The 71,347-nt window shown below is 40.2% G+C and overlaps 1 protein-coding gene across 2 annotated transcripts; it reads left to right on the top strand.

Annotated features, from left to right (window-relative positions):
• The first annotated feature begins 32,783 nt into the window (after positions 1 to 32,783).
• LOC311290768 (uncharacterized protein) lies at positions 32,784 to 59,041 on the top strand. 2 transcript variants are annotated; one of them, XM_084409468.1, is made up of 5 exons: positions 32,784 to 33,037; positions 44,481 to 45,551; positions 49,959 to 51,053; positions 52,308 to 52,405; positions 52,797 to 59,041. In XM_084409468.1, the coding sequence occupies exons 2-4, from the start codon at positions 45,127 to 45,129 to the stop codon at positions 52,357 to 52,359; spliced, it is 1,572 nt and encodes a 523-aa protein (XP_084265594.1). In that variant the 5' UTR covers positions 32,784 to 33,037; positions 44,481 to 45,126; the 3' UTR covers positions 52,360 to 52,405; positions 52,797 to 59,041. The 2 variants fall into 2 exon arrangements, with proteins under 2 accessions (XP_084265594.1, XP_084265595.1); XM_084409469.1 differs by having other exon boundaries at positions 52,311 to 52,405.
• Positions 59,042 to 71,347: the final 12,306 nt, after the last annotated feature.

Raw genomic sequence — 71,347 nt, forward strand, 5'->3', positions numbered from 1 at the left:
TGCTGATTACTTTCGCCATGTTTTTATAAATTCAAGCTTTAAGAGTAGTACATACAGTAATCTCAAAGCAACGGAGGATTTTCCCTGAGACAAAGCATGCGCTGTTTGTCCACATGAGATGACTATTCAACACTGTTGTCCTTTGTCATGAATGCAGATGTGGAATAAACCTGCTGTTACCATAAACCTGACGGGATCCGAGAGATTATATCAAGCAGAAGACATTACACAGAGGTTACATTGGTGCCGTGACCCGCCCATGACTACGCCGGACCGGGACTGATGTCTTCTTGCCGCTGCATCGTTGTGGAGCTGCACTTCTTCCATCAGTGTATTTGACTGGCAGGTTTATTTAGTTATTTATTTTAGTTGTTTATTTAGTTACTTTCTGATATTATTGATTTTCTCAGAGAAGAAAGAAGCAAACTCACTGCACTTGTTGTCTGAGAGCATTTCACTGGGAATCTGGCTTGGGGGGTTTGTCAGTCTCTCTACAGTAGCAAAAAGAGTGCGTGTGTTGTTTAAATTGCTGTTTATAATATTTGAGAAGAAAGTCTGTCTAGCTTTGCCTAGTTCCATATTGAAAGCATGAAGGCTGTCTTTGTAGATGTTATAATGGACTACAAGTTTAGTTTTCCGCCACATGCGCTGTGCTTTTCTGCATTGCCTTCATAAATATTACACTAGTGTTCTCATTTAAGCATCTCTTCTTGACAGACACAGATCTAGCTTCAATGGCAGGAGAGATCAAAATACCAAAGAAAATAAAGAAATAATCAGACAGTGCTACATCCTTAATAACAATCGATTAAATATTTAGACCCTTACTGATAAGTAAATCTAGAGTGTGTCCACGATTGTGTGTGGGTCCATGTACATACTGAGTAGGGTGACCACCTGCTAATAAGCCCAAGGGGGGACAAGGGGTATGTTTCTGAGGGACAATGTGGGACAATGCCTGGCGCGGCGGTGCCCCACTGGCAGACTCACTGATAGTGGTTTACCCGTTTCTAGCACATACCACCTTACATGGTATATTAATAATGCCCTATTCTCCTAAATGTGTAATTGCTGATGTATGCTCATGAATAGGCCAACCAATGTGTATTTTTTTTCTAAATAAAGACTCATAATATTTTGAACATTCAATAAATTGACAGATGTACTTCCACTTAAGATTTACTATTTTATTTTATTTATTTTTCATTACAATTTATTTACTTGAAATAAATTCTAATATAAAATTATAGGATTAACAGGAATTATAGTTGCTCAACACCACAGGAACAGTAAAAAAAAAGAAAGTATTTTAAAAAAAAAATACAATTGACATCGTATTCCCTCCCCTCCATGTCCGATTGAGAAGGACGTTTTGCAAAGGTCACAAAAAGCCCTCTCGGTATCCCCCTCAACACCTTTCAGCCACAAATATTCATTTCCCCATTCTTTCTTGTACCCACACCACACCTTCTCTTTTTAATTGATGATGGCGTTGCCTCTCAGACTCAGTCTCTTTCTCGAAGTTTTCGAATTGGAAAGCGCGCATCTAAAAGTTCCTTACTTCCCAGTGTGTCTGGTATGCGCGTGCGTGCGCTGTCATGACAACAACGAAAAAGTTGACAACAACCTAGTCAGCAGTTCAACTGAGGGGTGGGTATGGCAACAATAGCGTGCTGAAATGTCAAGTAATGTTCGTTTGTCTGCTTGGGGCTCGGGGATATAGAGCGACCAACTTTTTTTTGAGCAAGCATAGATTATGCGTGACACGGTCTCAATTTTCGGGACGCGTGAATTGGGCTTCAAACGCTGTGCGCGCACGCGCTATGCGGGACGGGTGGTCACCCTAATACTGAGTCAGATCAAATGTTTTTAAAACAGTTTTGATTTCTTTTGCCATATTGGTTTCTGCATTATCTATGTGAATGTTAAAATCTCCAGCAATGGCAAAACAGTCAAACTCTGAGGAAATTGTTGATAACAGTTCTGTAAAGTCCTCAGCAAAGGCTGGAGAGTATTTTGGAGGCCTGTAAATAATAAGTAAAATGTGTGGAGCACCTTTTAACACAATACCCAGATATTCGAAAGACGGGTAATTCCAAAATGATATTTGCTTACATTGATAGATATCTTTAAAAAGACCAGCTAGACCCCCACCTTTCTTAACAGCTCTGCAGACACTCATAAAAGTAAAGTTAGGAGGGGCTGCTTTATTGAGGATTGTTGCACTGCAGCTGTCTTCTAGCCAGGTTTCATTTAGAAGCATAAAATCCAGGTTGTTTGTGGTTATTAAGTCGTTGACTAGAAGTGATTTATTTTTAATTTGGCTCTCTTTGGCTCTCAACGAAGGCGGTCGCATCTTCTCTCCCTCTCCTAGCCCTTATCTCCCCTACTTTTCTCCTCTCGTCTCGTCTAGTCTACTGTCTTGCACTTTGAGAGACTCTCTCCGCACTGCTCTCCAAACTAAGAAATCATGGATTTGGTCAACTGGTCTCTCAACGCAATTGACACCATCTTCTCGATGAGAAGCTTGGGTTCGGGGGAACCTGACTGCCCTGCCGGAACGTTCGCAGCTGGCTACATGATGGACGCGTGGGAGAGGTGGCAGGTCGTCTTTCTGGCGGCTCTTTCCGTGGAGGACATTGAAGATATCTACCTATTCAGAACCATGGTAACAGGTCTTCTGCTGATTGCATTAGGCATTGCCCTGGTTTATCGAGGAATGAAGAAGACGGTGACAGCGGTCCAAAGCCCAAGGCTGCCCGTCATGATTGAAGCAAGGGCAGAGCTGTCAGCACTCAGACTGTGACTATGACCCACAATATGGATAACATCATGGAGAAGCTCACAGCTTTGCAAAGGCAAATGGATCGATTCGGAGACCAGAATGTACAAGGAGAATAGTCGTTTAAATTGGAATGCGGCTACTCGCCCCAAGACCAAACAATCCCAATCTTATCTGTTTTCGGCCCCCCTCAACCAGCACTGGCCTTGGCCAAGGCCGCTGTTGGAACAACAATTCCCTCGGAAGAGAGCACTGCAGTGAGACGCTCTTGCGTTCCTTCACCCACTCCCCACAGACACCTGCTGATTGTTGACTCTGTCTGGGACCTGATCAAGGTTTTTTTCATGGCAACTGCTGTGTATCGCTATGACAATCCTGCGGACTGTGACACCTAGGTTATGATGCCAGGCGTAGCGACTCTCTAGGCCTACACATTCACGAACTCTTACATAATATACAGATATGCAATCACCTCCCCAACACCCCATCCCTCGCCTTCGCCGCTTTGTACCCCCAGCCTGACAGACGGGTCTATGACCAGCGCCAAAAATGGCAGCAAGAACCGGATGGCTGCTTGCCTGTGCTGGGTTACCTCCACCCCCAACTGCCCTCCCCTGTTGCAAGTCTTGTGTGTTCATGTTGTAGAGTGTACTGATTATGTGCTTATGTTGCTGAGGTGTTTTTTTTTTTTTTTTTCTGTTCCCACACTGTACTCCTCACAGGAGGATAGTCTGGGGGTTGCCTTTTTTTCTCCTCTCCTCTCATGTTTATGATATATTCTTTTTCCTCAATCCTCTGTCTTCCTGTCTTGTCTACTCGGTTGTCATATTTTTATGTATGTTTGTATGGACAGGTTGATGGCTAATTTCACTGGTACTTGTACTTGTGACTAAGTGACAATAAATGCTACTACTACTACTACTACTACTAAAGTGATTTATTTTTAAGTGAGCGGATGTTTAAAAGTGCTAACTTAGCAGTCTTACTTTTTGTTCCCACAGCAATCTTAGTTTGATGTGTAATAGGCACCAGATTAGTTGGGTTTGCTGTACGGCTATTGAAGGCCTTAGACTTTCTATCTTGTAATAGAACAGCAATAGAGAAAGATACAGTCACACTGGGTTCCCGCTTGTTCTGTAAACATTTGAGAAAGTTACTGTTGTTTTTGGTCCACCTCGAGCAGATGGAGGAGGGTGTGGGCCCTGGCGTTGTGGCAGAGGCCGAAGAGCTCTCACAGGAGGTGGGAGGGCGAGCTCGGCGCGCAGGCTTTGGTGGTTGTGGTGCCTGCCGTTTTTGGTTGATATCTGGGGGCTTGCAGCAAAAGAGTGGGATAGTTTGGTTCCAGCATGCACCAGTTCTTCCATTTTCTGTGAGAAGCACAGAAGTGGAGATGCTGGAGAGAGGGATAAAGTGTCTGGTGAGAGGGGCTGTTGCTCTGGTGTTATCGGAGGCTGTAATATGCTGTCCTGGCTTCCCTGGCTGTTTTCCAGGAAGTAGTCCTTGGGTGCTGAATCTTGGAGCAGTTCTGATATGTCTGTCTGTGGTGAGCTCTGTGGGCAGGGCTCAGCTGAGATTGTGTTCGTGAGCAGAGGTTGTGAGGATATGTCAACCGCATGTCCATTTTGCTGCTGAAGTGAAGTCCTGTGGTCATTCATACTGTGTCCAGGTGTGTGTGTGCCGTTCAGATTGAGTGGATTGGCACACACTGCAGAAGGATGATTGAGGGAGAAGTAGATATTGTCCTTTAGCACTCTTGAACCAAGTTTGTTTGGGTGATGGCCATCCTGATGAAACAGTTGTCTCTGACTCCAGAAAAGATTGAAGTTGTCAATGAAGTTCACTCCTTTTATATTGCAGGTTTTTTTGCAGCCATGTATTAAGCCCAAGCAACTGTGAAAACCTGTTTGTTCCTCTTTATGGGAGTGGTCCACTGATGAATGTTTGAACTTTCAGTCTTTTAAGTGTTTCAAAAAGTTCATTGAAATCCTTCTTAAAGGGATACTTCACTTTAAAATGAAAATTCTGTCATCATTTACTCACCCTCAAGTTGTTTCAAACCTGTATGAATTTCTTTCTTCTGCTGCTCAGAAAGATAGATGTTTTGAAGAATGTCAGTAACCAAACAGTTAACTGGAGCCATTGACTTCCATAGTAGGAAAAAAAATGTACTATGGAAGTCAATGGCTCCAGTTAACTGTTTGGTTACTGACATTCTTCAAAATATCTATCTTTCTGTGCAGCAGAAGAAAGAAATTCATACAGGTTTGAAACAACTTGAGGGTGAGTAAATGATGACAGAATTTTCATTTTAAAGTGAAGTATCCCTTTAAGGAGTTTTGACTGCTCTTTATGAATATCATTCTTCCCCACATGAATGATGAGTCAATTTGCAGTCTTATGTTTCATCAGAATGTTCTGAAGTTCCCAGTTTATATCAGAAGTTGTTGCTTGTGGAAGGCAACACGTAGTTGTATCCCTGCTGTTAATGTTTCTGATTATGGAGTCCCCCACTATCAGAGTCATGGGCTAGGCTGCGCTCTGAGCTGAGTGCCACTGTCTGCTCGACCTTGAACGCCAGTTAGCATCAGTGTTGGCTACTGGCTGATTCAGTCTGTGTTCGATCACATTCATCACGTTTGGGGATTCCTCATTTACATTCATTAGTACTTCAAATCTGTTCTCAAGATGTATAGGCGGTGATAGGAGACCAGTCTTTGCAATTTTTTTTTTTCTTTTTTTTTTCAGACACTGGTTACAAAAAAAAAAAAAAAAAAAAAAAGAGAAAAAGACATATAAAAAAACAATACATTTATCTCCTGTATAGGCTCATAAGCCAGTGAGTCCAATCACAATCCTTGTCAGAGCTGTATCTGGGGTAGACACTACTGCGGCAATATGTGATGCTCGTGACAATCTGATGTCTCGAGTGCCTTTGGGTCTCGCTCCCTGTTTGTGCCATCGATTTGTAAGTCGGTCGGCTTGTTTCTCCACCTGTCGAGGAGCATTAGTTTCATGGGACTCACCGTCTATATGCTGAGGGTGTCCATTACGAAGCTCTGTTGTGTGTTCTGTCTGGTTTGGTGGTCCCGTAAGTAACTTTGTTTCAAGAACTGCAATCCTTTGTAAAAGTCTGTGGCAGTTTGTGCAGCAAGAAGATTATTGAACCAGAAGAAACATTTTCTCTCTTATCCTTATGAATGTAGGCAGTTGTGTTTTCCTTTCCCCGGAATGTAAGCTGGTCGGGTAAAAGAATTCAGCGTTTTTGTAGTAATCCAAACTTTGTCATTTGAGCACTGTGCTGATTTGCTGAAGTTAAAATTAGGTGATAAAAGAAGATAAAATATAAAAATATAAAAACATAGAAGATAAAATATAGTAAATATAGCAGGAAGTAACTCCTATTTGGAGAGAGATGTTTATAATGTGACAATATGTCAGTCATCGTGTGATAACGAAATTATGACTAGGCCTAGACTACTTGTTCTGAGCAGGTGTTGTCAGTGAACAGGCTGTAAAACTGTTGGCTAAGTTACAGACTCTCATGAAAAACTGATGCTAATTATCTGGGAAACATTCTCTAACAGCAGTCAAGTTGTCATTGTTTTTGTCAAACAAGTTGTGAATTTGTTGTAACATTAAAACAGGAGATCATGACTTACTCTGTGCTCAAAGTGATGCTTGTGGTTTCCTCTGTGGGTGAACGAAACTTTCGGAACATGTTGACCTCGAGCCAAAAACCCCCCAGAAAGCCTTTTTTCCCTTGGTCAAACATTATTAAACTTAGAGCTTATTTATATATATCAGCCGAATGGCTAAGTGCAGGCGCTAACGGATCCTAGGATGTATCTCGTAAATTACCCCACTAAAAATGCCCAGAATGGTACCAAACTTATACAGTAGTACAAATAGGTTCTGTACTCATTAAACAAGGCATTGGAAAGTTTGTAAGTACATCAGGAGTTTATTTAAATAACACTTGCCTGATGTTCTCAGCAGGATCCTCCGATCAGCTGCGGGATGGCTCCACCCCTAATTGCCGTGGGTTTAAAACTACAGCTTCCGCTCTCTGAAGTGAGCCGTTGTGATTCCGGGCCGGTCGCACTTCTCCTGTTTCTCTCCAGCCGTCAGACCATTATTGTATTTGATTTATATTGTTTTATGTCTGTTTTATTTTTAGTGGTGTTTTGTAGGGTTGACCTGCCCTTTTCTTTTGAAATCATGTTTGTTCTGTTTTGTTAAGAGTATTGAGGGTAATTTTTTTGTATTTTGATTTGGATACTTTGAGGGAAGTTAGTTTGAGATTTTGTTTATTATTCGTTTAGTTTGTTATTTTTGGCCTTGAGTCTTCCTGAAGTTTATACCTACTGGTTTCTGTTACTCTGACAATATTCAATCTTTTATACGTTTATTTTCCTTATCTTAATAAAACGTTTACTTGAATTTTGTACTCTTTTGTATCTTTTGGTCTGACAACTGGGCGTGGGAGTCATGTCTCAGTATTTTTGTTACGATTTAACCTAGACGGATCGTAATAGCTGCGTTCCAGTCCACTTTTAGACACGCACTTGTGAACTACCCTAAGCACTTCCCCTCGGGGGAATCCCTGCCACCATTTTGAAGTGCGTTCCACTTCGTGAAGAGGATGAGGGAAGTTTATATGATCAGACCCTCGTTCCCTCAATTTTGACAGAGGGAGCGTGTCTACTTCATATGTACACCTATATGTCCCACAATGCAGTACGGCTGTGACGTCACCACATATCTCTTCTAATCACCACCACAACAAACAACTCTATGATATATGAATTATATATTTTTTTATGTAAAACAGCCCAAACATACTTATATACATTTGGATGCTGCATTAAACAAATTCTTAAAGGAAAAAAAAATCAAAAAAATAAATAAAATCAACTCTATAGCTGATTCCAAGCAATGACGTATAACAGAGTGAACGAGACGGAGGGAAGTTAGCGAGTGAAGAGTAGTTATGACTAAATATTTATGAATAATTAAAATCAGAAAACAGTTTAGATCAAATTAAATTTATTAGTGGTAGTTATTAGTCTATTTTCCACGTTTAATTAGAGTATAGGTCTTTTAAATTAATGTCAAAATAATCTTGCACCGTTCTAATTATTTGTCATGAATAGGTGCTCTCGCCGTGTTAGTTGTGTTGTTTTATGGTAATGCTGGTATTTTAATCTAATATATGTTGACTGCTTTGGTAAACCGAGTTGATAATTATTGTCATGTTTACATGAGTTTTAAATTGGGAATTTTCCAGGAAGTTATGTAAAGTAATTAACTGTATTATTTTGTTTTTTTAATTGTATATGCTTCAATTAACTTGTTTACGTGCCGTATTTGATTGTAAACGTGCCTCGTGTGTCACGGATGGAACAGGAGTCAGACAGGTGGTAAGTGAAATGTAACTTTATTTACAGAAACACGGAACCAGATGGAGATATGGTGAGTATGCAAGCAGATGATAATCAGGCAGAAACTTAACTGAAGAATAATCAAAGTCTCTATTTTCAGATGGAGGCTGGAAGACCTCAGGAGGATGGCAGATGACTAAAGAAGGCAGACGGAACTTCGGATGAAGATGGATGGTGGATGAATCACAGGTGAGTAGCAGGTAAGTAGCATTAGGGAGTCTGTGTGTCATGTAGAGACGAGACCAGACAACGAGTGTGAGTAGAGGAGCTGAATATTAAAGGGTGGTGGAATGATGAGATGCAGGTGATGATATTAGTACTCTTGAGAGGACGAGCAAGTGGGAAGAGTGAGAGAACGAATGGGAGGAGTGAGTGAATCTGGTGGAAACCTGACAGTATGACAGAACCCTGAATGCTTGCCAAACCCTTGAAATGAACTGTGGTCCACTATCCGAAACTATGTCTTGGGGGATGCCAAAGTTTCGGAACACATGGTTGAAGAGGGCCTCTGCAGCCTCGAAAACGGTTGGAAGTCCAGGCAGGGGGATCAGCTTGCAAGCCTTAGAAAACCGGTCCACAACGACGAGGATACAGGTGTGGTTATTGGATCTGGGAAGGTCAGTCATGAAATCAATACCAATGTGGGACCACGGTCGTTGTGGGATGGGAAGTGGCACGAGCTTGCCCTCCGGGAGTCTTCTGGGGTGTTAGTTATGGCACAGACTGAGCATCCTCTGACGTACCGGGAAACATCTTGCGAGATGGATGGCCACCAGTACCGATTACTGAGGAGCGAGAGGGTACGCCTGCTACCTGGATGTCCAGAGACCGGAGCGGTATGAGCGGAGTCCAGAAGGGCAGCACGAAGATGACGAGGTACGAAAATAAGCCCCTCTGGACCTCCCAGCGGAGCGGGATGGCGAAGGTTCTCCTGGGAAATCTGCTCGTCGATGTCAAAAATTGGGCTGACGATCATGGCTGGAGGGAGAATGGGTTCAGGTAGAGGATCCTCGGATGAAGAATGATGAAGACGGGAGAGAGCATCCGCTTTACAATTCTTGCTGCCAGGTCGGTATGATACAATGAAATCAAAGCGGGTAAAGAAGAGGGCCCATCGTGCTTGACGCGGATTTAGCCTTTTCGCCTCTCTGAGGTATTCCAGGTTGCGATGATCGGTTATGACCTCAAACTGGTGATTGGCTCCCACCAGCCTATGCCTCCATTCCTCTAAAGCGAGCTTGATGGCGAACAGTTCCCGATTCACAATATCATAGTTCCGTTCCGCCGGGGAAAGCTTCTTAGAGAAGAAGGGGCATGGATGGAGTTTGGGAGGATCACCCTGCCACTGGGAGAGGACCGCTCCAACCCCTGTTGAGGACGCGTCAACCTCGACAACAAAAGGCAGGTCAGGGTTAGGATGGACTAAGATTGGAGCAGTCAGGAAGGCTTTCTTGAGATGTTGAAAGGCTAAGATGGCTTCTGGAGATAAGGTCAGAGACTTGGGCCGGCCCCTTAGAGATGAGGTTAGAGGAGTACTGATGAGACTGTAGTTATTAATGAATCTTCTATAAAAGTTGGCGAATCCAAGGAATCGCTGAAGATCCTTCACAGCAGAGGGCAGGGACCAATTCCGGATAGTTTCCACCTTCCTCTGGTCCATCTGGACTCCATGTTGATCTATAATGTAGCCCAGGAATTGCACAGTGGTGGTGTGAAATTCACATTTCTCCAGTTTCAGGTAAAACTTATGAGCTCTCAATTTCTCCAGAACTAGAGTGACGTGGCGCTTATGCTCTGAGAGCGAAGAGGAGTAGAAATCTGTTGAGATACTCCCGGAAGACTTCATTCATGTAACCCTGGAAGACGGCCGGAGCGTTAGATAATCCGAAGGGCATGACCCTATACTCATAGTGTCCTGAGAGCGTGACGAATGGCGTCTTCTATTCATCACCCCGTCGAATACGAATCAAGTTGTACGCGCTGTGTAAATCCAACTTGGAAAAGATGCAGGCCCCACGCAGCTGGGGACCAGAGGAAAAGGCATAACTAAACTTCACAGTTTGAGAGTTGAGATGTCGATAGTCAATGCACGGCCTCAAGCCTCCGTCCTTCTTAGCCACGAAAAAGAAGCTGGAAGCGGCAGGGGACGTAGATGGACGAATGAACTGCTGCTGAAGAGCTTCCTCCACATACTCCTCCATGGTCTTCTGCTCCGGGATGGACAGAGGATAAACGCGGCTCTTAGGTAGAGTGGCTCCAGGTAGCAGGTCGATGGCGCAGTACCATGGCCGGTGAGGTGGTAGCTTGGTCGCCAACTGCTTGCTGAACTGGGCAATTGCTGATGAGATGTTTATCACCCCCACAATAAAGACAGAGGTTGAGTTGAATTCGATGCTGACGCTCCCTGGGAGAAAGATGAGTGGAGTCGATCTGCATAGGCTCGGGTGCTGGAGGAGCGACAGATGGAATCGAGAGCAGAGGACTTACAGCGGTTACAGGAACATCACAGGCAGACAAGCGTTGAGATACTCGAATGGGTTTCTGAATGAGGCACTCGAGTCCCATGGAGTCGTCATATACCACCACCAGCTGACGGATATCAGGGTTGAGACCATGTCGAAAAGCAGTAATCAGGGCGGTCTCATTCCAGCCACAAGATGCCGGCAGGGTGCGGAACTGAAAAGCGTATGTACTCACTGAAGACTTTCCTTGATGAAGGTTATAGAGTTGATCATGAATGGTGAGATCAGAAAGTGTCTGGCCGAAAACTTCTTTAAAATGTTAAATAAAGATTGACAGTTTTAACCACTTGAGAATTCGAGTTCCAAAGGGATTGAGCCCACTGGAGAGCTCGGCCGGACAGCAGAGAGATAACAAAAACCACTCGGGCTGAATCATTGGAGAATTGATGTGCCTGCATTTAAAAATATAGTGATACCTGAAGCAAAAAAACGCTGCAGTCCTACGCCTCTCCGGAGAATGTCAGAGGTCGGGGCATGGGACAGGTCGGAAGGCAGTTGACGAAGCAGCGGGTGTTTGCGGAAGTAGATGCTGGCGTGCAGAGTGAAGGATGTCTTCGGGGACGGTGGAAATAGAAGTAAAGACTGACGAACAGCTAGAACAAGCTCTGCGAAAGGATCGCGTGGTGGATTCTCCACAGGCTCCATAGGATTCTGCATCTTTTTTTTTGGTCTGGTCTTCTGTCACGGATGGAACAGGAGTCAGACAGGTGGTAAGTGAAATGTAGCTTTATTTACAGAAACACGGAACCATGGAGGTTCATCAGGAGGATGGCAGATGACTACAGAAGGCAGACGGAACTTCGGATGAAGACGGATGGCGGATGAATCACAGATGAATCACAGGTGAGTAGCAGTAGTAAGTAGCATTAGGGAGTCTGTCCTGTCATGTAGAGACGAGACCAGACAATGAGTGTGAGTAGAGGAGCTGAATATAAAGGGTGGTGGAATGATGAGATGCAGGTGATGATGATTAGTACTCTGGAGAGGATGAACGAGTGGGAGGAGTGAGAGAACGAGTGGGAGGAGTGGGTGAATCTGGTGGAATCCTGACATCGTGTGTGTCTTTACAGGTATGTATGGGCTTTATTTTGAGTCTATATGTTTAATGATGTAAATAAATAATAAAAGAACATATGCATACATTTGTATACAAAATACAAATAACCTTACCAAATAACCACTGGTCGTGTAAAGGAATACAAATATTCTCCTAGTGCATGTTTAATCATATTTTATTAAATTATTTGTTAATGCATTATTTTGTCATGACTTTAGTTGCCCAGTCAACACTTTAATCTCACAGTGTTCTCACCATGTAGGCACACGGTCATCAATGTGAGTCACAGTGAGCTAAAAGTGTAACTCACAGCGCACTCTCTGTGGCCACAATATGAGCTCATCCCAGATATAAATGTTGTTGTTCTATCAATGTTATGTTCTTGTAATGGTTTCTGTAGATAATTTAATTTTTGTTACCAGAATGTTCTCCTAAAGGAAGGATAACACTCTCTAAAACATTTTAAACATGTTTAGTCCTAACACTGATAGAACATTATCCCCTACCATTCTTGTAAAGGTTTAGCGGGAAGTTTCCCAGCAGACACAGGACTGAACCTCTTAAAAGAGGTTTAAATGTTGAAGTTTGTTTGAATGTAATAGTTTGGTTTGGTCACCGTTATGGTGATCAGTGTTTGCTTTAGTTAGGCTCTTTGGCCTTAACTATTTGATGTAAGTTTTTCTCTGGCTGCTATAAGTGTTTATTATAGCAAGAGAAAATGTGATCAAGTATGCTGGCTACTTGATGATCATAATGTGACGGTCTGATTTCACCCATGGACTAAATCTTAAAGGCTGTCTTAAAGCCTCCTGTCCACTATCTAGCCGGGATCATTTAGATGCAGCTTTGGCACTTCACCAGGCGAGGTCGCTGTTACTGTGGTTCATACCACCAGTGTTTTAATCAGAAAATAGTAGTAATAGAGTATTTATTATAAAAACAAAAACTGTTCACAGTAAGATTTAAACGCCTTCAACGAGACAAACACAAACCTCAAGAATCAGCGCGTGAATCTCAATAACGGTGACATGCTTCATGCAGCAATGCGTTCTGGGTGCATCATACAAAACTAATCAGTGGCTCCCAGAATGCATTACGGCATGAAGCACATCAAGTCAAGTCAAGTCAAGTCAAGTCAACTTTATTTATATAGCCCTTTTCACAATACAGATTGTATCAAAGCAGCTTCACAGTATTAAATAAAATAGTACATCAGTGTTTGTTTCGAGTGTAAAACGTCCACGTTTGGTAATGCTGATCAATAGTATTGTTGATTGATTAATTAAATTAAGTATCCCCAACTTAGCAAGCCAAAGGCAACAGTGGCAAGGAACCGAAAAACTCCATCAGGTGACCTAATGGAGAAAAAAAAACCTTGGGAGAACCCAGGCTCAGTCGGGGGCCAGTTCTATGGAGCGAAATATGTGCCATAATTTAACAAACAAATCCAGCATTTTGCAAACAAACTCAATCTACTTTGCAAAGGAAAACTCGACTCGCAAACAAACTCAATCCACTTCGCAAAGGAAAACTCGACTCGCAAACAAACTCGATCCGCTTTGCAAAGGAAATCTCGACTCGCAAACAAACAGAAAGCAATGTGCAAGCACAAAGGTCACAAATGCGTGCAGGCAGATTTTCTCACAAATGCGTCCAGGCAGATTTTCTCACAAATGCGTCCAGGCAGATTTTCTCACAAATGCGTGCAGGCAGATTTTCTCACAAATGCGTGCAGGCAGATTTTCTCACAAATGCGTCCAGGCAGATTTTCTCACAAATGTGTCCAGGCAGATTTTCTCACAAATGCGTCCAGGCAGATTTTCTCACAAATGCAGTTGAGCAACTTCCTCCTCTAAAACAGTAGATGGCGCTAAACTATAGGCTAATTTAGCGCTAGTCTCCCAGGAGAAGCACTGATTTGAAACTTGCCTTTGCCTACAGCTGAGGAAAATGACCGGTGAACGGGTGTGTTTCTGTCTTATTTGATCTATAATTAACCTTTTTGAGGTTTTCTCTTGCCAAACGTTTATTGCATATCTAGACTAGTGATGGGAAGTTCGGATCATTTTACTGACTCTCTCGTTCTATCTCGTTCATCAAAATGAACGAATCTTTATTTGAGTCATTTCGTTCATTTAAGTGGCTTTAAATGTTATACTTTTAACAGCCAAATTCCCCGAAAACATCCACCTACGCAATCTCAATCATATTTTGAATGAAGAAATCATTATAATGCAGCCAAAGATAATTTACAGGGAACATAAATATTTAATTTACCTTCCGAGTCTTTGGTTCATTTGTCATGTGACGCACACAATGAACGGATCGTTCGCGAACGACACATCACTAATCTAGACAGAAATCCACATTAGCACCATAAATTAGTGAATATGTCTACACTTGAACGAATCTATTTCTTCCGTTCTCCATAAATGAATGAGAACATTTCATTTAATTGAGCGGCGGGTTTCATTTGTGTGTCCAAAATAATAATTTGGGCACTGCATAGGCTACGTCACAGGCAAGATAAGAAACAATTGTATTTTTTTTTTTTTTTTTTTTTTTTTTTGCATAAATTATTTTATTACATTAATTGTTAAGCTGACTGAATTCCAACTAGGCTAAATAAATAAATAAGTGGGAGCCTCCTTTCAATTAAATTAAATGTTCTCATTAATTTATGGAGAACGAAAGAAATAGATTCATTCAAGTGTAGACATAGGGTAGAGTGGGGGAAAACGCCCCCCTTAAGGAAAATGTGACATTACAGTGAAACAAAACATAAATGTGACTAGAATTGCCATCCCGGTTTTGAGTGACTATGGCAGGAGTTATTCACCAAATATTAAAATTGCTCAGCCTTCATAATTAATTAGCATTTTCACTGAAAATATTTTTGTACAAAGGGGGCGTTTTGCCCCAGCGGTGGGGTAAAACGCCCCCCAAGGTGGGGTAAAATGCCCCCTTTCTTACCAACCAGTTTGCTTCATAGATCAACAGCAAAATTAACAGACAATAGTTTTTAATCTCTAAAGGTAAAAGGCAAGTAATGGATCAACATGTATATATATTAATATTTATTTCAGCAATGTCCAAAATAGGGGTTTTTACCCCTCAGCGTAGGGGGCGTTTTACCCCACAAGCTATGAGTTTTTAAAAAAATGTTTAATTTTTAAAATATAATTATATTCCTTATAAATAATATATGATCTCAAACTACAGACTTCACTATTCATCTATCATACATCACTGCGATATCCTGCAGAACAATGTTCTCTTAAACACTTATTTACTAATATCTGAAAATTATAGCATTTACCATGTAATCCTCTTCTCTTCAAATGTGTCGCTGGTGTCAGCTTCTCCGTAGAGATTTGTATATCCCCGTTATCAACGTAGTGCATAGCAACAGTAAAAATGTATCTTGACTACTTTTAGTGGTTATTTTGGGAAAAACAGGTGGGGGGCGTTTTACCCCAGGGGGGCGTTTTCCCCCACTCTACCCTAATCACTAATTTAGTAATTTCGCATGAGTCCGATGCAGAAAAAAATGACAAAAAGCAACAAGATGGCAGAGCTTTCAGCTTATAGATTCCCCGATCCTAGAGAGTGAAGTGCTACTAAGTGCTAATGTGGATTTCTGTCTAGATATGCAATAAACGTTTGGCAAGAGAAAACCTCAAACAGGTTAATTATAGATCAAATAAGACAGAAACACACCCGTTCACCGGTCATTTTCCTCAGCTGTAGGCAAAGGCAAGTTTCAAATCAGTGCTTCTCCTGGGAGACTAGCACTAAATTAGCCTATAGTTTAGCGCCATCTACTGTTTTAGAAGAGGAAGTTGCTCAACTGCATTTGTGAGAAAATCTGCCTGGACGCATTTGTGAGAAAATCTGCCTGCACGCATTTGTGAGAAAATCTGCCTGCACGCATTTGTGAGAAAATCTGCCTGGACGTATTTGTGAGAAAATCTGCCTGGACGCATTTGTGACCTTTGTGCTTGCACATTGGTTTCTTTTTGTTTGCGAGTCGAGATTTCCTTTGCAAAGCGGATCGAGTTTGTTTGCGAGTCGAGTTTTCCTTTGCGAAGTAGATTGAGTTTGTTTGCGAGTCGAGTTTTCCTTTGCGAAGTAGATTGAGTTTGTTTGCAAAATGCTGGATTTGTTTGTTAAATTATGGCACATAATTCGCTCCATACAGTTCTCCTCTGGCGTTTATGAACTAGAGACCGGATTTAACTGTAAGATTAAAAATATTATATGAATGCCTGGCTGAAGAGATGGCTCTTTAATCTAGTTTTAAACTGGGAGAGCGAGTCTGAGCAACGAACAGTATCAGGAAGGCTATTCCAGAGTTTTGGAGCTAAATGTGAAAATGATCTCCCTCCTTTGGTTGATCTGGATATCCTAGGTATGACCAAAAGCCTCGAATTTAGTGATCTTAAAGAGCGCGATGGATTATAGGGCGATAGAAGATCCGTTAAATAAACTGGAGCTAAGCCGTTTAGGGCTTTATAAGTCAGTAGCAATACCTTGTAATTAATACGGAACTTTATAGGTAACCAATGCAGTGATGATAAAATTGGTGTTATATGGTCAAATTTCCTTGATCTAGTAAGAACTCTAGCGGCGGCATTTTGGACTAACTGTAGCTTGTTTATTGAGGATGCAGGACAACCAGCTAATAAAGCATTACAGTAATCTAGTCTCGAGGTCATGAATGCATGAACTAACTTTTCTGCATCAGAAACAGATAGCATATTACGTAGCTTAGCAATGTTTCTAAGGTGGAAAAAGGCAGTTTTTGTAACATATGAAATATGATTTTCAAAAGACAGGTTGCAGTCAAGTATAACACCCAGGTCTTTTACTGTAGAGGATAAAGTAACAGGACATCCTACTATGTTAAAGTTGTATTGTGAGAGGTTTTGTGGGCGGTTTTTTGAACCGATAAGTATTACCTCTGTCTTGTCTGGATTTAATAAAAGAAAATTGCGCGTCATCCAATCTTTTATATCTTTAACACACTCTGTCAATTTGGATAATTTAGCGTTTTCATCCGGCCGTGATGAAATATATATTTGAGTGTCATCAGCATAACAATGGAAACTAATTCCATGTTTCCTTATAATATTTCCAAGTGGCAGCATATATATTGAGAATGATAGAGGGCCTAACACAGATCCTTGCGGCACTCCATAGTTTACTGGAGTTATGATCGATTTTTCTCCATTTAAATAGACAAAATGGTATCGGTCAGATAAGTATGATCTGAACCAGCTTAATGCTTGTCCTTGAACACCAGTATAATTTTGTAGTCGATCTAAGAGTATTGTGTGATCTATAGTATCGAACGCAGCACTAAGATCAAGTAAAACTAGTATTGAGATACAGCCTTGGTCAGAAGCTAAGAGTAAATCATTTGTGATTTTAACGAGCGCAGTTTCAGTGCTATGGTGCGGCCTAAAACCAGACTGAAACTTTTCATAGATGTCATTTTCTTGTAAGAAAGAGCCTAGTTGGGCGGACACAACTTTTTCTAGTATTTTAGACATAAAAGGAAGATTTGAAATGGGTCTATAATTTGCTAGGTTATTTGGGTCTAATTGTGGTTTCTTAATGAGTGGTTTTATAACTGCCAGTTTAAATGTTCTTGGAACATGACCTAAAGATAAAGATGAGTTAATAATATTGAGGAGAGGCTCTTCCACTATAGGTAACACTTCTTTCAGTAGTTTAGTTGGTATGGGATCTAATAAACATGTTGTTGTTTTAGAGGAAGTGATAAGTTTATTTAACTCTATTTGTTCTATAGTTGTAAAGCACTGTAATTGTTCTTGCGGGGTGATAATCGAGGCTGAGTTCTCTTACGAGAGGTTCTCTCGTATTGCGTAAGCTAGCTTACGCTGCGGGAAAGTCTCCTTTCTCGAGATACTGAAGCCAAAAATTATCCTTAATTTTTTAAATCTTGTCAACGCAGTGCGGCAGCCTGCAGACCTAGGGCAGGCGAATCGCGTGCCCATTGGCTGCTCTGCGGCAACTGCAGCAGCCTATGGCTGAGCCTTGCGCGTGACGTCACGTCCAATGAGCGCGCTTGGCGCGCTTAATGCGTCACAGCCCGTCATTAGGGGTGTGGCTTAGCGTATATAAGCAAGGTACAGAGGCTGCTTCGCTGATTTCTGTCTCTTCAGCGAAGCTCTTCGCATCGCATCTCTGAGGAAGCCGCCGCCGAATCAAGCGACCAGCACGCAGAGGATTTCAGCCTGAGGACGCCGGCCGCTTCGCCGCCTTCAGCCTTCCCTGCCTGCTGCGCCATCCGGCATACATATCCTTTCTTGCTCTGTGTTTGTGTGTTTTGTGTGTCCGCCGCGACACACTTGCATCTAAAAGAGCGCGAGGCGTTGTTGCAAATGCCTCGCTCATCCTGTGGCTCGTGCAGAGCCGCGCTCAGCGACGGAGACCGCCACGTGCTGTGCGCTCTCTGCCTGGGCTTCGACCACGCAGCCCGCGCTCTCTCCGAGGGCGGCTGCGAACAGTGTGAGGAGTTACCGATGTCGACCCTACGGGCTCGACTCGCTAAATTTGAAGAACCTCCGCCTTCTCCGGCCACCTCTTCCGGGCCACGTAAAAAGAAACGTCGCTCTCAAAGGCCGCCGGAACTGGACGCTACAGCTGAGTGCTCGCCGGAACCTCTCCCGCGAGCCTCGCTCTCTCCTTCCCCCCCACCCTTCACCGGTAGCACTGTCTTCAGTAAAACGTGTGGGAGACCTTCACGCGTTATCCACTAACGCTGCGTGCCTCGAGTTCGGACCCGATGACTCTAAAGTTATTCTCAGACCGAGGCATGGGTACGTCCCCAAAATTTTGGGCACTCCCTTCAGAGCGCAGGTCATTTCCCTTTCAGCCCTGCCGAATGCTGGCTGCGAGGCAGATAGTAATCTCCTCTGCCCAGTTAGGGCGCTGAGAAGCTATATTTCGCGCTCCGCCGCCTTCAGGCGTTCAGAGCAGCTCTTTGTTTCGTTTGGTGGGCGCACCAAGGGTCTCGCCGCCTCGAAACACACCCTATCCAGATGGATAGTTGACGCTATCGCAGCTGCTTACGCATCTAAAAACCTGCAGTGCCCTTTGGGCATTCGAGCGCACTCCACCAGAGGCATGGCCTCATCGTGGGCGTGGTCCAGCGGGATTCCCATTCATGACATTTGTGCAGCGGCAGGCTGGGCCTCCCCCTCCACATTTGTTAGGTTTTACAACCTGGAAGTTCCCGCCTTGCAGGCCAAAGTGTTATCAGTCTAAGTCTCGCGTAAGCCAGCCCACTGTCTGTGCGCGGGCTATGTTGCTGATTTAGCTCTACTGGTTGAGCTGCACTATGTGGGAAGTGTCAGTTGGACCGGCTGTGCCGCTCCCTGCCCCATAATATGTGCTTGTGTACTGTGGTATCTTGGCCGCCCAGCTCCGCTTCGCGTACCCTGGGCTCTCCATGGGATTCATTCAGGATGCTGGGCGCGCGCACGGCGTTGACAAGGGTGTTCCCGCAGCGTAAGCTAGCTTACGCAATACGAGAGAACCTCTCGTAAGAGAACGTACTCGGTTACTAACGTAACCTCTGTTCTCTCTAGAGAGGGAACGAGTATTGCGTAACCCGCCGTGCTCTCGCCACGAGCTCATTTCGCTTCATGCGACAGAAACCAGCGAAGCAGCCTCTGTACCTTGCTTATATACGCTAAGCCACACCCCTAATGACGGGCTGTGACGCATTAAGCGCGCCAAGCGCGCTCATTGAACGTGACGTCACGCGCAAGGCTCAGCCATAGGCTGCTGCAGTTGCCGCAGAGCAGCCAATGGGCACGCGATTCGCCTGCCCTAGGTCTGCAGGCTGCCGCACTGCGTTGACAAGATTTTAAAAATTAAGGATAATTTTTGGCTTCAGTATCTTGAGAAAGGAGACTTTCCCGCAGCGTAAGCTAGCTTACGCAATACTCGTTCCCTCTCTAGAGAGAACAGAGGTTACGTTAGTAACCGAGTACGTTATAAGGCGCGATTGAGGATTGAACGTTTACAATTGTGGTTCTGATGCTTTCTTTTTTCTCAGTGAAAAAATTCATGAAATCATTACTACTAAACTGTAACGGAATATTTTGTTCAGGTGACGCTTGTTTATTTGTTAGTCTAGCCACGGTGTTAAATAAAAACCTAGGATTGTTTTGGTTATTTTCTATTAGTTTGCGGAGGTGCTCAGCCCTGGCTACTTTTAGGGCCTTTTTATAACGTGACGTACTGTCTTTCCAAGCGATTCTAAAAACCTCTAAATTAGTTTGTTTCCATTTACGCTCTAAATTACGGGTTTCTCTCTTTAGAACACGTGTAGTATTGTTATACCATGGTGCTTTAATTTTCTCTCTGACCTTTTTTAGTCTAATAGGTGCAACAATATCCAATTTTCCAGAGAGAATGGTGCTCATAGTGCTGGTTAGTTCCTCTAGTTCATCTGTTTGTTTGGGTTCACTGAGCAGCTGAGACAGATCCGATAAGCAATTAGAAAAATTATCTATGGTGGATGGAAGGATTGTTCTGCCTAATCGATAACGCGGCACAGCATGATATATTACAGGGGTACGTAATATGCAAGTTACCATGTAATGGTCAGTTACATCATCACTTTGTGGAATGATATCTATATCGGTTGGATCGGTTCCATGTGATATAATTAAATCGAGTGTATGATTAAAACGATGAGTCGGTCCGGTAACGTTTTGCTTAACCCCAAAGGAGTTTAATAAATCTATAAACGCAGCCCCTAACGCATCATTTTGATTATCTACGTGAATGTTAAAATCTCCAACAATTAATGCTTTATCGACATTGACCAATAGATCTGAGAGAAAATCTGCAAATTCTTTTAGGAAATCAGCGTAAGGCCCTGGCGGTCTATATACGGTAGCCAAGGCTAAAGATAATAGGGATGTTTTTCTTTCATCTAAGAGCGTAACATTTAGTACAAGTACTTCAAACGAAATAAACTTATAACCCGTTTTCTGAGTAACACTAAGAAAATCTCTATAGATTGTTGCAATACCGCCGCCACGACCAATCAGACGGGGCTCATGCTTATAGGAGTATCCTGATGGTGTAGACTCATTTAGACCGAAATAATCATTTGGTTTAAGCCAGGTTTCAGTAAGGCAAAGTACATCGATGCTATTATCTGTGACTATTTCATTTACAATAACTGCCTTAGGTGTGAGTGATCTAATGTTTAGAAGACCTAGCTTTAGAAATTGTTTTTGTTTACTAATAGCAACATTTTCTGTTTTAATAACAATTAGATTTTTCCTAGATCCTGCAGTAGATTTATTATTTGATCGCACTAAACGAGGAATAGACACAATTTCTATGCAATGTACTACACTAGTATTTATATCAGTTAATTTGGTGCAGCAGAGACTATGATTTGGACTTTTGGTTACTAGTCAAAAGGTATTTAACATTTTGGAGATGTTATCCGACAGAAGATCCGCTCCGAATCTGCTTGGGTGTAAGCCATCAGCACGGAAAGCCTAGGATGCTCCCAAAACAGATTCCAATTATTTACAAAGAGCAGTTTCTGCTCATTGCACCATGACGTTAACCATTCATTTAGCGCGAATAATCTACTAAACTTGTCATGTCCTAGACGGTACGTGGGAAGCGGTCCTGACACAATGATCGTTATATCAGGCGATGTGTTGCGTACCGTATCGATGTCGTTCACTCCCGCGTGCAGGACCACAGTTCCGACGCGCACGTCACCGTTCAGAATCTCGGGTACGTGAGCAGCGATTTCAGAAACACGAGCACCAGGAAAGCAGTGACTGTGCACCTTACTTTTACCTAATGTAGCGTGGACGTGCCGAACGATGGAATCGCTGATGATCACAGCATCACGTTCTGTTTCGCGAAGAGGGGAGAAGCGGTTTTGTGTGGATAACTCGAAAACCGGGAGGGTCGGAGAGGGTCTTGGTCTAGACCTGACTCGCGTCTTCCGCTGCGGAACCACCCAGGCTTCGTGGTGGCGTGTTGGAGCCGGAGTGAACGAGACCATGGCCGATCGCGACCTCAGCGCTCGGGACCGATGTTGAGAAACGCACAGAGTAGACGAAGTCGGAGTCAGCGGGTTAGTAACGTTAATCTCTGATTTGTGTGCATCAGCGCGTGATGTTTCAAGAGCTAACCGCCGGTCTATCAGTTCGGCTTGTCTCACTAAAAGGTCGTGGATCTGTTTCTCAACAGCTTCCAGCTCAGACTGCACCGCGTGCAGCTCAAATGTGTCCTCACCTGCACTAAAAGGTAGACTACTTACATCTGATATATTCGCCATTTTAACAGATGGACAGTAAGTTAGCAACGACGCTACCAGTGATGCTATCAATATTAATACTAATTTATGACTGAAGTCTTGGATATAATCCGTTTTTTTTAGTGGTACGGGTGTAGAGTAGACGCACGATAGGCGAAAAATGTTTGTAAGTGAGTGTTGAGAAGACGCGTTCAGCCGTGATCCACGGATGTAACCTATAAGAGTAGCCAGCGTTGGATCACTAATAGGCTTGAGACGCGTCTGCTCAACAGTCCGCGTTGTAACTATGAGGTTTGAGCAGTAGTGCTTCTCCATGAGGAAAAGTAGAAAATGTTTGTTGTAAGTAAGTTTAAAGAGTAAAATCAAGAATTATAAATCAAATCAATGGAGCTCCAAAGACAACAACGCGTTCAGACGCGACGCATGCGCATCAATATCGTTAATCTATCTAACATCACCGTTATAGAGATTAACGCGCTGAGGGTTGAGTGTGTCTAAGTGAAGCAGTAGTTCAAAACATATAGTGTTTTATATATATATATATATATATATAAAACAATTTTTTTTTTTTTTTTTTATTAAAAAAATGTTGGATGTCATCCTATAGAAACATTACTATACTCAATTATATTAAATTAATCACACATGACAGTTTAGAAGAGATCAGCTGATCAGAACACAACATGATGATTATATCAAAATCGCCATCATCAAGAAGATGACATCATCTGATCACATTTTTCTCTTACTGTTCTTGCTATAACACACAGTTCCAGCAGCCAGAGAAAAACTAACATTAAAACATCGAGTCAAACTGACTGATCACCAGACTGACTGACTGACAAACACTGGTCACCATAATCAAACCAAACTATTATTTTCAATAAATCATCAACGTCTAAACCTCTGTTAATCTCAAGGACTTTAGTTCACATATGACAGAAGTAAATATAGTTTGTAATAAGTTAAGTTGGTAATGCTGTTTGTGGAGTTGTTTAATGACGTTGGAGTCTGACATCAAACAAATGTTTAGACGTCAACCCAATTTTCATTTTCAACCATAATTTGACGTCTGTGTGATGTTGGAGTCTATGTCCAATAACATTTCTATCTGGGATGAGCTCATATTGTGATCATAGTATGAGCACACAGTGAGTGTGCTGTGAGGTTACACTTTTAACTCACTGTGACATTGATGATCATATGGAGAGATCACTGTGAGATCAATTTGTTGACTGGGTGAGAGGGCCCATCATAATTAATTAACTGTTAAAGGAACACTCCACCGTTTTTTCATATTAAACTATGTTATTCCCTTAACTAAGACGAGTTGATACATACCTCTCTCGTCTCAGTGCGTGCACTCAATCGCTCTGGCGTGGGCGACACTTTGATAGCACTTAGCTTAGCCCAGTTCATTCATTAGGGACCAAATCTCTCCAAAATGTGGAGGTGTTTGGTCACATCTCTGTTTGTTCCCTAATGAATGAACTAGGCTAAGCTAAGTGCTATCAAAGTGTCGCCCACGCCAGAGCGATTGAGTGCACGCACTGAGACGAGAGAGGTATGTATCAACTCGTCTTAGTTAAGGGAATAACATAATTTAATATGAAAAAAATGGTGGAGTGTTCCTTTAACTACTTACCAAATTCAGCTCATGATTTATTTTAAACTTACTGTCAAATGCACATGATGTTCTAACACAACAAGTATTCAGCCCAGTTAAGTTGTTGTGTGACTTTTCCAGAAGTCAGAGAGTGAGGTGCAGTCAGGGTGCACTAACATGTACTAACATGTAGTTAAGGCTGCCGTTATTTATGTGTGAATCCATAATGACTCCATCGTTCGTGCTTTCAATTATCATTAGTATTAAACTATTAGTCTTTATCAGAGAGCTGTTCAAATCACTGACACACTCTTAATATGAAGATAATTCTTCATCGTCAGATGTTTGAGTGACACTATGTCCAGTATCAGGAATAATACAGCATAATCTGTGTGTATCAATACACAACTCTGAGATCACAACGTGAATGTGTGCAAGAATAAACCGAGCATGTTCAAATGAACTCTTTCCAGACTAATTCCACTAAATGTCTTTAGAGAAAATACAGATTTCTTTACCTGTGAGAAGTGAAGAAAGAATGATCAGTCCCCGCAGACACAGATCACACTTATCAGCCATTTTGTGTTTCTGTCAGTCTTTCTCTTCATTAGATATAGTTACAGCTCTTCCTTTAAACATCATCAGCTCCTCCTGTGGTTGGTTACTTCCTCTGATCTCTTCAACTGAGTGTTTAGTCCTCTATGACACAGCTGAAGAAGCGATCAGAAAGATCTCTGGTGTAAAACTGTGTTGACTTTTAAAAGCTCTGGATCAGAAAGTGAGCTGAACTGTATAGCGGTGTCCAGAAACCAACCCAGTCCATAAAGAAGTATTATCTTTGACACTGAACAAAGTGCTTTAAAATTAACAGTTCCACACAAATCAATACAAACATATATTTTCCCTATCATTAGCTATGTTTCCATCACCTTGTTTTTATGCGCAATTTGAAGTATTGCATTAGAAACGAATGATGGAAATGACAATTTTCGAATAAAAATCGGGTGGTTGATTATGATTTCACTTTTTGAACTTTAGTTAGTGTGTAATGTTGCTGTTTGAGCATAAACAACATCTGCAAAATTACGACGCTCAAAGTTCAAAGCCAAGGGAGATTTTTGCTTTTAAACAAATTGCTTAAGGACTACAACAAACGGCTGGTAGAGACTACATGACATTCCTCCCGGGTTAGTGACATCACCAACACTAGAATTTACATAAACCCCGCCCCCTGAAAATGATTTATAGAATATCTTGACAGAATATGCTAATCAATGACTAGAATATAACTACACATAAGCTACATAAATTCATCAACTAACCATCCAGAAATGTCCTGTTGCTTCTACATGTTGTCATTGTCTGACTCCGGTTTGATCATCAAAGTCTAAAGGTTTTTGAAATTTTCAGTGCGTGTCTGTGTGAAGTAATTGTATCTGCTAACACACACACACACACACACACAAGCTCTTGAAGCTCCGCCCCCTGTGCCGGAGCAGCAGCTCATTTGCATTTAAAAGGACACAAAAACGTTGCGTTTTTGCTCACCCTCAAAAAGTGACAATTTTAACTTGCAATATAAAAATATATGTTGTTTTTTTTTAGCTAAAACTTCACATAAAACTTCATATACACATTCTGGGGACATCAAATAATTATTATACATCTTGTGAAAAGGGCATTATAGCACCCCTTTAATTCACAAAAAAGTTTTGACGCACACTTGAGGTGATTTGTGACTTGTGCGAAAAAGAGTTAACAGTAAACGATGACTGACAAACCACAAGAGAAACACAAGGACAATTTATAAACTATTTATTTAAATTTATAAAATTTAGGAAAATGAGGATTATTACTTTAAGATCAATGACTACGGGTGTTGTAGTCCTTAGTGAAATGTATCGTGGGTAATGTGGTTCAGAAAAAGCATGCTCGTGTGATGGATGTGTTCACACTACTGTACTGCGCAAGGAAGATTCGGTTATGCTTTTAGGTTACTTTATTTAATCCAATTGGGAGTTATCGTGAATTGTTACCCTGACAACTTTACCCTGCAAGAATGATTAAAACAGCATGCATCGGCTAACTTTGTCTTTCTCATCATTGCCGAACGTGAACTAACGAGTCGTCACACTGCCGCTGTGAATGGCCGAAGCGGGAAATGTAACACGAGGTGAAAAGGAGGTGTGGTTGATTGTCATGGGAACACAGGAAGGTAACCAGGGGAACTAACAAGACACACCTGGAGAGATGTATCATACAGCTTACATGATAAAATGTTAGTAATACATATGCAAATCTCAGTCATTTATTTAATTGCCAAACGACGGTCATTTTCTTCAAATCTGTCACTCACTGATAGTTCCGGGTAAGCAGATCCACAGATGCTTTGCCGCGTTGTTATGTGTCGTCATCACTGTCCCGCGTTCTCATTGGTTTGCTAGTATTTGGGGGATTTAATGCACAGGGAAAGCTGTCCGCGGAACGCTCGCCCAAGAGGAGAAGTGTGCTGTTGCTTCCAGATCTCGATTAACGAAAATTATATTGTGTTTGATACAAGACTAACTGTACTAAATCAAGTGGGGAAAAAAGTTTTTTTACGAAAACTTACTGTTATAGGCGAACCTACTGTAAGCAAACCTGCAACTATCAGAGGCTGGGCTGTTAATTGTAGTCAGTGCGTTTGTTAAAGTCATCAATATGCATTATTTCAACTTATTTTTTAAAAGAATAATTATATTTTTTATTATACTTACATTTATTCTACTGATATTTTACTTGTATTTTATTTATAATAGGCTTCTAATATTTATTATATTATACTTACTTAGTTATGCCCGTCACCCTGGCCAGGGTATGGGCCGCCAACCACAGATATCCAGATTATTCTGTGGTTGGCCATTCTTTCCCGCTGGTTCCAGGTGGGAGTTGGTGAGTCCTCTCCCAAAGGTTGATATTGCTGATGGTGTCAGGCCATCGGGTCTGGAGAACTCTTCTAAGACAGCTGTTGATGAAGGTTTGAACCTTCCTGATGGTCATCTTGGTCTTCCTCCAGGTTTCCAGTCCATACAGCAACACTGCCTTCACGTTGGAGTTAAATAGGTGGATCTTTGCTGTCAAAGACAGGTCTCTGGAGCTCCAGATGTTCTTGAGCTGTACGTAGGCCACCCTTGCTCTGCCAGTCCTTGACGTCTGCGTCTGTGTCACTCTGTTGGTCAATGACACTGCCCAGGTAGGTGAAGGACTGAACTTTAGGAGACTTCCATTCAGCATGACTGGTTCCTTGCTTGAGGATTTTATCTTTAGGATCTTGGTCTTATCTCTGTTTATGTTGAGGCCAGTCTGAGATGAGATAGTTGACACTACATCTGTCTTCTCTTGCATCTGCTGTTTGTTGTGGGAGAGAAGTGCAAGGTCATCAGCAAAGTACAAGTCCTCGAGCTGGTCCACGAGGTCCACTGGATTACGTTTTTTCGCTCTCTTGTGGCTTCCTTTATTACCCAGTCAATGGCAAACAGGAACAGGAAGGGTGCCAGCAGGCATCCTTGTCTCACACCAGTTTTCACCTGGAAGATGTTAGTGAGCTGCCCTCCATGGATGACTCTACAAGACATTCCATCATAAGATTTTCTTATCAGGTTGACCAACCTAACTGGGATGCCGAAGAGTCGAAGGAGCTTCCAAAGGGTCTCTCGATCCAAACTGTCACATGCCTTCTCATAGTCGACAAAGTTGATAAACGGGGGAATCACACTCGAGGGACTGTTCGACTATGATGCGGAGTGTTGCGATCTGGTCCGTGCATGATCTATTCTGCCGAAAGCCTGCTTGTTGATCTCGAAGATGTGTGTCAGCAATGTCTTTCATTATCTCCAAGTGGATCCGATTGAAATTTTATTATATTATAATATAATTATATTATACTTATTTTTAATTCTTAATAAAAAAAACACTTCTGCCATGGTGTTTCTTATTTGTCGTCTCTGATTTAGATGCGTGCCGATGCGCCGTACCGTTAAAAACGGAAGCATGTCGTTTCTGCGACATTAGTGCCACCTAGTGGAATGACAAAAATACAGCATATTTTGCAAACCCCACTTTCGCACGTTGCACATGATTCAATTACTTTTGAGCTGCTTTTATGGGTGATTCTGAAAGCATCAACAGGTAAATGCAGGCTACTTTCAATAAATGGTCAAATATAGGAAACTTTTAGCTGTGTTGCCCTGTGTTATGAGGGCAAACACTGAACACTGTCTGAGCGCGATCATGCTTATTAAAATCCCATCTAAGGTGCACCAGGTGCATTTTTGACATAATGCGACAGCATACCCGGTTAAGTCCCGCTTATATCCCGCTATATATATATCATAACCATTATGGTGATCAAAACATTTTTTTTGGGGCTCATGAGATTGAGATTTTAATGTAATTATTATTTTAACACTTTTGAGTGTGGTCAAAAATAAACTCCCAGGAGAGTTAATTTAACACTGGAGTTTTTGCTGTTTATATATATAGATGAAGTGTGATCTTGACGCATCTGTCAGTGCAACACTTCTGGAGGATGTGAATTTGTGGTTTCACAAGCACAAATTTCGTAGCCTAAAAGCTTCATGGTGCACACACACACACACACACACACACACACACAGCAAGCGTTCTCGGCCCGGATGTGGCCTCACGCTGGCACTGCTGGCCTCCTGTGCAATGGCATGAATGGCATGAAATTCACAGCACCCAGAAGTGTTGCATTGACAGATGCATCGTGATCACACTTCATCTAGAACGACTCTTTACAAACAAACTAAATGAATGCCCTGCTAGTTAACTGGAGATGTTTTATTTATTTGTAGTATTAGGTACATATTCATCACCCAAACAAAAACTCATATTGTTCCGTGACGTGACTCGCTTTGGTCAGGTGGTATTTATAGCAGAGGGGGTGGAGATTCTAGAGAGCATTTGATTGGACAGAAGATGTGAGGAGAAGCTGAAGTGTGCGACGATGTAATAAAAATATGTGATCCATTTTAGCGGAAGTGAGGGACTTTTGAATGCTTTTATCTCCTGAACGCGAATTTTGTCATTGGTTTGGAACACACCAGCTTATTCATAACCTTTTTTTAGTTTTTAATATGTTAGGCTTAACTTAAGCCTAACATATTAAAAACTAAAAAAAACTTACATTTTGATTACAGGACTAACACAATACGATTGTGGTTTTAGTTAAACATCTAAATTTACAATATTTCTCACAAAAAATAAAGAGACCCCAGACGCACAATTTGTCTATTTTTAACTTCAGTCCCCAAAAAATGTGAAAAGTTACTGATTCTTGGGAATTTGGATAAAACAGGTTTTAATTTTGAAAATAAAAAGTTAGTAAAATTACAAAATCTGAAGATATATTATTATTGACCAAGGTCTTGGCTGTTCAGCAATATATCGGTGCAACCTCCTCATTTTGTATTTTTTTCATAAAATAGGCGTTTTTCTAGTTATTACTTTGTTTTTGTCAACACCGTCAGACACAATAAAAAGCAAATCATTTTTTATTTATTTGGTCTAATATGTATTTAGAGTTTTTAAATCATTATCTGGCATTCTTAGTACACATATTTGCTGTTAAGTGTTAAATATTCACTTTTTTTCATGTTTTATACTGTTTCACGTGTACTCCTTTAAAAGATCTAACATCATACAATGTTTATTTTAAGCCTAAATAGAAAAAGTTATGTTTTTTTATTTAACAAACATATTTTTTGTATTAAAAGATACCATTACTTTAATAACTCAACAGCACTGAAGAAACATATTGTAAGCATATTCATTTAAAACAAATAAAACTCCCTCTGACGGTGGTGACTTTAGAACTGAGGGTGGTGACACTAATCTGACAGTGGTGACAGTGGCCTCATTACAACATACAATTCCAAAATTTATACAACTCAAGTCAATGGCTTCTTGCTTAACAACTTTATTTAACTATTTGGTCCAAAAAATAACAATCCTGAGCACTGTAATAAACATTTAGCCTGCCTACTCCGAGCTGGATCGAGTATGGCCTGATCCACCGGACTGTTTGGGGGAGATTCTAGGTGACCTGAGCCCTTTCTCTTACGTTCTCTTGATACTTTTTGTCTATGTTTCCAAGCCTTTCTCTGACTTCTCTTTTCCCTTTCATTCAAGTCATTGCTATTTTTTTAGCTTCCCTTCCTCCACCCTCTTCTTCCATATTTGCCTTTCCGTTCTGAGGTATTCCTCCTTTAAAGGAGAACTTGGCAACTTTTTTAACTTAATAAAACTGTCTAGAAATAATTTGGATGGTTAAACAACCTGTTCTGGTGATATTGGTGACTTTCCCCGCTCCCCCCAGCATTCCCATGCGGAAAACCAACCTTGCAACTTGGGGACTACTGTCCCGGCAAGATAGAAATGGGAAGTTTCGTGAGAAGCGAGAACGAGAAGCGAGAAACACGAACTGCTTTACGGCAATTTGACATAAACACATGCCATATGATACTGTGTATGATGTATTACCCACCTCGGTAGACATAGCTCCACACGACAAAGTTGGCCGGCTACGATAATAACATATGCACATGAGCAGTGGTAGAAAGGGGGAGGAGGGTGCCTCAAGTGAGTTTTTTTTTACGACTGTGTTGTGAAATATACGGCCCACAGCTGTAGGGGGAGCTCTTTGAGAAAACACGCGACAACAAAAGTGAAGATCAGCGAAGAAATTACTAGAGTTGCCGAGTTCTGCTTTAACTCTGCCTCACTGTGTATTATATCTCTCCGCTTCTTTTGATATTCCCTGTTTCTTCTCCTCCACAGATAGCTGCTACCTAGCCATAACTTCCTAAAATACATAAAGTCAAAGTTGACCTAGAGTAATGACTATGAAATTGGGGGGGAATTACAGTGAATGTTAGATTTGGTTAAATGTTGTCATGCCATTTTCAATTGGCTTTAGTCATGGGAGATGCATAGCCTACAAGGGATATTGTATGTGCTATATAGGTAGGTAGTAGGTGCACTATGTGCATCCCAAATGACGTAAGCCAAATGTACATGGCATAATAGTGAATTGAGAGAGAGGGAAGGTTACCAATGGTTATACCGCAGTTAGGTCCGGTCTAATTACACTGAACAAAATTATAAACGCAACACTTTTGTTTTTGCCCCCATTTTTCATGAGCTGAACTCAAAGATCTCAGACTTTTTCTATGTACACAAAAAGGCTATTTCTCTCAAATATTGTTCACAAATCTGTCTAAATCTGTGTTAGTGAGCACTTCTCCTTTGCCGAGATAATCCATCCACCTAACAGGTGTGGCATATCAAGATGCTGATTAGACAGCATGATTATTGCACAGGTGTGCCTTAGGCTGGCCACAATAAAAGGCCACTCTAAAATGTGCAGTTTCATCACACAGCACATTCCAACAGATGTCGCAAGTTTTGAGGGAGCCTGCAATTGGCATGCTGACTGCAGGAATGTCCAGCAGAGCTGTTTCCCGTGAATTTAATGTTCATTTCTCTACCATAAGCAATCTCCCAAGGTGTTTAGAGAAACTCGTGTTCGTGAGGATGTTCATGGATATCCACGAACATCCTCACTCTCACTCGTGCTATATTGCTTAATAGTAGCATGCGGTGTAGGCCTGTATGGAAGAAATATAGGGAGAATTACATAAATACAAATATAAAACAGGTTAATGAAACATTACAGGCCATATTGGTATTTATTGTGATCAACAATTATATTCTAGCCTTCGTTGAGGACCATTTGGAGGTTTTTGTCACCACCGTCAGACTGTACGTCACCACCGTCAGACAGAAAACCTGACGGTGGTGACGTATGACGGTGGTGACAAAATCTACTCTTTCACATGATATGCATGAGTTGTTCACATTAGCCATCTTTTTTTCCCTCTGTTGCTATCTACTTCAGACCTCTTCTTAAAAAGTATACATTTATGTCATAATCTAATCTAATATTTTTTTATACAAAAGAGACGGTGTTGACATGTTATGGTTGTGACAGTAGCAGTGTCCAAAAATATGAACAAGTCTAAGAGAAATTAGCAAACTTACAGGAGCTTGAGTGATCTTGAAGCATGCAGAAGAGTTGAAGGTTTGAAAATGGGGTCCCCAGGAATTAAGTTGACCTTGTAGTTGCCTGATTTTATTGCTTTTTATAAATATCTGACGGTGGTGACGAATATGTGGGACACATTTTGAGCAACCACAAAATAATTGTAATATGTATTAAAAACTACAAACAGTGAGGTTTGAACAATATTTACTATGTACTCTTTCATGTGGTAAAGATATTTTTCAATTTAATTATTACGTTTTGTTTTTTTAATCAAGTTGAAATGATTATCTCCTATCCGAGGACAACTGATTTTGTAGGCAATGGGCCAGCATATAATCATTAAATTAATACAAATTAAAAATAAACCTATAAAATAACCTTACATATGTGCAAAGGACCCCCTGATTATAACCTTGATTCTTTTTATTCATGAAAATGTTATTAATTTCCAACAGAATTAGCACTTTTCTTCGTGGGACATGTTTTATCCAAATTCCCAAGAATCAGTGTGTGTCATAAATGTTACATTTATTAAATTGTTATGAGGGACACATGAGCAGTAGGTAGATGTTTGTTTTATAGCAAGTTTTGTGTAAAATCATCTTTAAACCAAGTCCATTTTGTCCATTACAAGGTTTAGAATTAAATGTGTTTACATCTGAAAAATACTGAAATTAATAAAAGGTCTTATGCCTGAAATGGGAAAATATGATTTTTTTGGAGGTTTAATGTGTCTAATGATGTGGGCTATTTAGCAAATGATTTATATGTAGTTTAAGAAAAACGAAAATCCAAGTTGAAATATTATCGAATCCCAGTATTTACAGAATGACTGTGTAAACATCTTCTCTCCTAGTATTTTCCCTCAGACTCTCGACGCTTCACTCTCCAGTCCAGCGGGTGGCGGTGAGTCATGCGTTTGTTTTCAAGATGAGTTTACAGCTTGATCTCTGGTGTTATACATCGTGCTACTGACTTCATACAAACTGTACTTTTAGTCCAGAAAGATTTTGAATCGGTTCAATACATGCCTGTAATATTCCCATTCTCATAGATGTTACCAGAAGTTTTGAATCGAGCAAGAATAGGTGGAGTTGCTGCAACTGAACTGAGAAGATCGTGTTTGTTAAAAGAGGAGATTGAGGAGAACCAGAACCCTGGAGAATAAAACACGAGGAACAAGCAGGTTGGTGTATTATATCTTATATTAATCTTTAATGACTAACAAAGCTTTAGACACCCCTTGCAAACATTTCCTGTGGTAACGTTATTCCATGTGATAAACTATTAAAAGTACCACATGAATCTGTAAGTGTGTAGTGTTGTGTTGTTTTTTGGGACGCTTTACCACAGTATTTTGTTGTATTGTATGTAATATTGCTGTGATATTCTTTTTCTACTGTCATATTCCTGCTGTAATACTTGGAATTTCCTGTAATGAACCTGTGGTCCAAATTGTTTTGCACTATTTCTGTAACTTTTTTGTTTTATTTTATGGTAACTTTCTATAGCATTCCTGCTAGAAAAGTTGTTTGTCCATGATAAACCTGTAGGCTACTTGCTTGCATACTAGTCATAATCTGAAAATATAGTATTAGTACACATGCAAGACAAGGCTTTAGTGGTGACATGTTGATGATATACAGAGTAAATTGCTACAGTCAGTCATGTTATGTGACATCAAATACACTTGTTGTATTACATTTTAACATTTATTCACAACATATACCATGACTGCTCACAGACATCTCTATACTCTACAAACTAGGGTAAAAGCACAATAACACAAAGAATGAAAGGGCAAGTTTGTTGCGAGTACCACTTTGTACAATACAGGTTCCCAACAATTCCTACCCCTCGCTGATATACAATTAGTTAAAACAATTATCTGAATAAATGCAATCTACAATTTTGGGCAGAAATCTAGGCTGAGATGGGAGAAGTAAAATCAGAAAGTGTGTTTTTTTTGTGTGTGTGATAAAAGTCATGCATTTAGAGAGCATGCTAAACACCATATAACAATGATTTTGGTATATAATCATATCAATAATAAAAGTAGTATTAAAATGTTTATTTTAACAAATAGTCTAATTTTCTACCATATACAATTATAAAAGTAGCAGCTAGCTAACAACAATTTGCTTTTTTCTAGTTTCACCTCACTCCAGTCTGATGGAGTCTTTACTACTCAGACAATATAAATACCCTGAAAATACTGTGAATTATTAAGGCTTAAATTTCTAACTAACAACTCTTGCTAAATGGGATAAGCACACTAGCATTCTCATTTCAGAAGTGTTCTGAGTAAATGATTATACACCATATTTCCATAGTTCAGTTTTGGACAGATCAGTTGTTTTAACCAGTCATTAAAATGAATCAGTTCAAAGGAATTATTAGGGGATGGTGGCAAATCGGACTTTAGTGGATGCACTGTGTGCAAATCCCGAATGTTAAGACATCGCCAAGATTCTTGTCAACACAGAAACACTTCATTACTGGATAAATATATATACTCTTTTTTTTTTTTTTATTGAACATGTGGTTAATGTCAGCTCAGCTGCATCATGTGCATAATGCTTGTCAGAGAAGAGGCAATGTTTTTTGAGCACAATTCACACCCAGCGGTAATTTAGGCAAAAAAATCTCAGAATGCATCACGTGTAACATTGATTCGGTCGTCCGGCCTTTTAACATTGTGTCGGTTAAGTTGATTTTAATTACCGTAATATGTGTGAGGGAGAGAGAGAGTGAAAATACTGCTGTTAGTTTGAAGACAGAGAGAGTAAGCGCACGAGGGAGGAGCTCTTTTCTCTTCCTCTCCCTCAGGTAACATGTGCCCTGTCACACTACATCACTCATAAATCACAATAACCCATCAGAACTAGGTTGTAGTGTAGAAAACAGAGTCTTTAAGCATTCTGCCCTGTAAGCCTGCTTCGTATGTTTTCATAAATGGCTCCCACTTCACTGAAGACTCGCTCACTGGGCACTGAGGACGGTGAGGGGCAAAGGAGCCAGAATGGGGAACCTTTTCTCATTTTGTTTCCACTAGGGCTGCACGATTAATCGCAATAAAATCGCACGCGATTTGGCAGAGGCTGCGATTATTTTGTGCGCAGCTTGTCAGTGGAGTGCAGCTGATTGGTAGTAAATACTGCCCCGTTTGAACGCCAGAGGGCGCTCTCACGCAAACACGCTAAATATGCCCCGCCTCAGAAGTACAATAATGCGCATCATTCCAGGAAATCCCTATTGCTGTAGCTGAATAAACAGAAGATTGAAACTTTGATTAAACATGACTTATAAATACACTACTGCCTTATTCTGTGTAAGAAGGCTCATCATCTCGCAGAAGGAGGAGCTCAGCTGTCATTATGAAGTGAGTTTGGAGTAAATGCATGTTATTAAATGTTGTCTGTTGTTGGACAAGAGGTTCATAAATGCTTCTCATGTTTTGGAAAGATGTTTGATGCGTGTTGTTTTTTTCAAATGCACGTTATAAGTGACTCAAACTCACAGTGTTTCAGATGGAGCAGCGTTTACAGAGCCGTACATCAATGACAAACTGCGCATAAAAAAATAATCGCAGGCTTTGCAGGATAAGCCATCTCGATTTAAGTGCGATTACATGTAAATTGCGATTTATCGTGCAGCCCTAGTTTCCACCATTCCAGTGGCTTGCCCATCCTTCTATTAATCACTGGTCCTAGAAGGTACTGCTGAATCTATCCAAGACCCATCAACTTCAAAATAATTCCTTCGTTAATAATTTGTTACATAGAACTTTATTATATTAAATATGAATCAAAAATGCTTCACACCTTTAACAAAATCCACACACCCAACCCAAAATCCACACATTTAACACCCTAAAAATGACATAACAGCTTATATAGTGTTTTGACCTCGTCAATCCAACTACCGCAAACTTGCGACTAACGTTAGTTAACTTACTAAAGAAGGCGCAATCACTTGTTTGCTAAGGGTCGTGTCTGAATAACATTTTATTCAGAATATAAAATATTTTTTGATCTCTGATGATCTCGTTTTCATGGAGACAGACGCGGTGTGCACGGAGGGGAGGAGGTGTGTGTGTGTGTAATCTGTGTATATGTGTATGTGAGAGACGTGTGAGTGACAGAGAGACGGAGGGAGAGCAGGGAAAGGAAATGCAGCTGAACGAATACGCTGCGTGTTTTAAATAGCGTAAAAAAAATTATAAAAAACGAAACGCAATATGTGGCGGCTAGTGTTGATTCTGTGACGCACCGCCACGAAATAATCTGTGTGGGAAACACTGAATAGTATGCAATATCTGTATCGCAGAGAGGTGTGATAAATTACATTTATTTTATGTGCCAAGCATTTGTGTGTTGCATGCATTGGTTGTTTATCCAAATTCAACCAATCAGATGGAGCCTTACTATCTTTATACCCGCCTCCCTAGTAGGTGCTATTATGCTATTGGCTAGATTGGGCCCAAAGGGGAACCTAGTGGCTCAGAGCAGAGAGTGGAAAATTAAAACTAATGGCGGGAGTAGAGAAGCAAGGAAAATGACAACAGCAAAGAACCTGTGTCTAAAGAGAACTGTACATCTGAAATATTGCAGTATTTTGGCTTCAGTAAGAGAATATGTGTCACAAATGCAGGTACTGTGTAAGGGGCTGTTCACATATAGCGTCTAAAACGCCTGGAAAGCGCAGCCGTGCCGCTATCTCCTTCTTTCCAAAAACGCTTGTGCTCCCATGGCGTCTGTCGTTGCTATGCAACCATGAACTGCACTGAGCGCTTTCCATGATGACGAGAAAGTATCAGCCAATGATTAATTGATTTCTAGCTCTTGCATTAGCTTTACTACTAAATATATTTATTGAGATGAGAAATAAAATCCCGCCCTGTATGGTTATGATCAGCTGTTCGGCCGAGCTTTCGATGTTGTTACGGAAACGCTGATCGGTTGGTTTTTGTCACGTGACCTGCGGTGATTTTGCAGCGTTCTGAAAAGTTGAGATGTTCTCATCTCTTCGTTGCATAGGCGGGCCTGGAAAAACGTGTTTCCATTATACGCCTACATTTGGAATAACGAATTTGCACATGCAAAAACCGCGATGTGTGGACAGTTGTGCCGAAAAATTGTGGCCACGATTAGAGGAAATACAACTAATCTCCACAGTCATCTGGAACGCCACCTCAGGGAGCATTATGAAGTGTACGCCCAAATCTACCAAAACTGCTTATGAAATGCCAAGTAACAATAACCCAGTCTCACAGACAAACATTAATCAAAGTTGTGCAAGTGTAACTCCTTATGAAAAAGATCAGATCTGATCTGAAGATCAGAAGAATATCTGTTAGCTTACCTGTTTATTTTAGTATGATAATTATATATAAATGATAAAAAAGCTTAATAAAAATAGCATTTCTCTAGGGAAATGTTATATCACAAGAAATATCGTTATCACATATTGATAATATCACATATCACATTATTTTTATACCATGTATTCTCCGTGTAAATTCATGCACCGAACCGTGACGCCCGTACCGTTTTGGTTCAATACGAATACATGTACCGTTCCACCCCTAGTCTACAGTGAAATACAATCACACTTTACACTGTTTGGCCAGCATTTTAACCGTGTTTAATCCAGCTAATAGCTAACGGTATGCTAAAGTTAGCTGGTTACTAGCATCACGTGCAGTAAAGTGATGTTTCTGTTATTCTAACATCCGTTTTCAGAGCATCCAAGAGACGTGCAGTTATAACAGTAGCACCGAAATGAAGCACAGAAATCCACGTTGATATTCGATCCGGTAGAACGATTCATTAAGGCACCAGTGCCGTATTAGCACCGGGTCTGTCTATAGCTACCCAACCCTAGTCCTTCACTAGCCTATAGTGCGTTGGTCTCTTTTTTTATTACTTATTCCTTATTTCAGAATTTAATCCTTACAGTTTTCTCCAAGGAACTTAGCTCCTTCCTTAAGCACTGGATGAGGTCTGCTCACTCTGCTGGAAAATGACTCTAGGGGCAGCGTGCGTCAAACACGTGTTCCACAACAACAACAACACTGCCTGCACAGGCTGCCCACAGATGCGCCTGCCTATATTGGCCGATGGCGATTATGTTAAAAAACGCAAAAAATCGTCCGATTAATCGGTCGACCTCTAGTCCGTGTGAATTAGTTCAGCTTCACTGGAGACCCACGGTCGACAAACTTTAAATCCTTGCTTTCAAACTATGTTGCACTATATTAAGGTGCCCACTATATCATATTCATAATTGTCACTGTGTGCTGGTTTTAAATCAAGTTTCCCTGTGTGCACAAAGCCTTGTTGGCTACACTTTGTATTCATATTTTTTCAAACAATTTCTTTATTTGTGCAAAATAATCTATTATGATTACAGAATCAAGAAAATTTTAAATAAGTTTGTTTAGTTTAGAGATTTGATTAATTTTCAGATTGTTTAAATATTATTTTATATATAATATAATATACTTATATTTAATATATATAAATCCATGGGGTTGTTCCAGTCTAGATATTCTCCATAGTAGGCTACATTTTAAAAATGGTTAAGATCGTGATTCAGATCGTGGCTCGTGAGTAGGGCTGGGCGATATGGAGCAAAAAATATATCTCGATATATTTTGCTATATCTCGATATACGATATATATCTCTATCTTTACAGGAAAAATAACCCCCCAAAAACTACTGCAAAAACAAATATGCCAAATACCACAAAGTCTTTTTTTTTTTTTTTGAAGTGCAAATAGGTAGGCTGTTCATGTAGGAACAAAGTGCTTCTGCGACATTTAAAAAAAAAAAAAAAATCCCTGTATACAAAAATAATAATTTAACTGTAAAATAAAGGAAGAAATAATACATATTGCACTATTTTTAATAAACCTGTATAGAAATATCATTACTAATTTTGGCAAAAAAAAAAAAAAAAAGAAGCCATATATCCCCCAAAAACTGCACAACTGTAGAGTAAAACATTAATTTAAAAAAAAAAAGTGATAAAAATGCATCTAAAAATTGACATGATTGTTACAAAATCACACTGTCTGGGGCCTCTGGGGAACTCAGAACAACTGCTAGCATAAAGTTTAAGGTAAAAATAACTGCCATTAAATTACAGTATCTTACTATGCAATTAGACAAACTGTTCATTCATTACATCACTTTACCTCTGTCTTTATCCACCTTTATCTTCTTCTCTTCTTTTTGGCACTGTATATAGCAGAATAGGTAACTTAGGCTAATGCTAATTTATAATGTGTCATGCAAATTCGGCCATCCGTCACAATCAGGAAACTTTCACCATGTCTAGACCTTGTGCGAGCTGCCAGGCCCGTTTCTACAGGGGAGCATGTTAAGTGTGAGTGCGCCCTCAAACAAAAGCAATGCGGCGAGAGGCGACGCTACACAAAAAATTACCAACAACAACTGATCGCGCGCGCGCTGTTTCTAACGCACTTCAAGCACTCGCTGGGCGGGGAAAGATTGATGTGCCGGACTTGGTTGAATGAGACAACACGCGAGGGGAGGGGGAACAAAAGCAAGGAGGCGGAGGAGGGCGGGGGCGAGCACAGCACAGAGAAGGCAAACAAGCAAATTGGCGAAATCAGAATTAAATATAAACAATATATCGATATATACGATATGTCAAAATCCATATCGAGTTTGAAAAATATCTCGATATATCGTAAATATCGAGATATCGCCCACCCCTACTCGTGAGTTTTTTTTTTTTTTCTTTTCTTTTTTATAAGATCATGATATGAAATTTTGGGAAGATCGTCCACCCCTAATATGAGGACATGATTGCATAAACATCATCTCCAGAGCTGCTTTGAGTCACTTCATGAGCTTTTTAATGCTTCAACTGAGAAAAGTACAGTGACCGAGAGGTGCAAAACAAATCACAATTACAAAAACAAAATAACAATTCAGGAAACAAAATAATTCAGAAAACACAACGGCAATTTAGAAAACAAAATAACAATTCAGAAAACACAACGACAATTCAGAAAACATAATGACAATTCATACAAAATGGAAAAGGTAGGTATATTTTGAGAATGACGTACTTATCACTGATTTGACAAGACACCTGTCAATCAAGAAATTTGTGATCAACTTTGTTTTGCTATGCGAAAATAGAACACATTAAACTTTAGTTTGAAGAAGGACATTCATGTGCCATGATTGTGGACATGCTGGCGACATAACACATAATATTTACTATATTAATAGTGTGTCATGAGTTTAGTATGCCTGAGCACATGGTTAGCATGAGTGTTTAATAAGAAGAGCCCGCTATTCATTATAAGACAATGTGGTTAGTACTTCTGCAGAAGTTGCGTGTTGAATGTGATGACATATGCGGCTGCTGCAAGAACTCGACCCACCAGGGACAGAACAAGGACACGTCGTAGATTCGTTAGGCGTACCTATCACTCCATGGGACCGAACTATCTTTGGCACGTTGATGGGTACGATTTGTTTCTACCGGTACTTCCAGACAGTATCGCTTGATTCCGGTTCTGGCTTTATTGACAGGTATCTCGTCCATTCAGCGTTAAGTACGTCATTCTCAAAATATACCTACCTTTTCCGTTTTTTTCTGAATTGTCGTTGTGTTTTCTGAATTGTCGTTGTGTTTTTTCTGAATTGTTATTTTGTTTTCTGAATTGTTATTTTGTTTTCTAAATTGTCATTGTGTTTTCTGAATGGTTATTTGGTTTTCTGAATTGTTATTTTGATTTTAGACTTGCCATTGTGTTTATAATTTGTTGTTTTGTTTTTAGATTTGTTATTTTGTTTTTGTAATTGTGATTTGTTTTGCACCTCTCGGCCACTGTAAAAAAGCTATCGTCATATCATTAACACACAGAAACTCAAAGATCTCAGCGGCAACCCATCAAAATAAAAGCTTTTAACTAATATTAGAAACAAATGATTTTGTTAAGCTGTAAATAAATTGAATACGTTTGAATAAGAAATGCTTTCTGATTACGGTACTAAAAACATCTTCATATTGTTATTATTATTATTATTAGTAGTAGTAGTAGTAGTAGTAGTATTAACCCTTTCACTCGTAAGTTTAAAATAGTCTGGCTGACCCCCCAGTAGGGCTGGGTATTGGCAAGGGCCTTACGATACATATCACGATACATGGGTCACGATACGATATATCACGATACGATACAATACAATACATATTGCGATATATTGCAATACTTTTTTCTTTTTTTTTTATCAAAAATGTAAAAATAAAATAAAAATAGAGCTGAATATACAACTTGTTTTGTACCACCTGGGGTATTCTGGTATGTGTATCACATTATATTGATAACTCAGCAGACAAAAACTTAAATTCCAATTTATTCGCAAAGGTATTTGCATTGTGTCGAGTGTGTCTGCGTGCGCGAGCGACAGTACGCGAGAGACGGAGTGTGTCTGCGTGCGAGAGAGACTGAGAGTGCCCCAGCATTAGTAGCCTAATTGGTACATAATATTATATACTATAAGAGGCATGGAAGTTCGATTAATGGACAGCAATAATCAGTACTACAAACGTCTTGTTTTGAACTATTGTTTATAATAATTGAATTGTTGTTTTTAATTTATATTGTTGTCCATTAATTGAACGTCCATGCCTCTTATATAATAATTATATATAATATTACTATGTACCAAATAAGCCTACTAATGCTCGGACACCATGACTTGCACTGACAACATCCCGATGTTGGTGAATAAAATTCAGAATCATTGTTATTTGACGCGGTTGTGGTACAGTGTCAGTGATTAGTTATGGAATCTTACTACATACATTCAATCTTATTTAATCCTCCATATGGAAGTTTATGTGCTCGAATTATTTATATTTATTAAACTATAGTTCAAAACAAGACGTTTGTACTGATTATTGTTGTCCATTAATCGAACTTCCATGCCTCTTATATAGTAATTATATTACCATATTTGTACCAATACTAATGCTCGGAAACCCTCGGTCTCCCTTGCGCGCAGACACACTCGGTTTCTCTCGCGCGCTCACACCCTCGGTCTCTCTCGCGCGCAGACACACTCGGTTTCTCTCGCGCGCTCACACCCTCGGTCTCTCTCGCGCGCAGTTCACTTCGCTTTTGTCCAGTCCGACGCCTCATACAACTGGACAGCGAGTCAGCGACAACTACAGCAGCGGCGGAGACTGTTTGACGCACACAGAGGGATTTGATGAATTTTTTTTTTTTTTTTAAATATCGATACTAGAGGTTGAAATATCGATACACTATCGTGAAAAAAAAATATTGCGATAGTTAGCTGTATCGATATTTTTGCACAGCCCTACCCCCCAGCGTGAGTTTTTCAAGGCGACCGTTATTTAGAATGTGTCACTTTATGGTTTCCATGGTGACGCGCGTCATTGCTTGTCACGTGACACACCGCAGCAACAACAGAGCTGAATGAATGATGATCTGCTTTTATGCCATTTTCCCTTTTTTATTCAAAATATTCACACATTTGTTAGAGATGGCATGAAATATCTGATATTCCGATTGTCAAATATATGCAAGTGGAAGTGTTTTGTTGTTTAACCACCTTTATAACGATCGCGTTAGTTCAGCTGTATGCGCGATGGGCGCCGCCATCTTAGTTTGTGACGCAGATGCAGTTCAGAGAATCAGATCTGTTGGATTTTATACAACACGTGAATTCATCCACTTCTCCCGAAATACATAAAAGTAAGTGGCTGGTGAACTGGGAGAAGAATAGAGTAAACTTTAAAGTTACTTACACAGTGTGTATCTGATATGAATAAAACGTGTCTAATTATAATCTAAAGGATTATTATTGCCTCTTCCTTTGACATTAGTGTGTATTTTACAAACTCTAAATGTATTGTTTTTTTAGTACTTATATGTCTGAAACCTAAAATAAACATTATGTGGTTGAAAACACTGAAAAGTTGTGATATATGACAGCTGAGTGCGCCTGTCTCTGGCTCAGCGCCAGCCAACGCGCGAAAGCACATTTGAATTTAGCAGTTGATCACGTCATGCACTGACTGTTCTAATCACACCGGTGTGATCGTACGCTCCAGGGACCAGCCTAGACTGATCACACCGGTGTGATCGTACGTGCGAAAGGGTTAATAATAATATCAGATTTAAAGATATGTTTAAAAGCATTTAAAGAAAGTATGTCAAAACCCTTGGTTATTCTCAATTTTGACATTAATTTACATTTTTACACCAGACCTAGGCCTATATATCGGTTCAAAATATCGGTTATCGGTCTACTTGATCTGTAAAAATCAGTATTGGCATCGGCCCTGAAAAACACATAACGGTTGACCCCTATTTCATAGTATGCACAGCGCTGAGTGTCTCACACTATCAGAAATTGTAAAACACAAACACAACTATTCTAAACACACACAGACACAATCACACATACATGGGTAAAATGAAAATGACAGAATGTAACCAGAAGCAGGAAATTAAACTATGGAAAAGTTAATTAACTATGAAAAGAACCATCAGCATCAACCAAACCTCTCTTTAAAATGCGAGTTACTTGCATCTTCTCCTTTGCAGTGGAAGCAGGGTGTGACATCTTTGAAGATGTTCTCATTGGTTCCGTGAATCGATAGTTGAAGTTGTGATTGGCTTCTGCATTGAGTGAATAAATTGTGACAATCTCTCGATGTTGTCCTTGACTCTGTTGTGGTTGAGAGAGTCCTCTCTTGTGTAGATGCTCTATAAAGCCTGAGAAAAGTCCCACCTCTCAGGTTGGCTTAACCAATAAGATACTTGACCAATACTTCTAGAATCGCGATTCCTAAAAATCACAATACATATTGTATCAACACCCAAGTATCGTGATAGTATTGAATCGGTAGATAGATGTATCGTCCCAGCCCTAATGAATGTAAATCAATGCAACGACAAGTCCGGCCCTTAAAAATTTAAAAGTTTTTTGGAAAATGCATTTTTTATCAATCTAAATGTTGGTATAAAAATTATGGAACTATTGTATATTTTTAATGCCAATATATTTATTAGTTATCACTAGAGAAACATATTTGTGCCTATGATAGGGCTGCTCGATTATGGAATTATGGAATAGGCCTAATCACAATTATTTTGGTCAGTATTGAAATCACGTTGATTCATTGATTGAAACATTGATTCACTTCAGCAAGTAGATTGTATGAGTAGCCTAAATTAATCCACACAGATTATAAAAACAAATCTACCATTTTAAAACTTTCGCAAAGACGCAATTTCACAAACCGAGTATTGTTTTTACTCGATTGTACTATTTTGGTTATCGTTGGGAACCAAAATCGAAATTCAATTAATTGCACAGCCCTAGCCTATGATATTTTAAAAAATAATAATTGGAAGATCAATGCATCTCATTCATGGAAAGTTTCAGGGACATATTAATTTATGAAAATAGGTCAAAAAGTTCATAATATTTTACATAATTTTTACATCAATGCTCTCTTATGTCATTTCACTTCATATTTCTCGTCATAATTATTTTGATGTACTGAAAGTAATTTTTTTTTAAATATTTTTTTTCTTTCATTTCAGACCTGATGGAAGTGAACAAGGAGAGTGAAGAACTGAGTGAAGTGGAGGAGGAACATCATGTCAAACCTGGAGAAAAACCTTTGAGTCGCTCAAAGACTAAAAAGACATTTTTAAAGAAAAGAAGAGCCAAGAAACCATTCACCTGCACTCAGTGTGGAAAGAGTTTCACAAGCAAACCAAACCTTAAGAGGCACATGAGAATCCACACTGGAGAGAAGCCTTTCACATGTGATCAGTGTGGGGAGAGTTTCAGTCATTCAGCATCCCTTAAAGGGCACACGAGGATCCACACTGGAGAGAAGCCGCACGCATGTGATCAGTGTAAAAAGAGTTTCTCAAGTGAACCAAACCTTAAGAAGCACATGAGAATCCACACTGGAGAGAAGCCTTTCACATGTGATCAGTGCGGGAAAAGCTTCACACAAAAAACTAATCTTATGGGGCACATGAAGATCCACACTGGAGAGAAGCCTTTCACATGTGATCAGTGCGGGAAAAGCTTCACACAAAAAACTAATCTTATGGGGCACATGAAGATCCACACTGGAGAGAAGCCGTTCACGTGTGATCAGTGTGGAAAGAGTTTCACACACAAACATAGTCTTGCAATTCACAATAGAGTTCATACCGGAGAAAAGCCGTTCACATGCGATCAATGCGGCAAATCTTTTTTGGTGCAGCAAACCTGAAGGAACACCTGACAGTTCATACGAAGGAGAAGCCATATTCATGTTCTGAATGTGGAAAGAGTTTTTCACTGCGACAAAATTTAAAACTACATCAGAAAATTCATACTGGTGTGAGAGAGCACATGTGCTTTGAGTGTGAGAAGACTTTTACTACAGCAACCGGTTTAAAAGTGCACCAGAGAGTTCACACTGGAGAAAAACCTTACAAGTGTTCACACTGTGACAAGAGATTCAATCAGTCTGCAAATCTGAAAACACATGAGATGATCCACAGCAGAGAGAAGCCACATATGTGTGATCAGTACAAGAAGAGTTTCGCTTTTAAAAGTCACCTGAAGCTACACATGAAGATCCATACAGTGGAGAAACCACAGAAATCACGGTAAGTAGTTCATCTTTATATGCTGATCAACCAAGTCTCTTCTAAGTTAGTTTCCTAAAAGCCACAAGGAGCGACAGGACATTTTCACATTAACACGAATGTTCGGCACAAAATTCACATGAGATTTGTCTGTTCAGACCAATGCAAAATAATGGCATTAAATGCACATTCAATCTCTGACAGTAGGTGGCGCTCTTGGTAAAGCGGAAAAAATAGCGCTATACAACTTTGTTTTTGACACCCGCTTGTCATGCCTGCTACAGACTGCAATTTCGGCAGTCCTCTAAGATCATTACTAGGGATGTCCCGGCATCCCTCGTGGGGATGGCACTTGAATATCTTACGTTTGATGTTCCAAGCTAAAGTCTCAAACCAACTCTCAGAAGTGAGAGGAGACCTGCTATACAAATACAAGGTGGCTATCCAGGTGGCCCAATGCAGCCAATGCTTGGTTGGTCTAACTGGAGCTTTATACAAAACGGTGGCCTAGGGAGAAAACCCCGAAATGGGAGGAAGCATCTCACGCGAAACAGAATCTGTTTGAGGCTCTCATGCATGGTGTCCCCTGACAGATTTTGTATTTTCAGTCATCAGAATCATTTACATTGTGACTGTGTATCAGTAATGCACTCTGTCTGTGTCTGCAAAGGTGTGTGCCAAATGGCCCATACAGATGAATGACCCATTCAGATGTATGGCCCATAGAAACTGATTGGTGTGAATGAATAAAAAGAATCAGCATTGCTCAGAGTTGATTAGCAAGTTAGATCGATCTCCTGTGGGAGGTACTAACAGGTTTCTATTGTTTGTAGCCCATAGGCTATGTCTTCATGTACAAAGTTCTGTCTCAAGACACAGAACTTTGGGGTTAAGATTGTTGAAGGGCGACATGCTAACATCGCTGCTGAAGGACTGCTGCACAACAAACCTTCAATAAATTCTTCTCCCCACAAGAACTGTGGTCAAGCTTACTTATTTTATGTATTGGATAAATCTAATACATTGGCGAGCCACCCAAACCACTGCTCGGCCAAATACACCAAAATCTGACACCTCACTAGAGATTTCTCTATGAGATGAAGCCAACCTGTACATCACTGGGTGACCAAGATTGGCACCACCTACTACATAAACCTGATGACTCTGACACAAGGAGGTCTATGATAAGGTATGCAAGCCTACCTATAAAAAAGCTAATAACTGAAGGCCCTAATATCCTAATTCTAATATTTTCCTATCAAACATACCCCTTAAAACTTTCTAAACAGGGAGCCGAGGTCTAAAGTTTAATCACCTCCCTCAGATCCCTCTTCTTCCTTGAGTTGCGCCTTCTCTGTGACCTACTTTGTAGGAGGAGAAGCGCAAGAGGCGATCCTGAACCTCTTGCCCTGTCTCCGATCCTCGAACCGGGATAGGCCAGGCCCCCCTGGCTTTCTGGGTGTGGATTTGGATTGCGCCTTCGCCTCTCTGAACGTTTTCACCACCGTCTCAATGGAGGTGCCGAAAAGTTCAGATGGCGAAAGAGAAAAGAAAATAGTTTTCTTTCTCCCCGATGTCAGGGAGGTTCAGCCACAGATGTCTCTCCGTGGCCACCATCACTGCTATTAACCTTCCAGTTGAGGCAGATCTGTGGTGCGGTGCAGCTTATCCACTGCATCAGGGGAAAGACCCTGACCCTTGTCCAAATCCTTCAGCAGGTCGGCTTGGCCTGCTGCCACGTATGCCCTGCCATTCATGCAAGATGTCATCTTGAGTGGCTTGGAAGGCAGGGCCGGAGCTTTTAGTGCCGATGCTTCTCCAGCAGCGAGATATACACGTTCACGCATCCCCTTGACATCAGCCTAGTTTGCCCGCTGCTGACGATGGATGCGTGCAGAATATGGGTTATTCCATGCCTTATTGATCTCAGTATGCAGATCAGGAAGTAATGGAAGGTTCACAGGAGCTGGGGAGTTATGGTCAGAAAGGAACCGCTCATCCAACCTGCCGCGAACAGGTCCTTCCTTCACGCACTCCCACGGCAGCTGAAGCCTCGCTGAAGCACGCTCCATAACACCCAACAGTTCGCGGGACAGGGAGGGTGTGAGGGTTCAGGTTGTACCTCTTCTTCACCCTCATCAGTCATCTCCTGCTCTATTGGGCTAGGTGCCAGCAGAGCGATACTACACTCAGCAATTTTAAACTATCCAGTACATGGTTTTCTCTGCGTGCACACATACAGTAAAGCCGCCCCACAAACAGTATTTTTTTGCAGATAATATTGCTTTAATGGGAAAAAAAACCTGCAAAATTGTCAGAATTCCAGTCTTGGTTAGTATATTCGTTAACACAGTCGGTTATGTATAAAACACATGTGCGACAGACAGTATAATGAAAATAGTAATGGATCCGTGTGACAAGCAGCCATACATGTCTGTCATTAATGTTGTTGTCAAAACAACAAAAGATAGCTTTAATTGTAAAGAATCAGAATTAATATCTTATGTATTTAATTGAGTCAGGACTCAGGACTAAAAGACTATAAGTGTTATTTTACATTTGATTACTTGATTCAGTTTCTGTGGGATTTCTGAATGAAATCTGAATGTTAGACCTACCCAAAAACTTTTATCTTTATTGGTATCTATTATTTTGTATACATTTATTTGGATTTATTTGTATACAATATATTTGCTACTTTTTTCAGTTTAATTAAAAGATAGAAAAAATCAAGCTTCCTTAAGTTGTGTAAACTCTTTAACAACAAAAATACCCGATTGTAAATACGCAATGAGTGAGCAAACATTTTGGTCAGATAAATGTAATATAAGAACATTTTCTTTAAAAAAAAAGTCTATATCGTCATAAATATCAAATATTCTTGAAATATCATGATATAATTTTGAGGCTATATCGCCCACCCCTAGCGAGCTGCATCTGGGAACTCCATGATCCAAGTCTCCACAGTGCCTCAGCACGAGCGGGACTGGAACCATTGGGCCCAGATACCTGTCCCTCTTCCCTCGTGAAGTGGGCCAGACAAGAGCAAGACGAGTTTTACAAGCGGAAAAAAAATCACATTCTACGCAATCAGATCCTTCAAGAGCTGATCGTGTGTGCTCTTGACCCAAACAGTAAAGGCACATCTGGTGTCAGAAACCTGAGACACGTATCAACACACTTCTTGAAAAGATTGTCACTTGCCATAATTGTTCTTACCTTTTCCAGGTAATTTACATTTAGTCATTTAGCAGACACTGCATGCTCAGTTTTATACTGAATACTAGGGGTGTAACGGTACGCAAAAATCACGGTTTGGTACGTACCTCGGTTTTAAAGTCACGGTTCGGTTTATTTTCGGTACAGTAAGGGAAAGAAATGCAAACATTAAACTGCAGGTTGTTTATTACTATAAACTTTCTTTTTTTTTTTTGATTTGTTTACACTTTTTTAAACACTTTTTAATAAAATATAATAAAAAATATATAAAATAAAAAAAGAATAAGAAATAAAATACTGCTGCAAAGTTCTCCACTAAATAAAATACTCTCAGTCTCAAACCAATATCACATAATAAAATATAATGAAAAATATAAATAAATAACTATGATTACAGTGTAGCATTACCAATCCCAGCTTGTAGGCCTGCTCATATTTAAAAAATATATAACTTTTCCAAAGTGTAAAGGGTGGCTCTTCAAGCTCCGGCTTGTCCATACTGTCTATGGGCTTGTCTGCATTGGCCATGACGCTAGCTAGCGAGAGGCTGGGCTAAAACGTGCCGTATATGTTGTTGTACAGCGCGCGGTGCGTGATTTTATTTATTTTTTCGCCCTGCAGTCGATTTCATTGGTTTAGGTTACAGTGACGACGGGTAAAACTTTAGAATCAGCTGCAGGGCGGGATTTGCGCTGAACGCGGAGACTTCCGCCACTTAATATGTTCGTGTGGAAACACACAATGTTCTGCACACAAAATATTGCATTCGGTCATTCGGTACACACGTGCACCGTACCGAAAGCCCTGTAGCGAAACGGTCTGGTACGAATACACGTACCGTTACACCCCTACTGAATACTATTCTAATAATACTCATCTGAGTGAGTATTAATTGTAATAATACCACATCAGAGTAAACAACATCTGTTCAGTGTCCAAGGCAAACTGTGTTAAAGTTTATTCGAAGCATTTGATGTGAAGCATTTTCATGTTGAGGAAAACTTGGCTCGTGCACATTTCCTGCAGCATCTCACTGTGTGACCTCCATTATTTTCAGATGCGTTTTGTCCATAGTATAGTTTTTTTTTTAATGGCTTCATTGAATCTGAGGAGTCAGGATTTAAAAAAAAATTGATTTATGTGATTAGTCTGAAATATTTGTTATTCATCATCTGTCTGTTGGAAATGACACTTGTTTGTTTTTGGCAGAAAGCATCTGGATAAAAAGGACAGAGAGAGCGAGGAGAGTGGAGAACTAAGTGAAATGGAGGAGGAACATCATGTCAAACCTGGAGAAAAACCTTTGAGTCACTCAAAGACTAAACAGACATTTTTAAAGAAAATAGACGTGAAATCATTCACCTGCACTCAGTGTGGAAAGAGTTTCACAGCTAAAGCAAGTCTTGGGCGTCACATGAGGATCCACGTCGGAGAGAAGCCCTTCAAATGTGATCAGTGCGGGAAGAGCTTCGCATACAAAGAAAGTCTTGAGCTTCACATGAGAGTTCATTCAGGAGAGAAGCCGTACGCATGTGATCAGTGTGAAAATAGTTTCCCAAGCAAAGCAAACCTTAAGAGGCACATGATAACACACACTGGAGAGAAGCCTTTCACATGTGATCAGTGTGGGAAGAGCTTCACAAAAAAAACATATCTTATGGGGCACATGAATGTCCACACTGGAGTGAAGCCGTTCACGTGTGATCAGTGTGGGATTAGTTTCAGTCAATCAGCATACCTTAAAGGACACATGAGGGTCCACACCGGAGAGAAGCCGTTTATGTGTGAACAGTGTGGAAAGAGTTTCCCACTCAAACATAGTCTTGTACTTCACAATAGAGTTCACACCGGAGAGAAGCCGTTCACATGTGATCAATGTGGCAAAACATTTCTTAGTGCATCAGCCCTGAAGACACACCTGACAGTTCATACGAAGGAGAAGCCGCATTCATGTTCTGTGTGTGGAAAGAGTTTTTCACTGCGGCGAAATTTAAAAGTACATGAGAAAATTCACACTGGTGTGAGAGAGTACATGTGCTTTGAGTGTGAGAAGACTTTTACTACAGCGGAGAATTTAAAACGGCACCAGATAATTCACACTGGAGAAAAACCTTACAAGTGTTCACACTGTGACAAGAGATTCAGTCAGTCTGCAAATCTGAAAACACATGAGAGGATCCACAGTAGAGAGAAGCCACATATGTGTGATCAGTGTGAAGCGAATTTCTATTTTCAAAGTCACCTTAAGCTACACATGAAGATCCATACAGTGGAAAAACTACATAAACACAGTTTGAAATTACGGTAAGTAGTTCATCTTTATGTGCTGAGAAACAAATGTCTCTTCTAAGTTAGTTTCCTAACAGCCACGATGAGTGACAGGACATTTTCACACTAACACAAATGTTCAGCGCAAAATTTTCATGAGATTTGTCTGTTCAGACCAATGCAAAAAAAAACTTAATCATAGGCTACAACGCAAGTTAGTATAGAAGAATTAAATGTCATCAGCATTTGCTAATGGTAAATAGGGCAAGGTGAATCGCACAGTAATTGTGTTTTTTATGTGCGTTGAATAAAACAGGAAGCGAAAGAGGTCATGGCTTGGGAAGAGGCCATCTTGGTATGCCAATTTATGCAAAGGTAGCTTGAGGAAAATAGTTTTAGGTTTTAGCACTCTGTCACGTTGATCCTTACGCCATTTCATCTTGCATTTTTTTTTTGGCCAGTCAGTAGACGGGTCGTAGCAACAAACACTGCTGATCATGTTAAATTTCTGCCGCTTTTAGAAATTTATCGCAGACACTATTTGGTCGGCAATGCGACAACGACCATGTTTGAACCTCTCTCACTGTATGACGTAGCACCACGGTTTGGGAGCCACGACCACAAAAACCAGTATTGATCCTCTTTTGTCTGATACAGTCCAAAATCCTACAATGTGTACCGGGCATTACGGAGAACATCAAACAGTATTTTCATTTCTTCAAACAGTCATCCGTGTTTTCTATTTGCTTTGGTGCTTATCAAAAATAAAGAGCAGAAGAACCTTCTGCTTAGGTTTTTACGCATACGCAAGGGTCCATCCACAGTGTGCATGACACAATTTTCATCTCTAGAATAGTCGCTTTCTTCCTGATTTACACAGTCATTGCACAGATTCGCCTCGTGTAAACAAAGGAGATTGTGGCGCACAATCTGACGTCAAACAAAAGGGATAACAGCACGCTCTCTGATGTCACCAAGCTAAAATCTACGTTTTCACCATCTACATGTCAAACACTGCAATCAGGTTTTATTAAAATCTTCACTCTGGCAGGAGTTTTCAAAAAAGTTTGGTTTCAGATGCTGCGTTTGTGTGTGGATGAACGGCCAAACAGCAAATCTGCAGTTTTGAAAATATGGTTTAGATCATCAAAACAATCAAAGAAAAGTTTTGTTGCTGTGGCTTCGACAAAACCTGATGAATCAATATGTTTTTGTTTTTTACACGTGATTAGTCTGAAACATTTATTACTCACATCATATCTGTTGGAAATGAAACTTGTTTGTTTTTAGCAGAACTGCCAGAAAGCATCTTGGAAGGAGAAGACAGAGAGAACGCCAGTGATCCAGAACCTGCAGAATGAAACATCATGACACTGAAGAACGAAGAGGTTGGTGCTTTAATTCTCAAGAGAAAGTTTCAACATTTTTGTTTGACCAGCTTGAAGCAAACACTGAACCAAACTATTTAAATATTGAACAAGCAAATTGGTTGCGGAAGCAGCAGCAGCCAATCAGCTTGTGCCGTGTAGGAAACGATGTGATTTCTTACAGATTAAATGTCAAGCGCCATCTAGAGTTTCATGACCAAACTGGTGTTTTATAACACAAATCATCTTCATGACATTAAAATAGATCATAATCGTGCACAGCAGTTGTCGACCAGATTTGATGAGATTAAAATGACAATTGAACTCATCAGTGATCTTGACTTTGAGCTTCACTTTTCATTTCAGATTTGTTTCTCATTTGAAATATCACATGATTTAATGTTTCTTTTAGATCTGATGGACGTGGACGAGAAAGTAAAAACAGAAGCCAAAAAACGGTCACCTGCCCTCAATGTAAAAAAAAAAAAAAACTTTTCAAATGTAAATCAAGGCTGAAGAATCACATGAAGATCCACAGAGGAGAGAAACTTTACACATGTGATCAATGCGGGAAGAGTTTCACTCGGGCCTTCGTTCTGAAATCACTTCTGCCTTCTCATTCAGAAGAAGAGCACCAGAAAATTAAGCTTCCATGTTCAGGGAGCTGAAGAAGAGTTCTTCATTGTTTGAGAGCTGCCTAGTTCATTTTCATTTTTACTTAGTTTTTATACTTCTAGTAATAATTGATTAAACTCATTATCATTTGTGATGCGATCTGGGAAAACCCACCACATGGTGAAATTTTACCTATTACAGGTTTTGATATCATATGGATGCTGGTATTAAGCCCTTTCCAAATCTGTTTTTATTTTTATCATAGCTTGTTGGTAGCAGAAGTTATGTTTATCTGAAGTCGGCCGATCTCTATGATTTTCTGGAACGGAATTTTGAGAAAAACAGGTTTAAATAACTGTCACCGTTGAGACGCGTCCATCTCGCGATTGTTATGAAACTGCGTGACGTTATAGTTTAAACAGGATTGGCGCGAAATGCGCACTATACACATTCACTGTACATGTATGTGGTTTATTTTAAAGGTAAACTATCTTTGTAGTGTTACGAGACGGACAGGTGTATGGGATATACGGCGATTGTTTTGTTTTTTTCACCTCTGCCGGGCGTTAGAGAAAATGGTCGCATAGAATGCATTAGAGAAAGAGAATATTTTCAGCTTGACACTATAAATCGCTGTTTTTCTGCACTAAACAAGGGAATTTTGCCAAGATATTTTCAGAGATAAGAGAAAAGATGTTATAGAATAATAATTTAATGGAAAAAAAAATTGACAAAAAAAACTGATATTCAAACTATTTTGGAATTTACTGAAAACGGCCCAGCGCGACATCCGACGGGTTTTCCCAGATCGCATCACATTTTATCGAAAACGTATTGTTATTGTCCAATTTTTATTTTCTGCTGATTCTTCTTGCACTAGTTATAATTTTATAAATTTTGGTTCTGATAGCCAAGTATTGTGTTTGCTTCAGGGGCTTCCTGTAACAGAGTCCACTGGAGGCAAGGTTGAAGAACCCAAGTGCAGTATTTATTCATAACATAAAACGAAGGCATGGCGTGGCATGACACTTAAAACAAGAACATGGAGATGGCTTACCAACAGCAGTTACAGTGAAACTATACTTGACAAAGTAACAAGGCTAACATGAGGGCTTAAATGCACACAAGACTAATGACTAGACAAGGGACACCACAATCAAGGCAATAAACCAATCAGAATATGACACATAAGACAAGGGAACACATTGTAGGATCAGCAGGATGACAGACATAAAACAAGAGGATGAAACGAAACCAGACAAACAACATCACAACACAGCTACGCAAACACTATTCAGAAGTGTGTCAGTGATCTTAATGTTTAGTTTAACACCGTTGTTATAAACCCTTCTTTCTTTTTCTTTTTTCAAACTCTAATAGATTAAGTATTTCAGAATAATAGGCCTAAGCATGGTGCAGTTGAGAGTAAGGCAGCCAATTGTAATTTCTCAAATGCATTTTGTCATTTGTTTGGTCTACTTTTTCATATTCTTTTTGTTTTGTGAGATCTCTACCTAATCTTGGATCCATGGCCAATAACATTTCCATCTCATTATCCAAGTTTTGACATAATTTTTGATTTCCTAATTTTGGACTATTTGGAGTTATTTTTCCTTCTGTTTCCTTCTATTTTTTTCTTTCCCAGAGAATAATTCTATCATGCTTTTAGCCCTATAGTTGTTGAAAATTATAGCCCTCACTATACCAAATCCAGCCTCAGTTAACCCTAAAGCTTAGTTAACTAAACCCATTTGCTTACAGGTGGTGAGGTATCTACTGTAAGCTTCTGCATGGGTCAAATTGGGGTGAGCCATCACTAGTTCCACCTCTTCATTTGTCCACCTCCCCTGGACGTTTGCAGGTATTGTTGTTGTATCCACCCTTTCAATAAGTTGATCCTCTTCTTCTTCAGCTTGTTTAATTGTGGGATCTTCTGGTTCTTCTTGTTGGGTGGGGTTTTGTACTGATGGGGGATGTTTATTTGTACTGACTTTGATTGCGGCTACCTTGTATGGCACTGTGTCATGGAGCCGGTTGACACGTGGAGAGTGTATCAAGATCAGTGGAGATAGCAGGTGTGCCTGCTGGAGCTGTTGTTGGCTCATTGGGAGCTTGGCCATGAGGGACCCAAGGGATGAAAACAAAACAAAATAAAATCCCCGTTCTGAATGAGTGCAATACAACTCACAAAAGTGAGGACGGAGATCTTCTGATCTTTTGACATGGTTTTTGGAAGACGTTGTAGGCATGTATCCAACCATGGCATGCCCCCCTCTTTGTACTTTTGGATGTGTTTGGCATATGTCAGATTGCTTCTTTCCATGTTGGCACAGATGTCCCCCATTAGTGCCGCTGCCTGAGCTTCAGTGGATGGCATCTCAGTTTGACTATATAGCTCGATATAGTCTCTTTTATTCCATTTTGCCTTCGGGTGGCGATTCTCATCCCAAAAGACAATTGATGGAAAGTACTTCAATTTGGAAAGGGCCAGCTGCAGGCACTGCTGGACGTCCTGACCAGCCGCCTCAACAAGTTGTAGCGCCCTTTTGAAGGTGTGTGGGTACTTGAAAGCATCCCGCTCCACCAGGTCCTTGCTGAAATCGCTGACGGTCCTGCACCCGACTAACTTTCCAAACAAAGGGGGGGGTCTGCTCTTTAAGTGAATGGATTGGGATACGATTATTACGTTCGTGCAAGTCACTTAAAAGGACTTGCACCAGGGATTCACCAATGATGAGTGGTGGTGCCTTCAGTGAATCGGTCAGCGGGAATATCCTCATCACTCTCATCTGTTGAACTGGGTCATTGAACCAGGTGCTCAGCGGTGGTGGACATTTCTCCCACGCTTGCACTTTCTGCTGGAGACAATCCAAGAAAGCCTCTCCTTTTGGTTAAGCTGTTTGGGTTAGTTCCATTCGTGCCCAAGCTCACAGAGAGTGGCACTGAAGCTCTGTTGTTTGGCTATTCTCCCAATTTTTGTTGGTTGTCTTTAAAGACAAGTATCATTGGAAAATCTTGCAGAAGGGCGTAGATGTCTGCTTCGTCATAAAAATCACGTGCTTCAATTCTTTCTGGGATGTTATCCTTAAGCAGAAAGACTGCCTCCATTCTGGTATAGACACGGCATTTGGTTTTGTCAGCAAGGTCCCGCATGTAATCCACATAATCCTTTGCATGCTTCAACAGCGATTGGCTGTGCTGTGGATTATGCAGACCACATGTTGCGATTATTCGACTGACAGGGTGCTTTGTCGTGTTTCCCACATGACAGTGAGGTGTCGTTGCGTATAGTTGTACAAAGTTTAAGTCAGCATTTGGCTCCATTCCACTGAAAACCATCTTTAGATTGGGCTCGATTGTAATGGGATACTGGTCCAGGTTCGACTGAAAGTTGCTCACCTCAGGGATCCCGTATGCAGTGAATAAGGACCCCCTGTGTCCAACCACCTGTTGCAGTCCATGCCGTGACCACATCTCCATGCGGTAGTCTTTCGGACGGATGGTGCAGGCTGCGTGGACAGAGATGGATTGAATGCTTATGTCAATCATTTCCGCAAGCTCGATGGGCTCGGGGTCCTTTTGTCCAAATTTGGTCAGTGTAACAACAAGGGATTGGTCTGGATTTGAATCGACTTCACCTATTGCCTCCATCAGTAGTTGTAGGACAAATGCTTGATCCTGTTTCAAGATGTGCATCCGTCCCAGATTGTAGCTGTTGTTCTTCATTATTGTTTCACGTTGTTTCTGTTCTGGTGGCAGATTCGTAACTTTTTCAGCAAACACATGAAAGACCGTGTTGATTGTACCTAGGGCATTGGCACGGGCGGCATTTTCTGACAAAAACTACGCCAGGGTGAGTGTGTTGAGCGGACAAGATGCTCAAATTTAGAAAATGTCCTCCATCCACAAAGGCCAACACAGTGCCATTGGGCTTATGTAGTGCAGAGAATCCAGCCCCGCTGTATGTGTTGAGTTGGAGATGTTTTTTCAAAATGTGCCAGTGGTTTTGCAGACTGGGCATCAAAACTTTTCCCACAAAGAGATAGTGTAGCCGGATTTTCAAAGCAGACTTGTTCTTGATCTGAATAACAATGCCATCAAAGTCATACTCACATTTTACGGCATGGTTGGCTTGTTGCACTGTTGTTGAGAAAATGGGAATGGTGAGGTCTTTATTCTGTAAGAAGTCGTTCACAAAATTGTGTGCATACATAGCATCCAGTAGGTTTTTTGTGTTCTCCTCAGAGGAGTCACTGAAGAGGTACCCATACAGGAAATCCAGTTCTTCATCAGTGTAGTCTTGTTGTCCAAGGTTAGCCATTATCTGAAAGAGATTTAAAAAAAATAAGAAAGTTTAATTCAAAGAGCAGGAATAGTCATCAAAAACTGTTCACATACTGGAAAGAATCATAACGAGAAAGGTACATTGAAAGATTACTTTAAGAGCACTGAAACGCACAGTAAACATGAAAAGCATGACTTAACTTCAAAAGTGCTTGAAATTTGGAAAAAGAACCAGAATCAGGAACCAATAAGCAGATAAGAACATCTCAGAGATGTTCAGATATGTTGAGAATGGCCTAGTATCTCCAGAACTTCATGGAAGTCAAATACCAATGACATGTTATGTAATAAGTGGTTTACTACACCTATTCTTAACCATAGGGCCACCTGGAGGGCTGCAAAAAACTTTACGTTTTTCACCTGTGGGCCGCGGGACCAAACAAGTTATCAATTAAAGACACCAGAATGACCACTGTTATCCATGAGACAGTTGCAGTACACCATCCCACCACTAGGGGCAGTAAGTTAATGTCTCAGTTAGGGGCCGATCACACCTAACGCGTTTTTCAGGTTTGAAAACGCGAGGTGCACAGCACTTACCATTACACAGAACGAGCAGTGCGCTTGCTAGGCGACCACTGTAGCAGCTGTCCTGTCAGTCAAGTAAACGTCAAATCAGCCTTTTATTAACTTTATTTACTTTCTGTTAACATTGTGGTAGTTACGGTTCGTGAAGTCGTTAAGCTCTTGGTAACCCGCGAGAGCACCACAAGTTTATCCTCCATCATCGCACTCTGCGGGCATTCAAGCAACTGTAGCTTTCATCACTAAAACGGAAGGCCCGCCTCTCCATTCATGTGATTGGACAGTGGAAAAAAAACGCGATGACGTTAGACGCTTTTTCCGCTCGGAGTTGCTTTTTTTTCAACTGCAAAACCGCGAGGCGCAAGGCGCATAAACAGCGTGCAGAACGCTCGCTGCCATAGGAAACCAATTGAAAATAGGCGCCTCTCACTGCAAAAAACGCGTCAGGTGTGATCGGGGCCTAAGCATTCACGATAGCGGAGGAGTTGGTTTTACCTGCCGCTGCGGATATGTGCGGAGGGGAACATAAATAGGGAGTTGTAGCTTGTTCAAATTGTACTGTTGTGACTGTTATTGTTCATTTATAACAGATATGAAGAGCAACTTCAGGTTCTGCCATGAAAAATGTTTAACTGCTGAAAAAATTCTTTTGCTGATTATAAAGCTATTTTTTTTTTCATTTGCACTTTATTTCAATTTTCATTTACAACTTATTTAATGTGAAAAATATTATTTTGAATTTATTTATTTTAGCAACACATTTTATTGTTTATTTTATTTATATACATTTTCTATTTTTTTGTAAGTAAAATTTGTCAAATCTAACTGATTTTTTTGTTAATATGCCTGACTTGAGCCTTTAAATTTGTTCTTGATGCAGATTAATTGTTGTATGTGCAGGTTTACATACACATGAATAATAAACTGTTAAACTGCAAGTGGATTTCATTTAGTTATTGAATACAAATCAAACCAACCAAGGGTGAGATCAATAAACCAATACAGTGCTAATATCTGAATGGGCCCTGGGCCACTTTGTACTGTAAAATTTGGGCCCCGACATCAAAAAGGTTAAGAACCCCTGGTTTACTACAATGAATCAGAGTAAAATTCTCTCCAAGAGTCCACAATCAAAAAAAGCTGGTGGCCAAATCAGATTGAGCTCAAAGAGCAGAGGATGGCAGTCAAGACCATCTCAACCTTCACAGATTACCTTAAAGTGGTCTGACATGGTCTCAAAAGTTTCAGATAAGCCACAAATAAGTTGCAGCTTCTAAGAGAAACAAAGAGAATCAAGAACAGCCCACATACAGTAAGCAAATGCTACTAAAAATTTGTATCGGGAGTCAAACTGGCGGATGTATGAACATCAAGCTTCTACCAGCTCTTCTCCCTCAGAATGAATGCAACCAAACATACATCATCCTCACCGAAGACAACAGTTGGTGTCAAGTTCTCCTCTTGTTCAATTTCCAAAGGACACAAGGACAACTCAAATTTCCGACTCAAATCACTTTTATTTTTATTTTAGCTTTGTCAGTTGATTGGTCTGTTCAATGAATTAGGTTGTAAACCTTTAAAGACAGAGAACAAAAATTACCATTTTTAATTAAACATTTCAGTTAAACATTTTTAATGAATTTTAAATGAGTTTAAAAGTTAATTAAACATTTTAAATACATTTCATGATTAATTACCCACTTAAGCCTTTTACATTGAATAAAGAACCCATTTAACAAAAATTCAATGAAATCAATGCTACAATGTGTTCCTTAACCAATCTACACAGCAGTTAAACATAGTTCAAACATATTAAGCAGCATTTCAAACACCATGAAAGTAAATAAAACATTTCACCAACCATTGGCGTCTTTGAACTGAACCTACGAGTGAGTGAACTTGGAGTGTCTTCTCTGTTAAGTTTATTTGTTTAAATGACTGAGGACCTCATGTCTTCCCAGGTGCTCCAAATCAGTGATAATACCTGATCAGGTGATAAGCAGCCGGTTTGCTGCTGCTGGTGCATTCTGGGAAGTGTAGTTCTTTGACACAAATTTCTGAGATTAAACTCAACAGTTGGTGACAAGCATTCCTGGTCTGGAATATGGTATAACAATGGAATGTATTCACTCAGGGACATACTGTTTTGCCACATGTTTTCTAACCATGGTAAGTGAATTAAAACTCCCATAATGCACTGCTTTTCCTCTGTTTTTCCTTAATGGTTTAATTTTAATATAAAACCTTCTGTAAAAACTTATTTTTCATGTTTCTTTCATGTTTTATTTGGACATTTTTTGCTTTATATCACAGTAACTAACCATTTATATGGTTATAACACTTTAAATTACATTTTTAATTTTTAAAAAAAAGTTACCTTAATCGAATCAAGCGTGTTTGTGCTTGTAGTCCTGCAACAGTCCTCTATTCACTCTGACTCACAGTTATCCTTATGGACAGATGGGAATATCAGTGATACCCATTTCACTTGGATAACCCAAAAGATCCCTAGGAGTGAGTATGCGTGATAGAAAAGATCCCTGGGAGTGAGTGTGAGTGATAGGAAAGATCCCTGGGAGTGACTGTGAGTGATTGGAAAGATCAGTGTGAAACAGTCCCAATGACAACCGTCCAATGAGACCATTTCCACGGCGGTGGGTGGTCTGGCCTTGGAGCTGCATCTGGTCAAAGACGGTGTTTTTATTGGCTTCTATCTCGGAAACGGTTGAACGGAATTGGTTGTAGCGCTGGATGAGACCTATCGAACGAAAATGGTGACTGGAGATTGTGGATGGTGACTGGAGATTGTGGATGGTGACTGGAGTTTGTGGATGGTGACTGGAGTTTGTGAATGGTTAGGGTGTTTTTTTGGGTGGGACTTGTGGTTCTTTTGGGATGGGACTTGTGTTTTTTTGGGTGGGACTTGTGTTTGTTTAGGGTGGGACTTGTGTTGGGTGGGACTTGTGTTTTTTGGGGTGGGACTTGTGTTGGGTGGGACTTGTGTTTGAGTTGGGTGGGACTTTGTGTTTTTTTGGGGTAGGACTTGTGTTTGAGTTGGGTGGGACTTGTGTTTTTTTGGGGGTGGGACTTGTTTTTTTGGGGTGGGACTTGTTTGAGTTGGGTGGGACTTGTGTTTGAGTTGGGTGAGACTTGTGTTTTTTTGGGGTGGGACTTGTTTTTTTGGGGGGGGACTTGTGTTTGAGTTGGGGGGGACTTGTGTTTTTTTGGGGTGGGACTTGTGTTTGAGTTGGGTGGGACTTGTGTTTTTGGGGTGGGACTTGTGTTTGAGTTGGGTGGGACTTGTGTTTTTTTGGGGTGGGACTTATTTTTTTTGGGTGGGACTTGTGTTTGAGTTGGGTGGGACTTGTGTTTTTTTGGGGTGGGACTTGTGTTTGAGTTGGGTGGGACTTGTGTTTTTTTGGGGTGGGACTTGTTTGTTTGGGGTGGGACTTGTGTTTGAGTTGGGTGGGACTTGTGTTTTTTTGGGGTGGGACTTATTTTTTTTGGGTGGGACTTGTGTTGGGTGTGACTTGTGTTTGAGTTGGGTGGGACTTGTGTTTTTTTGGGGTGGGACTTGTGTTTTTTTAGGGTTAGAGTGTGTAGGGTTAGGGTTAGGGTTAAATCCTCACTCAAAGGTTGTTGCAGAGTGGAGAATAGGCTCTGTTGTTTCTCTGCCTCTTCTTAGTTTGGGCTTTTGATCAATTATGCCACATCTCAGAATTTCCTCTTTGTCCTCAGGAAAAGTCTCAAGTGAAAGTTTCACCTTTTCCAGCATTAATTCAGCCTTTCTGAGTCTTTTTGAACTTCGGGAGGGGAGCTGAGAACCCCTCACCCGCTTCTCTGTTCTTCTTTCTGCACTCGCCTCTTTGCCCTTTGCCCTCTTGTTGCTTCCATTCGACACTGTCATTGAAGCCATCTGAAATTTGAACACTCAGAGATCTGCATGAATCAAATTGAACTTTTACAGTTAAGCTATTCGCTTTTTATCTATGCATCTTTTCACTAGTTCTTTTATATAAAAAATCTCACTGGTTGACCACAGCAGTTCCCCACTTCTATTAGAAAAGCAAGTTCTTTGTTGCAGGAAAAAGCAAACTAGTTCTGTTTTTCTTTATCAGCAATAAATAACTCTGATGGTCTGAGAATAATACAATACATAGTTCCCACATGACGTCACAACATACGGGCATTTGCCGACCCGGCGCCATTTCTGAGGGCAGAACACAACATTCTTACAATGCAGAACATGAGAAGAAGAAGCTGAAACGGAAATTTTGTGATTAAAAAGTGAAAATGGTGATCTCCTGCTGGGTCAATGGATGTTCCAATCGTGCCGGAGGTTCAGTTAAATTTGGATTTTACAGTATACCCGTCATTAGACTTCGTGAATGTGAGAAGACTAAGCTTTTGTCAGAACAACGACGGAGGTTATGGCTGGCGAGGATAAACAGGAAAGAAACTCCCTTAAAACACGCAAGAATTTGTTGTTTTTTATTGCTAGTGTACACAAATATAAGTTAACACTTTGCAGTTTGAATTATGTCCTGTATGAACAAAATGACGAGATATTAAAAACATACAAAAACAACATTGTTTCCACTGTTCGATCGCGCCCGTGACTCTCTCACTCTCACACACACTCACACACACATTCCAGCACGGCAATCTCAGATTATGTCCCTAAAGAACCCGTGTATAAAGTAGTTCCGCATTACATTAATTAATTTGCACGCGAGTTTTATTTATTTTCATACCGTGTTATTCATGCACATATTTCCAGGCTCGGAATTGCTCACATGTATTAAAACTCCTAGCCAATACCAGATAATACACATGATAATACTGTATCTGAGGCAAAGCTGCATAATCAGTGCTCAGTGCTTCCTTTGTTAGCGCATACGGATCCACACCATTTATGACTGAAATTTTCGCATTGTACCTCTCTCTGTCTTGTGTTAATAGAGTCTCTTTATAATCTCTGTCACTTTGTCTCTTCATGATTTTCGTAACATTATAAATGGAAAGAAATATTCGAAATTTGCTTGTAAAACTCATAGACTATGTATTAAATAATTTTCCCTATCATAAAATCAGACTTCAATCTTTCTTCTATATTTGCATGCTCTTCAAAATAATCTAGTATGGTGACTAAAATCTTCCTCAATAAACATCAAGGAATTCCTCTTATTATTTATTCTCAATCGGCAAATCCCATTTACTACAATTATGTAAAATATTTATGAAACTTGGTCACTCAATCTTGCTAAATTCAGCGCACTGCACCAGTTATTTTTCTCTTAACACAAACTTATTTATCTGCAATGGAATAATTTTTCCACTCTGTCTTCAGGGATAACGAGATACAAATTTTAGACGTCTTCAGATATAATATATTAAGCACGTGCAATCTTATTTATATTTATCTATTAATATATATTATTACATTTATTGATTAAATATATATCTTATTTTAACTAATGTTATACTACAATAATCTATATAGTTAATATCTTGAAACAATTGTTTTCCCTTACTTTTTTTTTTTTTTAATACACACCATTTCATTAGCCTGGTAATACCAAACTCTGCTACTTCGCTTTGCTTCATAGACAGAGTCTGGAATGGCATAATAGAGAAGTGTTTTCTCTCTCGCGGGGGGGGCGCTTGTCTGAAGTTTAAAATCATTGGTTACCCGTAAGCCAATCACATAACGTTTGGTTATGGCGTGTGTTATGCGCATGCTCAGCCGCATCTAACTTCCACTGTAAACATGTATGATGCGAAAACAAAACCATTGAGCGAAATACCGGAGTGAACTTGGCTGTGCGCGACTTTTGCAGATTATGTGAAGTAAAAATCAACGCATCCACGGTACAATCAGCGTCTACGTCACGGCTCTCAGCCCGCCCTCTGTTCGTTGATTGGCCGGCTGTTTTCAGGCCGGAGGCAAACGGAAAGCTATTACGCTGTATCAGACCTAGCTTCTTCTGTATATATTCTATTCTTGAATCCTTCCAGGCCCACTTACAAGAAAACACAGATCAATAATTGATATCCTTATCAATACGCTTGTTATCCTTCCAGGCCCTCTTGACAAGTAAACACAACTTCACTTATATCCTTATAAATCCTCTGTGTGCATGCTTTGCTCATCATCCGGCCCTCTTGATAAGCAAACACAGATTCTTACGTACGTACGTCAAAACTCTTAGCGCTAAATCAGCGGTACCAGTATCTCAAATAAGCCACATAGAATTATTTAAGTATTGGTAAACACTATCGGGAGCTCCCCACGCTATTACCAACTACTTGACCTCTACAAAGACAATGCATGCAATTATTTATGAAATCAAAGATCTGCACTTTTTAAGTTCTTTGAATTTGGAGAAGCTTTTCTTACCACATCCGGGATCACTGGTGACTAACACACACCTTATTCAAAAGCAAAAACTGCTCACCTCAAAGTACAGCGGCCACTGTTGTCTGTGTCAGTCACCAGCGATCCCTTCGTGGCTCCTTCAGCTCCTAAGCCAAATCCCATCCTCGTCGTCATTTGTTGTGGTTTAATTCTTTCTTTTCAGGGAAATGACTTCAGAGATCTTTGATATCAGAAATATTAGACTTTATTTCACAAAGAAAGCCGAGTGCCCCTCTGCTGAAAGACCCCTCCAGAAAAAGTGTCCAGCTAACATATATACACACTTCCTTGTATCAAATATGGTAATGCATTCTATAGATTATTTTGAGAAATAGTTTGTACCATGTGACTTTATTGAAATAGCATTCTCTGTTGCATCAGCCTTCCTTTAAGCCCCCAAAAGTCAGACAAGCTACAGTCTGAAGGTGAGTGAACATTTGCTTGCCAGTTATACTGTGAACCTCAACAATTTACCTACACTGTGTAAATCCTTGCTATAAAAAAAAGCCAAATTCTGACAGTAACGTACCATTTTCCATTAAAACAGTGATACACCATAGAAAACAATGCAATCTGGGTAATATATAATTTTCAAGAAAGTAGCAGGAATATACTCGTATATATGTACGGCAAATATATGAAGCAAATATACAGCGTTTACACTCAGAGGCTGTGTTTCAAATCACACAATATACCCTAATTCAATATTTCCTACATTAGTTCACTTATGTAGTCCACTTAAAAGAAAATAGAGAATAGAGACCTGTACTGCAGCCAGCCACCAGTGGGCGATCAAAACATATTAGCCTTATTTTCCAAGACGCGTGTCAGACTAGAAATAGTCCTCAGATGCCATGTCCGTAACTTATAGCAAAACATCTAGCATTAATTCGATCTCAAACAGATTCATTAAAAGTAGTTATTACGCCACCACATGCATGAAATCATTAACCAACGTACTTGAACGACCACTTTGCGATAATGTGGTTTCGGGAAACAGTCGTGACTAGCTAGTTGATTTCTTTAACGATGCATCGTACAATGGTAGTTAAGCCGTGAGCTGTGTCGTTGTATGGGGAATGCACACAGGGCTTAAAGTATTCCGGCCGGGGGCCGGATTTCCGGCTTGAGGGCAGGTCCGGCCTCCGGCGCATGCAAAATTTATTTATCAGGCTGCAAATTACAGTCGGAGGCACTATCGGCGCGGACGCGCTTGAAAAAAATGAGCGCGTCGCTTCCATTATGAGCACGCATACCGCGCGGCTACATTTGAAATAACGAACTTGAGCGCGCAAAAGACGCGATATGTGAACAGGCCCTAATATGACTTGAATAACACACCGGTCCCCTTCAACCTACCACCTTGATTCAAGAGTCAGCAAGCACAGCTGTCACAGCCAATTGGAGCATGATATTAGGTTGTCTTAGCCAATTGCTAGAGAGGAGGGCGGGTCTTGTGCAGGAAGTGAACCAGTTCGCAGTTAGCTTCAGAGCTGCCAACTCTCATGCATTCGCAAAGACCCGCCCCCCTTAGTTACTGTCGCTATCTCCGACAAGCCACGCTGCTCTCATGCCACACCATGTTCTCACGCAGTGAAAAATACATCGCGGAGCAGAGAGGAGACTGACAACACGCTGACAGACAGGACAGACCAGGTTACTTTTCGGTTACTTTTGATATTAAACATATTAAACAAAGTCTCACCTTTCAAATTTGGTTATTTTTTAAAAAGAAATTTAAACGATACATACCGTTTTGTGGCTCTTAAATGTGTCTGACAGATCGCTGTAGAGCATCAGTTAAAGCTGCTCGTGAACCGATCATCTCTTCCTTCTAGTTCATTTATAGCATCAAATAAACATGAATGAACATAAGAAGGAATGTTGTCTTAAACCGCGGAAAGTGTCAGTACATTCCGTTTTTCAAGTTCAAATTCTCCCATGTTAATCTGCTATCTCTCCTGACTGCTTTGTCGGACAAAATGGCGGATGGCGGATTATGATTGGTTAGATCGCCTGTCAATCAAGCTCCCTGACACTTTTCACACGCTCTCACGACACACATATATTTTCTCACGCACAGAAAAATCGCGAAGCAAAGAGTGAGGACACGGAGAACGACAGACTAGACAGAGCAGGTTACTTATGATGTAAAAAAAACTCAGCTCTCAGATTCTGTCACTTTTATTACGAAATTCAAACAGTAAATACCGTTTTGGCGCTTGTAAATGTGACGCGACCACTGATCTATATAGAATGACATTATATAGATCAGTGGACAGGACAGATTCCTAGCGGCAGGTGAACCTATCATCTCTAGCTAGTAAATAAACACGAATAAACAATGTTGAAAGATACAGTAAAATCATACATAATATCGACCAATCAATGAAACAAATGGGTCAATAAAACAGCTGGAGAACAATTGTCACATAACATTTACCTCAGGAAAGCCATTTGATGACCATAATATAGGATATAGCACGTTAGTTGGCTAGAAAAAAAGAGCTATAGAGAGTATTTTGCTAAATATGTGTTCTATATTATATATTTATTATGTTTTTACTTATATCATTAAATAAAGTTGTTGTTATAATAAAAAACGCATTATATATCTCTCTGTTTTTTTATTATAATAACTTTATTTTAATTTTATTATAATACCCCCCCCCCCAACATCCCCAAAGTTCAGGCTCAGGATTTTTTTTCACTTTAAGCCCTGATGACATCATCGTAAACGCGCCACATTTCAAACGCACAACACAGGGGATGGTGCTCTTGATTCTCGGCATGTGGATGTTTTTAAATTAAATTAAACGTTCTTATAATGGTTTACTATATGGAAGGAAAATTCTTAACGTGTAATTAAACGTTACGTTCATATTCTGGGCTCATCTGATTTTTTGTACATAGCATAGCCTACTTTGTTATGATTTTAGTATAATGATGATTAATAAATGCACGCACAATTATCCGTGAACTTGATTTGAACAAATGCCTTTCAAAATTGACAATTTAATCATTGAGGCGCCCGAGCGGTCACTTGCATTGTACGTTAACTGGAGCGCATCTCATCCTCAAATACACAAAGCTTGAAATGTCTTTAAACGAAATAATTCAAAACAAAAAGAAATAGGCTACTCTCTTATGTAACCCATTATGTGCATTTCTCTCTATAGGCGCGTTTACTACGAATATGGCGATCGTCAACTTTATCTTTGCCATGCACAGACACTGACAGAAAACACTATTTTATAAATAAAAATCAGTGCACGCGTTTTAATAAAATTAAAACTTTAATTGTGATCATTAAAATAATTGAATATTAAATATTTTGTGGCCAAGTTTTGCTAATTTATTAATAGTATATATATAGGCTATATATTGGCCTAATTTTATTAAATTGAACAAGCGCAAAATTCAGCATTCAATCAAATATTCAAAAAGACTTAATAATAATGTTATTTCAACATAATATCTCGTTATTTCGACATAATGTGCGTGCAACAAGCAAGATGTGCGTTTGTAAATCCGGGGACGCGTGCACTGATTTTTATTTATAAAATAGTGTTTTCTGTCAGTGTCTGGCAAAGATGAAGTTGACGATCGCCATATTCGTAGTAAACGCGCCTATAGAGAGAAATAACATTATTATTAAGTCTTTTTGAATATTTGATTGAATGCTGAATTTTGCACTTGTTCAATTTAATAAAATTAAAACTTTAATTGTGATCATTAAAATAATTGAATATTAAATATTTTGTGGCCAAGTTTTGCTCATTTATTAATAATATATATATATACACACACATATGTGTGTGTGTGCCCTCAGCACATGCGTAAAAAATTATCCAAACAGTAAGAAACAGTTTGCAAGAAACTTTTTAACTGCAAGACACTACAGCGTTGGCTGTTGTCTACTGGCTATTTAAATCTAGCGGGTTTGTCTCGTGCATGGTCTCGTGTCGCAAATACAATGACACTGGTAGTGACGATTCTGTCTGACCAATCAGTGATCTTCAGTGTTTTCACGTCACATTTTAGTATCGGTACGGTACGCTTGGAACCTCAACAGAGGTGGTACCATTTAAAGCGAGCCGAAGCGAGCCGTACCGTACCGTACCATGCAGTGGAAATGCGCCATAAGTGAGCCGTACCGAACCGAGCCGTACCGTACCATGCAGTGGAAAAGCGCCAAAGCGTGCCGTACCGAACCGAGCCGTACCATACCATGCAGTGGAAAAGCGCCATTACTAGTGTTACGCCCTGTGGCTGTATTTGTGAATTATGCGCTCTTGGGAGAGTGTCACCTACTGGGCAAATTATGCATTACATGTTTCCATCTCTTGCTCTTTCTGACTCTCTCTGTTATAGATTGTTAATTGGAATCCAGCTGATGTCCATCATTCATCAGTACTGAGTGAACGCTACAGAGATCCAAGGTCTATAAGACGGCAAAGAGACAACGCTGGGGTGCTGACAGCTACGCGCTCACTCTTTGTCCTGATCCAGACTGGTGTTCTTTTGTGCATTTCAGTGTGACCAAGTGTGGTCTTTATTACCTCTTAACTTTGTGAATGAACTTGTCAATTATAAACTATGAGAGAGCGTGTGAACGCTATGGTGGGTGTGTTTATGATTCTTTTGTGTTATTTTCTAATTTATGTAAATACTTTTGTTTGTCTTTCTTTGGAAGCGGTAGGGAGAGGGTGCCATTTTCTTTGAATTTAAAATGTTGTTTATGTTTATGGTAGACAGGGAGATAGGTAAGACTCCGTCATTTCTTTTTTTTTTTTTTTTTGTTAAGGTTAGTTAGAGTTTTCGTGTTTAGTTAGAGGATTTTTGTTTGTTATGTTAATTGCCTGGCCCTCTCCTGAAGATTTGCTTCCTTTGTTATTAATAAATTAAGATATTTGCTTAATTTTGTGTTTGTGCTTTTCTGGATCAGGGGATTGATGTGACCATCAGACTTTTTTTTTTATTTACATTTTGTTACGACTTCATTTAACCCCTAGACTAACAGTGAGGTTCGTAACAACTAGTATCTATAATTAGTTTGTTTCAACAACAATTACTGACCAGTAATATTAACTTCTCGTCCATTGTTATTTATAGTTTACAAGTAGGATGTGATGGTTGGCCAGTGAGGTATTTGTCTCATCCATCCTTCCCGTGTTTTTGGACATTTGGGTAAAAAGTGACAGTGATGAGTGCTGCGTTTTACACATAGACTGTAAAACAATATTTTGTTTTATCATAACCACTTCTTGTACTGATGACATCATTTGCTGAATACATGCTGAATGTTTGTCAATACAGGGAGACTCCGGAGGTCCAGTGCTCAGTAGGAACAGCTCCTTGTGGATTGAGTCCGGCATTTCCAGTTTTACTGAACGAAAATGTGATAACCCTAAATATTCCAGTGTGTTTGCCAGAGTTTCTCAGTACTAGACTTGGATCAAGTCTTACATGGGCAGCAACCCACCTGGATTTGTTGAATTCAACGTCTGATCATTTCTGTATTTTCTTTGATATATTGATCTCTCCTGCCACTGAAGCTAGATCTGTGTCTGTCAAGAAGAGATGCTTAAATGAGAACACTAGTGTACTATTTATGAAGGCTATATCCTTAACACCAAGCATATCTGCAGACTCCTTGATTCTTTTAACTCAAAAGTTAAAGGTGTAATTGATGATATTGCTCCTGTTAAAGTCAGGAAGAAGAATGGCAGACAAAAAGCGTCTTGGAGAAACTCAACAGCAGTGCAAAATATGAAAAGACAATGCAGAAAATCAGAGCGCATGTGGCGGAAGACAAAACTTGTAGTCCATTATAACATCTACAAAGACAGCCTTCATGCTTTCAATATGGAACTAAGCAAAGCTAGACAGACTTTCTTCTCAAATAGTATAAACAGCAATTTAAACAACACACGCACTCTTTTTGCTACTGTAGAGAGACTGACAAACCCCCCAAGCCAGATTCCCAGTGAAATGCTCTCAGACAACAAGTGCAGTGAGTTTGCCTCTTTCTTCTCAGAGAAAATCAATAATATCAGAAAGGTGATCAGCACATCCTTGAGTTGCACTGGGGTCAGACAGATCAGACCACCTGAGAAAGTAGTTACTATGTCTGACTTCAAAGAAATTGATGGCAAAATTTTGGAAGAAACCGTACAGCACCTTAAAACATCAACCTGCGCTCTTGACACACTTCCCACATCATTTTTCAAAAGTGTGTTAAACAGTTTAGAAGCAGATCTCCTAGAAGTGGTAAATGCCTCACTTCTCTCTGGGAGTTTTCCAAACTCCCTGAAAACTGCAGTTGTCAAGCCCCTCCTGAAAAAGAGCAATCTGAATAAGACCATATTAAGCAACTATAGGCCGATCTCAAATCTTCCTTTCATAGGCAAGATCATTGAAAAAGTCGTCTTCAATCAGCTGAACAAATTCTTGAGCTTGAATGGATCCTTTGACAATTTTCAATCTGGTTTCCGACCGCACCACAGCACAGAGACAGCGCTCATAAAGATAATAAACGATATTCGCTTAAATACTGATTCAGGCAAATTATCAGTGCTGGTACTACTCGACCTCAGTGCTGCATTTGACACTGTCGATCATAACATACTTCTGGACAGGCTGGGAAACTGGGTGGGGCTTTCTGGGATAGTCCTAAAATGGTTCAGGTCATACTTAGATAGGAGTATAGGAGACCATAAGTCTGAGTGGACATCCATGACATGCGGAGTCCCTCAAGGCTAAATTATTGCGCCACTCCTGTTCAACCTGTATATGCTACCAATGAGCCAAATAATGAGAAAGAACCAAATCTCTTACCACAGCTATGCAGACGACACACAGCTCTACTTAGCCCTATCGCCTAACGATTACAGCCCCATTGACTCCCTGTGCCAATGCACTGATGAAGTTAACAGTTGGATGTGTCAAAACTTTCTTCAGTTAAACAAAGACAAAACTGAAGTCATTGCGTTTGGAAACAAAGATGAAGTTCTCAAGGTGAACGCATACCTTCACTCTAGGGGTCAAACAACTAAACA

This window comes from Rutilus rutilus (genome assembly GCF_951802725.1).
Source record: "Rutilus rutilus genome assembly, chromosome: 1".
Classification (NCBI taxonomy): Eukaryota; Metazoa; Chordata; class Actinopteri; order Cypriniformes; family Leuciscidae; genus Rutilus; species Rutilus rutilus.

Coding starts and splice junctions, on each gene's coding strand:
- LOC311290768 (XM_084409468.1), top strand. CDS start 45,127: ATGCGATCAATGCGGCAAATCTTTTTTGGTGCAGCAAACCTGAAGGAA. Junction 45,552..49,958: donor GAGAAACCACAGAAATCACG/GTAAGTAGTTCA, acceptor TGTTTTTGGCAG/AAAGCATCTGGATAAAAAGG. Junction 51,054..52,307: donor AAACACAGTTTGAAATTACG/GTAAGTAGTTCA, acceptor GTTTGTTTTTAG/CAGAACTGCCAGAAAGCATC.